We start from the raw sequence: 56,283 nt of genomic DNA, 5'->3' as shown, positions 1-56,283 counted from the left end.
TTTTTCCTTCACTTTTTCTATTTTTTGTTTTTGTTTTTGTTTTTGTGTGGTGAGGGGAGATAGTAGGCACCCACTACCTACATGAAATTGTTGCATTTTGGACCATGAAAAAATCATTGAATGATTGAGAAGAAAAAGCAAAAAAAAAAAAAACTTGACAACGAATGAACCTAAAAACCATAAGCATTGCCTATCTCACGCCATCAAAATTTATTTTATTTTATCTGTTTACAAAACATATAATTCCATAAATGTTAGCATTAAATGGCACAAATTTGATGCATGCATATTCCTTGGTCGATAAATTTGACATTATTTTAATTATCTATATTTATATTAATCGATATAACGAGATAAATGAAAATCAATTTAATTAAAGAATAATAAAATACATTTTTAAATAATAAATTTTATTACTAAGGTATTCATGTCTTTAATATATGTATATATTTTACTTTTTACTTAAATATATTAAACTATAATTTAAAAATAAATCTTAAAACTAATAAATGATTAAGTTGGAAGATTTAAATTTTTGAATGGTGACTTTATTTAAAAGATGAATAAACAAAGTAATAATTTGAAAAATCTTTTGTATTTACTATGTAAAGTTTTATCTTTATGGTACTTTAAAAATAAAGTTTCAATCATTCACCAAAAATAAAAATAAAGTTTCATCTATAAATTATTATTTAAAATTTTATATTAATTTAAATATATTTTTACTATATTTATTTTATAATTATTGTTTATTTCTTAATCGTGATAATACAGGGTTTGAATTTTTATCATTTCTACTCGAGATGATAGGTCTAACATTGACCCAAACAAGTTTCTTTTTAAATATTCATTAAATTTTAATTACAATTAGTTTTTATAAAAAATTTATAAAATTTAATTCATATTAAAATAATTTAATGTCCCTAATATTTTTTTTACATCTACGACCACCCTTACATTTCAACCCAAATAGATATTTCACTAATTTATTGTCCAATCTATTGTTATTTCCAAGTACACCAAAATTAATCATATAACCCACCCAAATATACTCTTAAAAAATAGAAGAAAAAAAAAACTAATGTATGGGTGAGGTGGAAATCTCCCACCACCACTTGTGTCCATTATTATTAACCACCGATTAAAGTAAAGAATTAATATGTTTAAAATAAATTAAGGTGAATAAATTATTAGTAATTTTATATTTTAGTTACTTAACAGTGTTCATTTAAGTATAGGGATGTTAAATTGTATTGTATGACATTTTTCGTTTCTGTATCAATTAAAAGAACTCACCCCATTTTTTTTTACAGTTAATTTTTTTTACAAAACAACATTGAACATCACGAATCAAAATTCAAATAACTTTATTCTTCAATCACCGACACTACCTATTAAATTAACTCAAATCTAAAGTATATTATTCTATTTACCGATGGGTTCTGATCTATCATACCAACTGTTGAATTGTCTTTTGAAGCTCACTAGCTATAACTTAAAAAAAAATTGACTTAAATAAAAAGTTTTAAATAATTTGGTGAATTAAATGAAACCATTCGAATACTTTAGTGATCATTTTATAATTTTTTAAAGTTAAGTGACTAAAATATAAATTTACTAATAGTTTAATAACTTTATGTCCAAATTACTCAAAAAAAAATTATATGGACAAAAATAACTACGCTTTGTACAATTATTATTTTTAATATATATTTTAGAGGGCAACAACTTGCCACTAGCTTCCAAAGCTGAAACTGACCCCCCCCCCCCACCCCACCCCTAAACTTTAAAAATTGGAATGCTTATGCCCATCAACCTTATCGCTTTATAGACAATGCAAAAACAATAACCCCAAATAAATCTTTTATTTTCTAATTTTGCTCCCATTATTTAACTTTGTCAACCTATCACGTATCTTCAATATATTCAACAAACTCCTCCATGTATATAATATACACATTATTAAATTTAATAAAAAGTTTTATCTATTAAAAAATACTAACTTTTGGTATGGATAATTTATTTTAAATATTCTCAGATAAAAAAACTTCACATATTTAGAAGTTTTTAGAAAGGAGGAAGACCAAATAATGATTAATAAGATAAGTTATCAAAAGTTATTTGAAATGAAATTTAAGTTGATATTAAATTTAAATTTTTATTAAAATATAATTTTTTGATATTGACCCTCAAATTTGAAAAAAAAATAATTATTTAAAAAAGTAAATTATATTCAAAATTATTAAATTATTATTAGGTTTATAGTTTGATCACTTAATTTTAAAAAATACAAAATAATTATTAAATTATTTAAATGTTTTATTTCTATTATATAAATAAAAATTTTAAATAATGAACATTTTTAACATTTTAAAACTGAACTTATTAATAATTTAATAATACTAAAAATAATAATACTTCCCTCAAAGGAAAAGTTGGAAGCATACTTTCTTCATTTAGACAAGCAGCCACCCAACTTTTACTTTTAATTGGCTAACAAAATTGTGGACTTCAACTTGGAACTATAAAAGGAAGTTGGTTAACTAATTCTAGATTTAAAATTCGACTTTTCATGTTGTTAAATATATATATATATATATATATATATATATATATATATATGTGTGCGCTTTTCATATATAATTTTGGTTTAAGTTTAATTATACGTAAATTTTTTAAATTTATTTCTATGAATATATTTATATTTTTAATCATGTAATAATTGATTTTAGTTATAATTATTTTAATGATGTATTATTTATAATTTCTATTGTGATTTTTAGTATTTTAAAATAAATTTTTGGGTACATATTGAGTTTTTTATATAAATATAAATATAATTAAAAATGTTAAGTTGTGAACAAATATGTTATAATATTTCTTTGATGGGTAAGGGTTGTCCAAATATTGTATTTTGATTGTACCATTAATATAAACTTTCAAAAGAAAAATCAAACCCAAATCTTTTACCAATGCACTTGTGCAAGGGACTAAGGGAGTAACCAAGGGTCATATCCCTTGAAAAATTTCATTTTAAATTTTATAAAAATTATAAATTAATATATGATAAAATTTAAATTTAAAATTTTTTAAAATATTAATATTTTAATTTAATCTTAAATTTTATAAAAATAAAATTAATATAATAATAGATTTATTTTTAATTCTCATAGAAAATATATTTAACTTAATTTTGACTGCCATAAAAAATTTTCTGAGTTTAATTTTCGTGGTCGTAATGTGAAAAATAATAGGACGCAGAAATTATCACGTTTATCTATAGAAAAAATATTGAAAGCCGGACAAATTTCTGAAAATTAAAGATTGTAAAAGAAAAAAGCCGAAATTTGTCTAAAAGGGGAAGCACCAAATGCGCGTTTGTAAACGCGCGACACTGATTGGATAAAAAAGTAAAAGCCACCACTTTTATAGGCTAAAAAGTGCGACGTGAATTAATAGCGCGTGGAAAGCAAATCCCTTGTCATTTTGTATTTAATGATCTAGTCTAAATCACAGTTGATAATAATTAGAGAAATTAAAAATATTTCTTCCCAAAATCAAAATTGAAAAAACGTATAATTTTAAAATTTATCCTTTATTTTATTAAAATAAAAATTTAGTTTTTATTTTAATTTACGAGAACATAATTTTGTACAATAAATATTGAGTTTTGTTAATTTATTATATATAAATTGTTGAACTACCTATTTTTACTTTTTCTTTTGCATATATAAACTGTTAAGTCAATGATTCTCGAGTTAATGATTTAACGAGAAGGTTTAAGAATGTTACTAATTGTATTAACTTTGAAGTTATAGTAGGTAAAAGTAACATGGAGACTTTTGTTTGCATTTTATTTTTTCTATTAAAAAAAAGTAAATCAGTCATTTTGTTAAAATTTTTATCAATATTTACTGTTAAAAATTGATTGTTGTATGTCAATATGAGGTTCACGTTGCATGCCACGTGAAATTATTTGGTTATTCATCACGCTAGTTTTTTAAAAATAAAAAAAAGAAAATTTTAACAAAAATATCAATTTACTCTTTGATATAATATACAAGGGTTAATTTATTTATTTTTAAATAGAAGGAAAAATGCAAACTGAATTCTAATACATGGGCCTCCATGGTACTTTTACTGGTTTTAATACAGAATGAGATTAAAGTTTGATAAATTAAATTAAAGGACCAGTGTATCAATTTTTATAAAATAGAGGGTTGAAGTTTAGAATTAGACCAATAACAAAAAAGTTGTTGTCTTTTTGAGTCTTGGTCCTCTTAAAAGAGACGAAAGCTTCTACAGGGAAAATATTGTGAAAATCTTCATTTATCTTATCAAAGCTTTGAATTTTGATTGGTTTTTTTTAGAGGAAAAGCGAAAAGAAAGTAAAAGGGAAAAGCGTATAAAATGGAAACGCCGCCGGCGGAGGAACTATTGAGAAAGATTCAAGAACTAGAAGTGGGACATGCGAATCTCAAGCAAGAAATGTCGAAGTTAAAGCAATCCGGCGGTGAGTCAAGGCTCGATTCGACTCGTCAAAGATCCCACTCTATTTCCCCTCAGCGCCCTCGATTCCCCGGGAACGCCGCGGCTGCTTCGGCGGGAGGGACAACGACGGCTGCTGCTTATTGGAAGAAAACTTCGGGTCCATTTCGACATTCCTCGCCGTTGCAAAGAGAGAGCAGAAGCAATGACACCTTAAATGGCGGCAGCGGCGGCTGCGGCGGCGGAGGTAGTGGAAGAAAAAGTGGGAATACCGGACCAGCTGCCGTTAATTTCACTAACAGCCAGTATTTAAAGATATTACAGTCTATGGGTCAATCTGTTCATATATATGATCTTAGTGGCCGTATAATTTATTGGCAAGTAAAAGAAAAAGGGTTTTCTTTCTCTCTTTATTTTTTCAATTCTTCAGTTCCAAAGTTCAAATTCTCAAATCTAATTCAATGAACAAGTCTACCATTATCATTTTTGCATTGGGTTTCTTTTTTCAGGAATCGAACTGCTGAAAAACTTTATGGGTATTTAGCAGCAGAGGCTTTAGGGCAAGATGCCATTGAGCTTCTTGTTGATCATAGGGACTTTTCTGTAGCTCATGATATAGTTCATCGTGTTATGATGGGGGAAAGCTGGACTGGGCAATTCCCTGTTAAGAACAAAATGGGGGAAAGATTTTCAGCTGTTGCAACCAATACTCCATTTTATGATGATGATGGTTCTTTGGTTGGAATCATTTGTGTTTCGACCGATACTCGGCCTTTTCAAGACATGAAAGTTGCATTGTCAGCTGAAAAGCAAGCCGATGGTGATTCGGCTTTTAGCTGGTCTAAAAACGCAGTCTCGGCTAAACTCGGTCTTGATCCTCAGCAGCCGTTACAAGCTGCAATTGCGTCGAAAATAACGAATTTGGTATTAGTTCCTTATGTCTCGTGTCTATTTACTTTTGTTGTAGTTTGGTGTATTGGTTTGATTGTTACGAAATGCAGGCGTCCAAGGTGAGCAACAAAGTGAAATCAAAGATTAGGACGGGAGAGAATTGTTCTGATCGTGAAGGGGGAAGTGGAGATAGTCATTATTCTGATCATGGTTTGTCCGATGCTGTTCTTTCTGATCATAAAGAAGATGCAAATTCCAGTGGAGCTAGTACACCTAGGGGAGATATACACCCATCTGCTTTTGGTGTGTTTTCGCCTTTTGATGAGAAATCCCCGGCTAGAACCTCTAGAGATTTTGGTGATGAGAATGAAGGAAAACCCGCAATCCAAAAGATTATGACCTTAATGGGTAAAAAAGGGATAACATGGCCTTGGAAAGGGAATGATCGAGAAGGACCCGAGACAAGGACTACACGTTTTGTATGGCCTTGGTTGAGTAACGATCAAGAGAATGAAACGTTTCAACCGAAGATCCCATATTCTGGTACAAAAAGTGAAGGACATGTTAATGAGAGTAACAGATCTGTCAATAACGAGGCAGCATCAGGTTCTTGGTCGTCTGCTAATGTTAACAGCACAAGCAGTGCCAGCAGCTGTGGTAGTACCAGCAGTAGTGCTGTTAATAGAGTTGATCTCGACACTGATTGTTTAGATTACGAAATCTTGTGGGAAGACTTGACAATGGGAGAGCAAATCGGGCAAGGTAATTGCTTTCGAGTGAAGGAATTGTCAATGGCCGGAGAACTTGGTCATTGACTCAAAGCACTGTTCGTGTTTACCTTGTTTGTGCTGTTTTTTTTTCTTTAATATGTATAAGTTTAATACTTTATGTACCTTTGCTTTCATTTGCAGGTTCTTGTGGAACCGTGTATCATGGCCTGTGGTATGGATCAGTACGTTCTCTTGCTTCATTCAAAGCCTTCACTTTTGATAGGATTTACGTTTGCATTATGGATGAATATAACTTGAAATTTTGGTTTAGGAGTACCATGATTCGTTTCGGGACACTTGTGGTTAAATACCAATTCATGGAAGTTGCGAATGCATTGCAATGAATTCATTCTTGTACTCATTAGTTATTCATTGGTATTATTAAAGAGCATGCTCGTATGATTATTTGTGTTAATTAACTGTATTCATGTTATTGCAGGACGTTGCCGTCAAGGTATTCTCGAAGCAGGAATATTCAGATGACGTGATAGATTCCTTTAGACAGGAGGTGTGCTTTATTCATAAATACAGTTTCTTTTTGGTGGTAACCGTAAAATCACATGATGCATGCGCCATCCTAACTTTGCATTCGCTGAGTCCAAAGCCACTGCATTTGTTATTATTTCGAGTTCCTTCCTCTTTGGAACGGTGTTCACGGTTTTACTTTTGCTTTTAAGGTATCTCTGATGAAAAGACTTAGGCATCCGAATGTTCTGTTGTTCATGGGAGCCGTGACTTCGCCTCAACGTCTCTGCATTGTCACGGAGTTCCTTCCACGGTTCGTTATCTTCCTTTTTTCGTAACTTTCACATTGCATATTTATGGCTCTGCGGAATCCTTATGTTTACGTTTCTTTGTTGCAGTGGGAGTTTGTTTCGATTACTACAGAGAAATACTACCAAACTCGATTGGAGACGGCGTGTTCATATGGCATTGGATATTGTGAGTATTATGAGTTTTAGCTTTTTAATTTTTATTTTCATTCTTTTTCCAGTTTCTCTATGACTCCCCGTTTTTTATGCATATATAGTGCCATCATGTATTCGGTTTTCTTTAATCCTTGCATGCATTACTGGATTATCCCTTCCCTATGTCAATTCACCTTATTAATTGAGCTTCAACAGGCACGGGGAATGAATTATCTTCATCATTGCAATCCACCTATCATTCATCGTGACTTGAAGTCATCAAATCTTCTAGTTGATAAGAACTGGATCGTGAAGGTTTGCCTCTAGTTATGTACTCCCTTTCTAAATGCAAATCCAGTTATAGTTTACTTCTCAGTTTTGAGGATGCTTTTTCGTTTATTCGATGTAAAATAGGTTGGCGATTTTGGTTTGTCACGTCTCAAGCACGAAACATATCTCACAACAAAGACCGGGAAGGGAACGGTATTTTACTGAAAATTTCATTTGCTTCATCAGAAATATTTAAATCACTCATAAGTACACCATTTCTTGCAGCCTCAATGGATGGCACCAGAAGTTCTTCGTAATGAACCCTCTGATGAGAAGTATGTCATCCCCTTTCCTAAATCCCGCAACCCCATTCCATCACATTCAACTTTTCTCTGGCCAATAACTTTGCATTTCTTTTTGTTTCCGACTTAGGTCTGATATATATAGTTTTGGAGTCATTTTATGGGAGCTTGCTACTGAGAAGATACCTTGGGATAATCTCAACTCAATGCAGGTATCCTTTTCATTTAAAAGGATTTTAACTCATTCGTCTTCACGGCTCTGCATATACGAACAAAAGTTCTTTTAGTATATTCACAGGTAATTGGAGCTGTGGGTTTCATGAATCAACGGCTAGAGATTCCAAAAGAAGTAGATCCGCGGTGGTCTTCTATAATTGAAAGTTGCTGGCAAAGGTGCTTTTTCTCCTTATAATGTTCACATATTTTCGAATGCTTTAGTCTGTATAATTTGCAATCGTGACCTAATATGTGCAACCACAACTTTTCCAATCCAGTGATCCACAATGCCGACCAACGTTCCATGAACTATTGGACAAGCTTAGAGATCTTCAAAGACAATACATGATCCAACTTCAGCAAGCTCGTAATTCGGCCGGAGACGGTTCTCAAAGGGACTCGTGAATCAAATTTATGACTTTTATCAATTCCATTCTATTGCCTTCAAGCAAAAAAAGCACAGTCAAAGGCAGTTCCTTTGCGACCCTGAGACTTTTACGGCGTTGAGACCACGAAAATCAGGCCAGACAAAAAAGGACGAAACCTAGACAATTGTTGGCACTATGTGAGTGAGTTTTTGCCCTGAGTTGTGAGATGTCTGTTATAATCTGACATCATAAAAATCTTCAAAAAATCTGTTTGACAGTGCTGTGTGATTAGATTCATGTCAACTTGTGATTCTTTTTCTATAAAAAAATATGTAAAGCATGTTAGAACCACTAATGAAAGTTGTATATAATACAGAATATATATATATCTACAATGGAGTAAAATAGAGTGAAGAGATCAATGTCTTCTTGCATTGTTTATTACAGGATTATTATTCCATTTAGTACTTGAATTTGGTATTAATGTTCAATTTGGTATTAAAATCTTATCTGTTCCAATTTAATATTTGGGTTTGGGTTTAATGTTTAATATGTTATTTATATTAGATGGCAATATGACTTAATTAATATTTGACATGTGTGCTTTAGTAAAATATATATATATAGGTACTTAATTGAGATAAAGCAAAATTTAAGTACCTAATTCAACATTAAAATTAAAATTAAATTCAAATACTAAATAGCATATAACTTGTATCTAATTATAAAAATGAAGAAATCCAATTCTATTTGTACTAATCATTCTTTTTGAAAAAAATTAAAAAGTCACCTACTTTTGATGTCTCCATTTTATTTTTCACAAAAAGGCTTAGGCTTTAGTGGTTAAGAAATAACTCTATTAAATACAGCTGGTCTATGAGTTTCATTTTAATTTAATAGTTAATAAATGTGAGTGGAAATTTGAGTCAATACCGACTATTACAATGAATTCCATTTATTTCTCACTTTTCCCCTATAATGATATTTTACTCTCTTTTTCCTTTTAAAATTATTTTAATCATCAACTTTCAAATTTTAGTTAAATTATGCTTTGAATTTTATATATTTTTAAAATTTTATATGAAGTATCGTGAATTGCTACACGAATTACTATGTTACTGCCTTTGAAATAGACTAAAATTTGAAAATTGAAAATTAAAGTACAAAAAAGAAAAAAAAACTAAGGCTAATGTGATAAAACGAGATAAATGTTAGGGCTGAATTTTTCATTACACCTTCATTTTACTTCAGATTAACTTTGTCGTTTCCTGTTTTGTACGCTTCCATTTCTCTTACCAGACAATATTAATATTAGCTGATATGAAGAGGCTAAGGTTAATATATTATTGGTTAATCCATCTTTTTAAACACACTTTGTGGAGGGTCCACAATATTTGCCAGTGGAGGACATGAAACTCGGCACTGCTCGTGGCGGCTGACTGATTCAGACGTAAATATAAAAATATAATCACCCCTCTATATAACAACTCTATTTATCTCCTTATAAAGAGGTAGTTGTTACTATATTATTATAAACAGATAACCATTATAAGTTTATCAAAGAATTTAGATCATTTATTGTTATAAAAACTAATTTAATAAAAATATTTACTTCATAACTATGTATGTTCTTGTTTTAAGTAAAATATTTTTATAAAGTGTTAAAATAAAGCATAAAAATCGATTCTTCTAAAAATTTGATTGTTATAGCGAAATGCTATTATAGTAGGAAACTATAATAAAAAAGACTGACTGTCCAAGGTGAAGCCAAAAAAAATTTTTAGGGGCCGAAATTAAATTATAATTTTTACAATAGCAAAAATGTAATTTCATCATTTTAATAACCTATATAATTTTTAAAAGATTAAATCAAATTTTTATACTTTTAAGGGAGTCAAAGTGCAATTTTACCTTTACTAAAAAATTTAAATGGCCTAATGAAAAATTTTCCATTTTACGGGCCAAGACCCTCCCAAAACCCTTAGGGCACGTTTGGTTGGGAGGAATGGAATAGAGCTGTAATGTAATAGAGTTGTAATGGAATAGAGCTGTAATAGAATAGACCTATAATGAATAATTCAGTTGTTTGGTTGAATGGAATGGAATAGAGTTGTAATAGTATTCTTGTGTTTGGTTGAATGGAATAGATGTTGTAATAGCATAAGGAAAAAGACTTAAATGACTAAAATACCCTTAGTAGAATTTTTTAGATAAATGATTATTATTTTAAATTTTAATAAATTTATTATTAAATATAATTTAATAAAATAATAATAAATAATAAATAATTTAATCATATTTTAACATAAATATTATTAAATACAATTTAATAAAATAATATATAATTTAATAACATTCTTAATATTATTATTAAATTATGAATTAATAAAAATCATAATATATAATATTATAAAAATAATATATAACTACTTTATTATTTTTAAACACATATTTAATGTGCTAAATGTTCTATTATCCATTTATTTTTTCCTTGCACTCTTTTTCTTCCTTTACTAAATTTCTTTTATCTTTTATATAATAAAAATCAAGTTTATATAATCTTCAATTGAGTTAATTGGAAGATTCGTCTACAACCATGGCTGAATCAACATATTATAATCTTTATAAACATATCATTTATATTTTATATAGTTAAATTAAAACACTTGTTCCTTATCAAACAACTGTAAGGAAAGTCACTCCAAGCTAAGGTGCTATACTGTAAACAAGCATCAAAAGAGCACATAAAATATATATTTCAAAGTTTCATCTCAAATTGGATTATCCTCCACATTCATGCAACCAAACATTGCAAATGACACACATATCTACATACAATTTACATTACGAGCAACTACATGTTGGAAGAATACTCAATATGATACTTTTTCGAGTAATCTTTCAAACCACGGCCTTTCCATGCCTCACGGTATCTGATCCCAATGATGTCTCGAACTCTGTTTGTCCTTGAGAGCCCAGTTAATCTTGTTATTATCGATGCCAAGATCAATCATAATGTGCTTGTTTCTGAAAAAAAAGTTCACTTTACATTAAATCAGCTTAATAGCATCACATTCAAACTGTTTTATTAGCCCTATTCGACAGCTTAATTAACACCAATTTACATCCCCTTTAACAACGAATTTAACCTTTTCGATCAGCAACAAAAACTAATATTTAACAACTATTGTTTTTCTTTTATTTCATACATGCAACAGACCAATTGCTCTACATATTACAACACATTCAAATAAGTATTTATATGCTAGAATAATGAGCTTTCAAGCTGTAGTTTCCAGCAGTCATTTAAGCATTTAATTGTCAAATTTTCACTTCACTACTAACAACCGAACTTAGTAAGAATAACATAATATTTTAGCTACTAAACTCGATTTATAAACCCCTACAACCATAGCTTACTGCATGCAAACTTCAGAATTTAAACATGAGAATTTGCAAAGTTTCCTTTGAAAAACTCACTCACAAGCACATTCAATTTGTTCTATTTTGGACAGCACAAGACAGCAACATGCAGGGCATTTGTATCCCGCAACAACACACTCAATAGTATTAAAATTTATTAGTTCATCACAGCAACAATCCATGATTTTTAATCCAGTAATACTCAATTATTTGGTCCTAAAACTGAATAGCATAATGCAACAAATGGGACTGTCTTTACAGCCCTCAATCAACATGAAAATAGAACCATTAATTTGTTCAAATTTTGGACAGTAAAATAAGGGCACAAAATTGGATAGCGTAATTTTACACTATTTCGAGCAGCATTTAAACTTACAATAAGCGAATCTAGCTAATGCGGATAGTAAGTAGCCTTGAAAATTTAAAGAACATTTTCAGCCATTAAATCAAAGCGAAACATCAATTCTAATTTAATATATATATTTTAAGCATGAAAATAACAAAATGAGTTTAAAGAAAACTCACCATTAGCAACACTCAATTTGTACTTCTAAAATGACAAGTCATTCGGCAAATAAAAGCAGATTTACTCATTAACGACACATCATCAATATCAATCCCGAGTTATACATTTTAACCACGGCACCAAAGCACTATAAATCACAGCTATAACCCTCCTAATTTGTCATTTGAAGATACCACAATTTCATTATTAAGACCGTTTAAATTACGACAATTAATCCACTTTAGATAATGGTTTAAGACAACATAAATACTTACATTTTAATCAAGATCAAGCGGTAGGAAATCTTAATTATAACTATGACATCTTCTAATTTCAGCTTAGGACATTAATATTTAATCACATTAGAAGTAAAAGATAAACCCAAATCTGAAATTGGGTATTTGAAGATTTCAACAATTACCCAAACATAAACTAGAAAATGGAAATCCATTTAACCTAAAACTGAATTAACGAACATATTCATACATGTAGACCAACACTATACAATCCAACCATAAAGTCGACAACCGGAATCCATTTGACCTAAACCCAAATTGATCCAAATACAAAATGACCAAAACATGAGCTTCAAATCCAAATTAGCTGGTCATAAAACAACAAAAACCCAAATAATAACAGTCCGAACCCAAATTGGCAAAATCTAAAATAAATGAAAATTTTAAAACTTAATTTGATTCAATCTACATTGTTCCTATGAACCCAAACTGACAAACTATTAGATCTATAAAGATGTATAGGAGATTACAACAAAATTCAAGCTAATATAGGTAAACAAATAGATGAATCTGCTAGAAGTAGAAAATTGGGTTGATTAAAATTGTATTGATTAAGCTAAATCAAAATCGTTATTGAAATTTTGAAACATGACAAGATCCATTTTGAAGCATCATAAAAGGATTAAAAATGATTTTCAGAAATAATTCAAAATAAGTGTAAAATGAAAGAAAAAAGAGTTGAATCTTGATGTTGAAACATGTAAAGAGCAACAGATCTAGCGAACTGAATGGAAATGGATCCCCCAAAGACCAAAGGCCTATGGCGTAAATTTAACGTACCCCAATTCTCGAGTTCCTTCGGTATTTCTTTCCAAAAAAAACCCTTTTTCTTAGGATTTTTGGCAAAAAAAGAGCCCTAATCAAGACTCCAGCCTTGATTTCTCCAATCATGAGGAAAATCCAATTCACATACAATAGTAAAAACTGAAGATTACATCAACATGTTTTCACACCCCAAGATTAAAAAAAAACCAAAAAAGTTAACAAAAATTATCAGCAAATAGATTAAAAAACTTGAAAATGCCTATTATTTCTACTAATTTAACAAAAAAACTAGAAAAAAAAAAGAAATCAAAATTGGAGAAGAGTTACCTGAGGGAGGACTGCCGATTGTTTCACTTCTCAAGTTTCCATCTCAATTGAAAGCCTTGTTAAGGGTTGGAGTTAAAAAAATGAATCTTAATTGAAGGCCTTGTTAGGGTTTATCAAAGGGAGATAGAGTTGGTGATAACTGAAGCATGAAAAGGGAGACAAGTTTGGAATAAAATAGGAAGAAGAATGAAAAAAGAGATTGCTTGGACGTGAGAAAGAGAAGGGTAAAGTTGAAAGTCTCAACATAATTTTTACCCGACCATTCGTTGAATCCCTATTCCGTGGGGAGGGTGCGAATTAAACGGCACTTTTGCGTTGAATAAGGCCGTATTGAATGAGGCTGTAATAACCCATTACACCCAACCAAACAAAGTTTTAGTGGGGGGCCCACTGAATTCAGCTGTAATGGCTTAGCATTACAGCCAACCAAACATGATGTTAGTTTCGCCCCTGCTGATTGTATACTTAAAAATAATAATATTATATAAATACGTAAATTTGTTAAAACTCATATACAATAGAGTTGTAGCTTGCGTTTTAAATATGATTATAATATGCGAAATTAAAACAAATGAGATATGAATACGTAGATTACTATATCTAATTTAACATAAGTATCTATTACTGTTACGCAAAACATTTCACATGTCGTTATAGTTTCTGTAATTGTATGATATTTTATACAATTCGTGTCATATAAAACATTACGAATGTTGCAGTAATTTATGTAATTGAGTAATGTTTTGTGTAATTCGTGCTACATAAAAAAATACAAATGTTATGTTAATTTATGTATTTAGTGATGTGCTTTCAGGTAATATTACGAGTGTTATGATAATTTGTGTATTTAAGTAATGTTTCGTATACTTCATGTTATAATAAAAGTTATGAATATTGTAGTAATTTGCATACTTGAGTAATATTGTATTTAATTATTAAAAATATTATAAATATTATAGTAATTTGTGAAATTAAATAATATTTTGTGTAAAAAATATTATAATGTAAGTGCTTTTTAGTTACAAAGCTTGGAATGGATTTATTATCTTTTGGATGCCATGCCAACGCATTTATATGCATCTCCACATCAACATAAAATATAGAGAACTTGAAACTTACTTTTGTTATTCCATTTAAAAAATCATGTAATTAATTATTTTAAAATTAAAATATATAAAGATTTGTTGTTATTTGAATTTTGGTCATACAATCAAAGTTATGTGAAATTTTAATTAATTATATTTAATAAATAATAAATTTATAGTGGTGTTCTGTAAAAAAGTTATACGTAATCACTTAAAACATTGTTATCAATTTGGATTAGTGGTGTTCACATGTTGGGCTGATGTCAAATTCTAAAAATTTAAACCCAAGTTTGTCTCGCCCAAATGACTTGTTTCACTGTTCAAAAATAATGAAAAATTATTATTATTTAAATTTAATTATAAAAATTAAAATATTAATATAATTTTTTATATTTTTATTATTTTTAAACATTAAAATGGATTGAGATGAGCTAACTAGAGGCAAAAAAAAAAAAAAAAAGACTAAGCCCATCCAAAAGGGAAACAAATAGGATCGAGTGAGCCACCAACCCATAAATACTTTTAATTTAACCTCGGATCAAATTATGATAAATTAAAATCGAACCTCTCATCCAGTTTCAAGCGCATTTCTTGATTATAAGAATTTAATTGATCCAATAAGAGGAATTTGAGTTCATTGAGGCCCATTTTCAATTTACAATTATTGGGCCTTAAATTGATTTGATTCGAAAATTTATAATTTTATTTTTATTCATAAATTAATAATAGTAAATCAAACCAAAATTTATATTTATTTAATTTTAATCTTTAATATTTTACAATATAAAATTAATATATAATTTTTAAGTTAATGAAATAATCTTACAAATATTGTATAATATTAGTGGTGATATTGACCTAGTAAAATCGAGGTAATGTATGGTTACAAATATTGTATAATATTAGTGGCGATATTGACCTAGTAAAATCGAGGTAATGTATGGTATTAACACCATACATATATAGTTCTCAAAGCTCTAAACGGTTTGTAATATGAATATTAAATTTTGTTTAAATCTATTCATATTTGAAAATAATTAACTTAAATTGATTTAAATTTTGTTTAAATTTTTATAAAATTATATTATTTTTATTTGATATTTACTAATTATATATTTTTATTAAAATTTTTATACATAAATAATTTATTTTAATACTTACATTATAATATTATATTTTTAATTTTTGTAGGATATGAATTACATCACACACACACATATATATATATATATATAATTAACACATTAAGAAAATTGAAAAACAAGTCGATCACCTTGAATATTATCAATATTTTAAATTGATCTATTTTTTCTTAAGCTCATTCTTTTTGGTTTAATATTTTTGTTAAAACCTTTTAAATATTGAGAGCCTTCGAGCTTGAGCGGGTAACCCTTAATTAAGCTTATTGTATAAAAAGATATTTTTCCTTCAATTTTAGAGTTAATTGCATCATATATCCCCAAATTCTAACCTTCATTCTAAATTGGCCATCAAACTTTAAAGACGTTCTAATTACATATTCAAACTATCAATGTTATATCTATAAGGTCTTTTCATTACTAAAATCATTAATTTAACTGTTAAATTAGATGTTAAATCTTATGTAGCATAGTTTAAAATGGTTTTTTTTTAAAAATATATTGTAAATATTAATTTTGGAGTTTTCAAAGCTTTAGAAAAGTCTTAATGCTCTCTCTCTTTGTAACATGCACACTCTCTCGTTTTATTTTATTTTTAGATTTTACTTTTTAAAATTTATGCAATAATATTTTTTTAAATTATGCTATATTAAGATTTGACCTATACATTTTGATATGAAATCATTTAGTATATGATAGTCACATTAAGCTCCGACTAAATTCGGAGTGGATACTCAAATTGAAACCATACAAATTGAACAAGAATTAAAACATATCACATGAGTCAACGAGTTGATTAATGCAAAAATTATGTATCTTTAAATATTCAAATTCAAGTTTTACCTTACATAATTACGATATCTAAAATTTCAATTCAATTTTATTCGATTTTCCACGGATTATAATAATATCATATTTGAGAGCAAAACATATCACATGGGATGGGTTTACTTTTTAAAAAAATTTCATAGCAATATTAAAGGCTGCAGGAGGAAGTTATAAATGTGTTCAAGTCTTCCCAATAATTAATATATATTAAGCATCATCATCTTCACCTTCGTACACAAACATGTTCATCGGGTCCCATATCACGACCACTCAACGTCAATATTGCAAAATTAGGATATGCGGTATGCGTAAATGCTTCAATTCTGCTCGATTATTATAAAACTTTGTAAGCTAAAATAAGAATTTTTATATTAAAAAAACGTAAAATTAAATTATTAATTTTGAGAGACATCAAAGTACAAATTTTCTTTTCATTTTAATTAGAGAGTCAAGACTCTTGCATGGTTTTTTACATCTACTCCTAATCCTAACCCGAGTATGAGTAATTTTATTATAGATTTTAATTTAAACTCACATTTTTACATTAACAACAATATTTAAAATTAATTCAAGTTTTGAGTTTAAATTTCTTTAAAGTCTTAATATCCTGTACTAGAGACATAAATATTAAAGATTCTAATCATGGTTAATTTAAATAACGTATTCACCAAAATTGATCGTAACTATGTTTATTACAATACAAACGCAATCTAATAACAAAAAAACGCGTTTATGATCATAATTTAAATCCCAATTTAAATGATTATAAATATATATCGGCAGAGAGTACAATCAGTCGTCTAGATTTTTTAGGGTGCTGGCCTAGCTCTGGCAAGCATTAGCGAAATTAGCCAAGGCTAGAGGTAGTTGAGAAGACGAGACTATATTAATTGCTATGTCACCGTCCAAATTAGGGTTTTTCTTTTTATATTTAATGCATCATTTTATACTTGAATTTTACAAATTTTCGGTATATATATATTTTATATTTAATAAAAGTAAAATATTTAGATACTTAAAAAGTGATTGTATTAATTTTTAATATTAATCCATATTTTAGAATTGATTTGATGAAATATAATTATTAATGTTATTAATTTTGAATTTTCATGATATAAATAATAAAATAATTAAGTGTTAATTATGAATTTGTTATTAATAGGTGTGATTTTTTTTTGATTTTAAGATTTATTTGATAAAAATTAATTGTTAATATTATTAGTTAATTATGATATTAATCATATCAACCCTAAAAGTTAAATTAAACTGTAAAATTAACATGGTTTCTTGTTAGTTCCAAAACGTATTTCTTTAATAAAATACATGTATTACATTGAAAAGAAAACTCAAATATTCACGTTAAAAAAAATATAAAACCCGAATACCAAATGATGTAATAAAATTTTTTTCAAAGATATTTGAAAATTGAGCCATTAGGTTAAACGTAGATATACATTATGGAATATATTTGCATATTTGCTTGCAAATCTAAACATCTTCAACTAATCAACTGCCTGCATTTATGATATATGTGTATATATAGGAGGTTGTTTGCTAAGTTCATATGCTCAACATTTATCGAAATTAAGATTTGAGTGTTTTACTTTTTATTTTCTTGGAAAATGGCCGGGAAATTGATTTCCAAGAGATTAGGAGTGTTTGCATTGATGTTTGTGTTTGCCATAGGGATAGCTGAGTGTAGAAAGTTTGAGAAGGAGAATTTGGGTGGTGGTTTTGGTGGTGGTGCTGGTGCTGGAGGAGGGCTTGGTGGTGGTTTAGGAGGTGGAGCTGGTGGGGGTGCAGGAGGAGGGCTTGGAGGCGGCGGTGGGGGTGGATTAGGTGGTGGTGCTGGAGGAGGGCTTGGCGGGGGTGCCGGTTTAGGAGGTGGTGGTGGTGCTGGAGGAGGGCTTGGTGGTGGTTTAGGAGGAGGAGCCGGTGGAGGTGGGGGTGCTGGAGGAGGGCTTGGTGGCGGTGCCGGTTTAGGAGGTGGAGCTGGTGGTGGTGCTGGAGCAGGTGGCGGTCTTGGAGGAGGGCTTGGTGGTGGGGGTGGTGCAGGTGGTGGAGTTGGAGGAGGAGCTGGTGGAGGAGGAGGAATTGGAGGTGGTGCGGGTGGTGGAGTTGGAGGAGGTGTAGGTGGAGGTGGTGGATTCGGTGGTGGTGGTGGTGCTGGTGGAGGAATTGGAGGAGGATTTTAATGTTAAAATGTGCATGGTACATGGTGCCAACCATGCAAATTATCCATATGATCCGCGGCATGCTAGTAAGCATATATGGTAATGTTATAGTATTAGTAATTAAAAAAAAGGTGGAAATTAAGCTTAATGCTGGTTAATTCTACCCAAACAAAAGCTGCAAAATGCTTCTTGTATTCTATTAACCACGTTTTTGTTTTTCTGCCTTTATTACTAGGATTTATTTACCCAACAGCATGTACTTGTTTTCTATTAATTATAATTCAAATCAATTCAATAATGGTTGATTCTCAATAATTTTACTTTTTGAAATTTAAAATATTTTACTTTAACAACAAAATACACATTGTATACTAATTAATATGAAAATTATATGTTCATTAACTTACTTTTAATTCAACACTTCAATTATTATTGGTTGATTTCAATTTTAATGAATTAAACAGATCATGCTCATGATGATCATATGAAAAATAAGAAAAAGAATTCAATTGAGTTTTAACTCAATTAGTATCACATTGTTGTACGTGCGTTCAAATGCATTGAAGCGCATTATTTTTCTATTTAAGGGTTGAGTAGAGATTATGAGTAATTTTAAACATTGTATAAAAAAAAGGACATATGATAAAAACTTATAATGAAATTAATCTTAAAAACTAATAACAACAAGGAAGAATTCTAAATAAAAGTATTCATAAACCATAATTTTTTGTTTCACGTTATCCAAATTGACTTAACTTCAAATATTATATTATTGTTCAAAATATACTTAAATTTTTCTTGAAACTATTTTTATATTATTATTTATATAGTTAATTGCACTATACATATTCAAACTATCACTTTTATTTTAAATTAGTTTTAAATTTTAAAATATTTTAATTACATCCCTATATTATCAATTTTATATCAATTAAGTCCTTCAATTATTAAAACCATTAATTTAACCATTAAATGATATGTTAAATCTTATGTAACATAATTTAAAATGAAAATTTTAAAGAAAAGTAAAAGCGTACCACATGACTTTTAGTAGTAAAAACTAAAAATAAAGTAAAACTGAAAAAAAAAAAGAGTAAGCGATAAAAATTTTGTAAAAATTTTGAAAACCTCAAAACCAATATTTTTACAAAGAAAAGCAAGATTGCAGAAAGGACTAAATTACACAATGTGAAATGTTGAGAGTTAGATTTATTTATAAGCAAAACTAAATTGACACAATGTATAAATGTTGTGAGTTAAAGTTGTTATTGTGACAATTTTAAAAGCTAATAACATTAGCCAACTGATGTCAAAAAAAGACAAAATTAAATAGTTTGATGACCATTTTATAATTTTTTATAGTTGGGTGATCAAATTTTTTTTTTTTACTAATAATTGAGTGACCAATTCGTAACTTTTCATAGTTCAGCTACCAAAAAAGAAAAAATCGAATAGTTAAGTGATCATTTTATAACTTTCATGGTTAGATGACTAAGAAAAATACTAATAGTTGTATGACTACTAGTGTAACTTACGCTTTGTTTATTTGTGTTTTATTTATCTTTTGCCCAACACATCCGGTGCACAGGGGAGAAGGGAGGAGAAGACAAGGGTTTGACGCTCTAAAATGAGAAATTGCTGTTTTAATCCCTTAAATTTTTAAAATCTTAAGTTAATATATAATAAATTTATAGTTTAACTTTTAAAAAATACTAAAATTTTAATTTAATCATTTTAAAAACTATAAAAATGTAAGCAGATATAATAATAAAACTTGCTAGTGCATATGCATTAATCTATGTAACATGTAATTTATATTGGGTTTTTCATGGCATGCTACTTCACATTCTAGCCAAGTGTCCGAACTTAATTTCATGTCTAATTAAAGGGTTAATTGACGCTAAGCTAAATCTAAAACTTAGACAAAGACTAATTCAAATCCAAGAAAATTGTGAAGGAAAAAAAGCAACACCTTTTGACATGGGAAACCTTTTTATAGTATAAAATATAATATATAAGCATAGATTAAGAGTTTTGTACCAAACAGATAGATTTGAAAGTTGAGAGTGTTTTACTTTTTTTTTCTTTTTTTTTTTTTGGAAAATGTTCGGAAAAATGATTTCCAAGAGATTGAGAGTGCTTGCATTGATGTTTGTGTTTGTTTTAGGGATAGGTGAGTGTCGAAAGTTTGAGGAGGATTTGGATGGTGGTGCTAGGAGAGAGCTTACTTTTGGTGGTTTTAGTGGGGGTGGGGGAGCCAAAGGAGGATTTGGCGGCGGCAGCGGTTTTGGAGGTGGTTTTGGAGGAGGGATTAGTGGTGGTGGTGGTGCTAGTGCTAGTGCTCGAGGTGGAGCTAGTAGAGGTGCTGGTGCTGGTGGTAGTGGTGGTGGTGGTGCTAGAGGAGGCGTAGGTGGAGGAGCTGGAGGAGGTGCAGGTGGAAGAGCTAGTGCTGGTGGAAAATTTGTAGGTAGTGTAAGTGGTGGGTTTAGTGTTGGTGGCGGCGGCGGTGGAAGAATTGGAGGAGGATTTTAATTCCAAAATGTGATAATATTTGTTGCAACCATGAAAATTATCCGCATTAGTAGCAAGCATAGTATTAATAATTAGCAAAATAAAAAGAAAAAAAACAGCAGCAAAATGCTTTTTAGTTACTAAACTTTTATACTAAATATTAATTAAATTTTTGTTTTCCTATTTTTATTAGTGTTTTGGTATTGTTAAGAAAATGCGAATTTTGTAAATAGTTAGAATTCAATATTAAATTTAAATCAGTTCAATAATTTTTGCTTGTTGGGTACCATATATATTTACAATCTTGTCAATAATTTTTTATTCATTTTATTGTTTGAAATTTAAAATATTTTGTATACTAATTATTATATATATTTAATATGAAAATTATATGTTCAATATTTAAATAACTTTTATTATTTTATAGTCTATATGTTTATAATTTTAAATGATTAAATCAATTGTTATTTTTTAAGAGGGTCAAAGTATAATTTTACCATTTACCATTATTAATTTAAAATTTTATAAACTATAAAAAACCTAAATAATATTTTTTTATTTTAAAGAGGACCGGAACCCCTACCATCGTCTAACTTTGCCACAGGATAGAGCTCTCACCAATCATTTACAAAATATAAATTTAAATCCTATTGTCCTATGAAAAATTTAGTAGGATCAATTTAAAAGGAAAGAATCTTACCCTAAACCTTAAACTTATCAAAATAATTGTTAAAACTCTTAAATACCATTCTAGAATCAAAGTTGTGGTTTCATAATTTTTATTTTTTATCAGTAATATTTTAATAATTTAACTATCATATTTCATATTTTATTCATATAGAGTATGTATGTTAAATTTGTTTCATATAGAGATATTGGATCGATTCAAAATTTACCATTAATATTTTAATGATTTAACCGTCATATTTTGTATGCTACTCATATAGAGTTTGCACGCCAAATTTGTTTCATATAAAGATATCTGATTAATTTAAAATTTTTCATGCATGACAAGTACAATTATATCAATAAACTCAAAGGTTGAATCGTTAAAATATTAATTGTACAAAAAATTATGCATTTGTGTAAGTGGATCCCCCTTCTTTTAATGCATAAAAAAAAGAAAAAGAAAAAGAGAAGTTGCTTGATAATAGTGTTGGCCTTTTAAATCGTACGTGTTTAAAGGATTAGGGGTTTAAGATTTAGTATTTAATGTTTACTTACTTTTTAGATGATATTAGGAATTGAAATTTAAAGTTTAGGTTAAATTACTTTTTAGGGTTAGGAATCAAAGTTTAAGGGCTAGTGTTCAATTATTATTAGGATTTAGGATTGGATAAGAGTTTAAGGATGAGGGTTTAATTATTTTTTTAGGGTTTAGGATTATTTAAGGTTTGAAGGTGAGGATTTAGAATTTACATTTGTAAAACAATTAATAAATATTAAAATTTTAAAATTCGAAATATATATTACATAAAAATAATTAAATTAAAATATAGAAACTAAATCTACCACTTAAATATAATACAAAGATTAATAGTCCTTTAAAAAACTACCCATAACTAACCTTAAGCTAAGTTGCTTTAGCTATGCTTTCAGAAAAAGCGAAGTAGCTTTAACTACAAAAGATGTTTGGTCAATCATGCGTTTAATTTTCTTAGGCAATGAAACAATGCATAAACATTGATGATTTCACAGAGTCCGACATTAATTTGGATCAAATGGTCGAACATGTTTTTGGAATTCCCCGAGTTATGTTTCGAATTTCAGCATCTTTAATCTTCTTTTTGTTCAATAGTATGTCAGCTGAGAAGATTCCGACGATCTTCATATTCGGAGATTCCATAGTTGATGTCGGAAACAACAATTACATCAACACGTTAGCCAAGGCAATGTTTCCAAATGGAATAGACTTTTGCAAGAACTGTCTCTCTGGGAGATTCACTAACGGTAGAACGGTAATTGATATCTTAGGCAAGTTTCTTCTTCTTCAATAACTTTTTTTTTTAATGATAAATATATTTTTTATGGTGTGATGTTTATCGTGATTGAAACTGAAATAACAGAATACAATTATAATATTGTAACATTTGGTCCCACTTTAGAAAACTTGAAGTGTACAATATATATATATATATATATATATATAAATATGAATAATTATCCGTTTTATCCATACTTAAAAAATTTATGTAATTAAATTAAATCCATTTTGACCCAATCAATTTGAGTATTAAATGGCAATAACCAAAACAAGCCTAACCCAATTCAAAAAAATTATTCAAACTTAAAATGATTCAACTCTAAAATGATCTTAACACATAAGATGGCTCGACTTGAAATCAGAGGCAAATCTAAAAGGAGCATGCAAGGGTCTTGACTCAAAAATGAAAAATATTCATTTAAGTCATTTTATAAATAAAGAAATTATAAATTAATATATAGTAAAATTGTACTTTGTACCCCCAAAATAAATTCAGTCCTCTTATAAATAAAAATAAGTAAATTGATATATAATAAAATTACAATTTAGTCCTCCTAAAAATGAAATTATAAATTAATATAAAATAAACTTATATATTAATCTATAAAAAATTATAATTAAATTTTGGTTCTCACTACAAAAATTTCTCAATTCACCATTATTTGAAATCCTGATTGTCAATCCTGAATGACTAGAATTTAAAAAAAATTTGAATAAAAAATGACCCAAACTTTAAAAAGCCCGAGCAAAAAATTAATCCACTCAAGATAATTCGACCGAAAAAACTCAAAGACCAAAACAAAAAATGATAGGAAAATTTTAAAATCCGAATTCAACTATTCCAAGACAAATTCTACCAGTTCATTTGATAGATCTAATATATATAGAGAGAGAGAGAGAAACTTACGACTATACTTATGAGACGGAACTGTGAAACTTTCGAGCCGAAGCGGATAATATCTCATAAGAGGATACGAATTAGATTGAGAATTTTTTTTGTTTCAATTTTGTTTGTGGCAGAACAGCGTTTGGGTGCCAAAGATTTCAGGCCTCCATATTTGGCTCCTAATACCGCAGGCGACGCCGTTTTAAGAGGTGTCAATTACGCATCTTCTGGTTCTGGAATTTTGAACGACACTGGATTAATCTGGGTAACATATTTTTCCTTCTGAAAACGCTTAATACCATGGTCAAATTCTACTAGTAGTCATTGAATTATATTTAAATTATTAATTTAGTCATTATACTTTAATTTAGTCAATTTTAGTCATTGCATTTTTGAATTTCAAAATTTCATTATTAATTCAAATGATAGCTGTAGTATGATTTTTTGTGAGTATTATTATGTGAAAATAATAAGTTGATATGTCATTTTACATTTGATAATATATTTGTTACATATATAATATTTTAAAAATAATAAAATTTAACTTAATAAATTTAATATCTATATTGAGATCAAATTAAAATTTAAAAATTCAAAAAATGCAGCCTGTATAGACTAGAAATTACCAAATTTGATGCAAAAACTTGCTATAAGATCTAATTCGATAACAATGATTTTTTTTTTTAATTACAGGGTGGTCGTATTAGCTTAGATGAACAAATCAGTAACTTCGAGGAAACTAAGGCAAGAATTGTCTCAATAATAGGCAGACGTGAGACTAAAAGGCTGCTTAAACATCAATCATTGTTCATCGTTGTTACTGGTTCAAATGATTTCTTTTTGGGGAAAGAAACGATATCCAATGGATCGCTTTTAAGTTCGAAATTTGAATCTCAACTTAGAGTAAATATTATTATCTTAAAAACTTTATTTCAATTGTATTGAAGGGAAATCGATTCTATTAGAATAAGTTGTTAAGTATTATTCATTGAGAATTGACGGATCTCTGAATGAACCGTTATTGTTCTTGATATGGTTTTGTTTTCTGACTCTACCAAGTATCCGAGTGCCTGAAAAGGCGATGATATTGGTTCATAGAATAGGAGTGACTCAGTCACTAAAAAAACCTCATATTTGTGCTTGGTGAGATTTGAATCAGTTAAATCACTTTTTGGAGCATCAACTTGGCAACTATTCCTATATTGGGATTTGAACTTTTTTTTCAAGTTATGCCTTGAACTTAACAATCGTTCTCACGTTAGGGTTTAAAATTTTTAGTTGGTTCAAGTTAGTCCCTGATATTTCTTTGAAAACTCTAATATAGAAACAATTGCCTAATTCAAGCTCCAATGTGAGAATGATTACCAAGTTTAAGGCCTAACTTGAACAAAAAAAATTTAGGCCCCGAAATAAGAATAGTTACCAAATTTAAACTCTAAATATTGATTTAACCCAATTGAACCTTTATACCATACATACATATCTGGCATTGTTCCACTTTATGAAATTGCTCTCTCTTTAAAGACATGAGTTCTCGACAAAGTAATAAGACAAAACTTTTACCGAAAACAATACTAGAAGTGTTGAGGAATCCATTAGTTTCAATCGAACAATACTACACAAACTTTCTCCTAAAGAGTGAAATCCTCAACAAATTTAATATATATATTAGAAAATCTTAATGATTTTTTTTTTAAATTATGCAGAAACTTTATTATTTGGAAGCTAGAAAAATTATTGTGACAAATATTCCAAGATTTGGGTGCACACCTTTTGAAAGAGACAAAAATCCAAATGCCAAAGGCTGCATTGCTTCGTTTAACGAGGATATCAGTTCATACAACAAAAGATTGAAGAGGCTACTTACGGATCTTACTGCCAATCTCACTGCTTCAACCTTTGTTTATGCAGATATTCATGCAATGCTTAAAGATATCCTCCAGAATTATCGATCTTATGGTGCGTATATCGCATTATCTTTATATTACTCTTAACTCTTTATTTATTTATTTTTTGAAAATATTCATATTTGAAACTCACACTAATTAAATATAAAGATGTGAAAAAATAAAGAGAGCACAATTTCATATGTATACCTTAAAAATTCAAGTGTGAATAACATAAACGTACGAGTATCAAGGGTGAAGTCTGAAAATATTTTTGAGAAGTCAGAATTCAATTGTATATTTATAAATCTTACCATTTTAATAGCTATATCTTTATAAATCTTAAAAATTAAATCAAAATTTTATCCTTTTAAAGGTTAAAGTACAATTTTACCATTATTAAATTTAAATTTTATAAACTATAAAAGAAAAAAAACCTAAATAAATTTTTTCCATTTTAAAGAGAGTCGAGTTCCTACCAGCTGCAGAATTCACCACTGATTGAATATATGGCATTTATGTTATTGAGATTTTTCTAAAAAATAATGTATATATTATAAATTCACATATGAGTACATGGGTGCAATCCTTTTGGAATTCAAATACATATGTGAATTAGAGTCAAGTGTATTTGGAATAAATTATTTTGGGTTTAAAATTTTTAGATCTGGTTTATTTTGAGTTAAGGTCATTTAATTTTGACGTTTGAGTTTTCTGAGTATAAACATTATAAGCTTGAATAACTTCTAGTTTGGATTGTTTTAGGTTGAAGTTAGCTTCGGGTTAGAGTCAATTCAAGTTATTGAATTTTATGATTAAGTTGATTCAAGTTTGAATTAATTGAGAATTGATAAATCTCGATTCCATTATTAAAAAGAATTGAACATATTCATCCTCAGCAAATATTCATATCAGACAGTGAAATATGAAATCTTGTTTTATTTTGTTTTTCCACAGGATTTGAAAACGCGGACGATGCATGTTGTCACAAAGTCGGAGTTCATGGAGGTCTACTCCCATGCTTTTCATTATCCAAAATTTGTTCAAATCGAACCAAATATGTATTTTGGGATGCATTCCATTTGACAGAAACCAGTAATGTGATCGTAGCGAGCCACATGATGGACGGAGGCCTGAAGTTCATGTCCCCGATGAACATCCGACAATTAGTGTATTCTTCAACTGTTCATCCCGATGATTAGGGTTTAAAATCCAATCTATTTTTTTTTCACCCATTAATTTTCAACACTAATCCTCACCATTCAAATGATTTAGAAGTAGCCAATTTTAATCTCTAAACCATACTTTAGTCCTACATGTTTGCTTTGTGCCATTAATTTCCAGCTATTAGTGCTCTGCTAATCATATATTTCACATTAAGTGTATTAATTTTTTAATTTGTTATAATTATGTTTGAAATATTATAAGTTTCCACGTATTAATAATTTAATATATATGATTGCTTATAGATCCTATTTGTGAAATTTTTAAATAATAGAAGAAAGGTCATAGCAGCCTTTCCGTTAAGAGAAATGCTTATTTAAATATATACATATATATCCATTAAAAATAAAAGTTCAAGCAAGGAAAAATAATATATCGAATAATAAATTCAAAATAAAATAAAAGGTAAACTATCAAAATAGTCACTTTTGTTTCCTTCAGGTTACATTTTAGTCACTTATATTTGAAATGTTACGTTTTGGTCACTTATGTTATTTTCTTGTAACATTTTAGCCACTAAGTGTTAATTATCATTAACGGTGTGCACGTTAAATCATCATTTCAAATGAAAATTTTAGGTTAAATTATACAATTCGTTTTGAGAAATTATTTTCTTTTACGTTAAAAGAGATGGAGAAGGGAGAAAAATAGAGGGAGAAGCAAAAGAGAATGAAAAAAAAAAAAAGAAGAAGGGAAAGTTAAAAGAATATAAAAGAAAAAAAGTGCTTAAAACGAAAAAAATATAGGGACCGATTGTATAATTTAACCTTTTTTTTTTTTTTTGAAATGGTGATTTAACGTGTCACGTCATCTTACCGTTACATTGTTAACGACAATTAACGGCTCAGTAACTAAAATGTTACGACATGTTAGCGTACGTGACTTAAACGTAACATGTCAAACAGAAGTGACTAAAATGTAACTTAAAGAAAATAAAAGTGACTATTTTGATAGTTTACCCTAAAATAAAATAAAAAGCTCAAAAAAATTGAAAGAGGAATGGTTGTTTATAAGCTTATGTTTAAAATTAATTTCTAATCTAGAAATTAAATTTATTTTTAAATATGTAGGATAATAAGATTTTGAAAGTATTTATCAAATTCTAAATAATAATAAAAAATATAATCAATCTTTAGTTTGAGAAAGAATTCAAAATTCATTAGGAATTTTTTAATTTAGTTTTTCTTTCAACAATTTCATTGTAAGTTCGATTATATTCGTTTTGATACAATGTTTAAAACTACCTATAGCCCCTCCCCAACCCATAAATAGGACGACAATGCACTTCAGCCCACTTGAACTTATATCCTCTTACATTGACAACAATACTCATGTCCAGGGGCGAAGACAAAAAATTTTTTTAGGAGGGGCCGGATGAAATTTTAATTTTTTATAGTTTATATATTTATAATTTGTAAAGAATTAAATTGAATTTTTATAATTTTAAGGGGGCTAAAGTGAAATTTTACCTTTACTAATTTAAAATTTTTTAAAAAAATTTAAGGGCCTAAAATGTAATTTTACATTTTAGGGGGGCCGGGGCCCATGCCAGCCCCCCTAGCTATGACTCTGCTCATGTCAATCAAGTTAAAACTTTTTAAAATTATTAAATTCAAAAGGGAAGATAAATTCTAATATGTTTTGCGATAGAGATTTGAATCAATAGATTATAAATTTAACTAAATAATTAAAAATAATTAACTATATACTTTAAAACTTGGGATAAATATTTGAAGGTAAAGTAGATAATATTCTTAAATATAAAATTATTTTTAATAAAAATAAAATTAGATATAATAATTAAAATAAACTTATCCTTGTCAACGTATCAACAATGCTATTAGACGTAATTTTACATGTTTATATTTAATAAAATAATAGAATTTTATTTTCTGAATTAACCTAAAGATTTAAATTATTAAATATAATTAAATTATAGGTAGATTGAATTTTATTAGTTTATTAAACTATTAATAAATTTACATTTTGGTCATTTAACTTCAAAAAGTTACAAAATGGTCACTGAAAACTATTTGGAGATATTCATTTAAGTTATTGAACTATCTAAAAGTATTTATTTAAGTCACTAGTCTATTAAGTTTTTTTTAAACAGTCCAATTAGCGAGCTCTAAGCGACTATTTAATGATTGATATGGTAGACCAACACCTATCGGCTAGTAGAAAAACATACATTAGATTGAACTCAATCTAACTTTCAGTTTCGAAGATTGAAAAAAGTTGTTTGGATTTTAATTTGTAGACTCGTTACGTTCAAAGTTGTTTTATTAAAAAAAAAACCTAATTGGTAGGAAAGAAGCAAAAGGAGAATTTTCGATTGGTGCAAACAAATAAATAAAGCCATACAACAACTATTTTAATAGTCTAATGACTTAAATAAAAACATTCAAATAAATCAGTGATTATTTTGTAATTTTTTTAAATTTAATTTCCAAAACATAAATTTACTGAAAGTTTAATGATCCTGCGTATAGTTTACCCAAATATCAAATAATAACCATAAACACAATTTTTTTTTTTCAATTCGAAAATTTTCCAATTTTCATATATACTTTAAATTCCATATATATAAAAATAATAATTATATCTAACCATAGAAATTAACTTCTATTAAAACTCTTGAAAACCCTAAACTTACCCTATTGAAAAAAAATTATTTCCTTTTTTCAGTCATGAAAGAGAGATTTTGAGTTATTATCTTCCCTCTTACCTCTCTGTATCACTCTGCCGCTGCCGCTGCCGCTGCCGCTGTCGTTGGCATTGACGCCATTGAAAACTAAATGGCTTTAGGTACCTCTTTCAATTCATTCCACTCTTAAAACTCAGGGTTTTTTTTATGAAGAAATTTTGGTTAAAATCATATGCATGTTCTTCATGTTCATAATTGCAGGGCACGAGCAAGTTGGTGTTAATAAGTTCAAGCAATTCGATTGCGTTGTTGATTATTCAGATCATTATTATTATCATCAATCCAAGCCGAACCAAAAGAGCAACAGCCATGGAACGATGATGATCAATAACAGGAACACCATGAAAAGGATCATGAAAGAATGGGAAATCTTAGAAAAAAACTTACCAGCATCAATTTTCGTTAGGGTTTATGAAGGGAGGATTGATCTTTTAAGAGCCGCCATTATTGGAGCTTCAAAAACACCGTATCACAATGGGCTTTTCTTCTTCGATTTACAGTTCCCTTCCGATTACCCCAACAATCCACCCAAAGTATATTACCGTTCTTTTGGTTTGAGATTAAACCCTAATTTGTACAATAGTGGGTACGTTTGTTTAAGCTTATTGAACACTTGGGGCGGTAAAGGGACTGAACGGTGGTGTCCCGATAAATCGACGATTTTACAAGTCTTGCTTTCGTTACAAGGACTGGTTCTTAACGAGAAACCGTATTACAATGAACCGGGGATTAAACCGGCGTGGTCTTGGGAATCTTACAACGCCGATGTTTTCGCTTTGTCTTGTAAAACGATGCTGTATTTGATGAAAAAACCGGCGAGGAATTTCGAGGGTTTTATCGCCGCGCATTTTAGAGACCATGCGAGTGTTATATTGAAAGCTTGTGTTGCTTATCGGAACGGCCGGGTTCGGGTCGGGTTATTCGACGGTGATGCTCCGGTTGGGTCGAAGAAGAAGAAAGTTAATGTGTCGAAGAAATTTAAGGATTCCATGAATGAGCTTTACCCTGAGCTTTATAAAGCTTTTAATCGCATTGGTGCTTCGGTGAAGAACTTGCCGGAGAAGTTGGAGGATGACGGAGACGGAAAGCCGGCGAATGGTATTATCGGAAAACTAAAAAGGTTTTGGGAAGCCATGACAGCTTAGATGAAAGAACTGGTAGGCAAAAATGGTATAATCTTTTTACACTTGGATTTTAGTTTTATTATTTTGCAGTACTAAGCTTGGTTAATCTCTCTTGGAGTTTATGCATTTTGATGTGAAATTTAGTTTTTCTTTTTTAATTTTAATTCCAACTCAAAAATTCTTATTGGTGAATTCGAATTCATCCCTCAGAGCAAAGTCAAAAAAAAAAATTGGGTCGAGATTAAGTAAATTATATATTTTTATGGGAGTGCAAACGCAATTTTATTATTGTATTAATATAAATAATTATAGTTTTTAGCAAGATTAAATTAAAATTTTAATTTTTAGGGTCAAATTATAAATTTGACATTTATATATAAATTTTATAAAACATCATGGGCTAGAAGCATAATTTTCTATTTTAGGTAGAACCCTGCTTTAACCAATCCGATCCTAAAATAGTTTACCAGCAACTTCTTATAAAATCATACAAATTTAAAAATAGAAAAATTAAAGTTAGTATCATTAAATTTCATGGACCCACAAAATTATTCCATAATAATGTTTATACATAAGTATCATTAAATTTTAATAGAAATTTCTACTCTTGAATAAATATATTTAGGTGAAATCGATAGAAAATATGTTTTAAAAACCCTACTCTTTAAATAGGTTTAATTGAGAGCAGTAATAAAATAATAATAATTTAAATTACTAAGATCACAAAAGTCATTAGTTGTATCAGATTATAAAACTGCTGAAAGTTATGTAGGAATTTCAACAAACACTAACACATCAACCTCCCTATCAGATATCATATTAGCTATATAGTCTGCAACTAATTCTCTCCTTTAAGATATGTCTTATATGTTGTAAGGTCTAAATGATCTTCCTGATCAAAGTAGAATTCGAAACATCTGAAATCCCTTTCTAAATTGCTTTAACCACCTTTATACTATCAGATTGGATCAGTACCCTATCACTCTATCGTCTTTGTAAAAGAATTATTTCATCCAAAATACCCCAAAGTTTAACATTAAAATTTTATTTAAATATTTTTTCCAATATATATTAAAATTGGTCTTTTCCATTAAAAGTTCCATTTACTTTTATTGTTATTTTTAATAAATAAGTAAAATATAGTCTAATTTTTATATAAAAACTTTCATAATACTTTCACTTTTTTTCCTCTCCAATAAGTACATAATATAAAGTAGTAACATAACTTTAAACGTTATTAAAAGAAACCAAAATCGACTTTAAAAAATTTAATCGGAAAAAAGAAATCCCTCTTTTAGGACAACGGTGACGGTGACGCACAGTTCAGCAATGCCTTAAAATTTGAAAATTTTTCAATAAAAAGAAGGCAGAAACACCCAACAAGTTGTTTTGTTATTTAGCTAAAAACAACAACTTTTAGGACTTTCATAAATAAAGCCTACTTACTGTGTGCTGATCAGATAAGGTCCTACTTGGTGTTATTATTTACCATTTTAGTCCACTTACTTTAAAAATTCACCTCTTCATTACTAACTATTTGTCCTTATACTTCAAAAGTAATTAACCTTAATTATAAGGCACTTTTTCCACAAAAGAACTTGGAACTCACAGAGAAAATATTGCAAATAGACTTGAATATCAAACTTATTGACATTAATTTTTAGGGTTAATTGCACCTAATATCCTTAAAAAATTGTTTGGAATCTAAATTAGTTTCTAAACTTTAAATCATTATAATTGAGTTATCAAAGTATCGGTACTGTATCAATTAGATTCTTCTATCAATTTAGTTGTTAAATGTCAGTTCGAACTTGATATGAAGCATATTTGAAGTACGTGGATCAAATTATAAATATGTATAAAGCTATTGCATGAATGTTTGAATCTGATATGTTAAAAGTAACAAAAAATGCCAACAAAATTTATGAGGGTTATAAATACACCATATTTAAATTGTATCTGCAGTAAATGCATAGGTGTTTATAATTTGATTCATGTACTTCAAATTTGTTTCGTTAAAATAAAGTTTGGGAACCAATTTAAAATTTTAACCATAATTTGAGGATGTCTTACGGAATTAACCCCAATTTTAAAACTAAGGGAGGTTGTTTTTTCGCGGCTACCCCATGTGATACATGCTTCTGAGTTTTGAAGGTCACAAGAACATTGCCCTAAATTGCCAAGAAAGAGGTTTAATTTTAAATTCCATCCCTTTATTTATCAATATTAAGGAAGTCAGTCCCTTTAATTTATTGAAATTTAGTCCTCGTATTTTATAAATGATATATTTGACAGAAAAAAACTACATAGTCATATATTACACACATCCTTTTACACTGAAGATATGTATTATTGGAGACATGTCATACGTTATTATACATATAGATTTTTAAATCCCATCATATATTGTTGACATATGTGAATTTTAGTATAATTGGTCAGTTTTAATCCACATTATTCTACTTCTTAATTTATTTATTTGGTAATATTTTGAATTTACTATGTGGTTACTAGAACGTAATATTTGAGCTCGTTGAGCACCTCGTACGATAGAGGGTCGACCGAGCAGTGGTGCCCCAAAAAATTGGCGATCCTCTAGGTCTCGCTCTCAATCCAAGTGTTGTTCCCGATGAAAAAAACCATTTGAGCATTATTTTGAGACCTCATGTGTTTATCGAGACGGTAAAGTTCCTGTCGGATCCTTTGATGGTGACGTGTCGATTTGTTCACTTAATTGATATAATGATATGATGTTTTGAGAATTTAATTAGAATATTTCAAAGTTCGAGTACTAATTTAGAATGTGAATCATTGTTTGAGAACCATGTTATAATTACACCCAAGGTACGTACATTATGTATGAAAAACACATGCTTCTGAGTTTTGTAGGTCACGTGAATTATGAAGGTAAACTACCAAAGAAGGTATAATTTGACTATTATCCTTCTACTTTATGAAAATTGAGACGTCAGTCCCTCTACTTTAGTTTATTAGAATTTGGTTTATTTTACGAAAACGGAAAAATTAGTCCAAGAGTAACGCTGATAAAACTTATGCTAAATCACTAACCTAGAAATCAAAAATTCAGTAATTCATATAAATGGAATTAGTAAGAAATCAATAGTTCAACAAATTATGTAAAACAAATTAACAAAAAAATTAAAATCATGTGTTCAATAAAAATGTACTAACTTCTCAGTTTCCATAAGTTACGATGACAAAATTTGGAAAAATTAAAATAAAAGGATTAACTTATTATTTAAAAATTTTATATATTTTTTAGATAATTTTTAAAATCAGGACTAAATTGGTTGAATATGTAAACATTAAGAGATCAATTTATTATTATATCAATCAAAATTATCTACAGTTGACTTAAAACATTAATTTTGTGATTAATTACCTTTAACTGCTCACTCTCAAAATTGACAATAATTAAATTTATTTCGATTTTTAAGATGAACTAATTTATTCAATATAAACATTTAAGGGGACTGTTTTTACCTATTATATTTAATCCTCTACTGGGTATTTTAATATGAACTAATCCGGATTCTGCTATTAGAATTTTTTAATTTCTTAAAATAATCATATTTAATATATATATATATATATATATATATATATGAATGGGAGAATATTTTCATTAAACATTTTTGAAAAACATAAAGAATTTGAGTATATTTATATCGAATTTATATATATTATTCAACTTCAAACATAATAATATAAATCGAGACTGATCAAAATCGATATACAATACTATTACATACATGGCTTGTAGGCAAATTTAATCTTAACAAATAAGACTATATTTTTAATTAAATAAATCGGATTAATTTTGGTTTGAGTTAATTCCCATTTAAAATACTATTAATTTTGTTTTGGTTAATTTTGAGTATGGTTTTTTCCTTGTTTGAATTAACTCTAGACTGGAGTCGTTTAAGATTTAGGTTATTCAAATTTGATCATTATAAATTTAGATTATTTTAATTTTTATCACTTCATATTTAATATTTTGAGCTTAAATTATTTTGAATTTAAATTATTTTAAGTTTAAATCATTATTTGAGTCTATTTATGTTTAAATTATTCTTAGTTTAGATAGTTTAGGGTTAAAATGAGTTCGAGTCTAAATTAATTCGGGTTGTAATGGGAGAAACAAACCGCTAAATTTTATATTAATCGGACGGCTCAAAATTAACACACACGAAACCGCGTTCCTGCCGAATGTTTCCCACGCGTTTTGGTGTCAATGGAATAGATCTTCTCGCATGCACGCGTTTAGTCTTCCCAGCACGTAATATATATGGTACATTCTACTATCAGTCCCTGTAATATGCTTATGTAGTGAATTTAGTCCTTATATTTTGTTTCGTCCATTTTAGTCCATGTACTTTTTTAATGGGTCAATTGTAGTCCTTGAAAATTTTGAGCTTTAATATTTCAATTTTGATAGCATTTAAATTCATTTGGTTAAATTATACTTTTAACTATGCATAAAGTAGTAAGTTTAGTACGTGTTTTTTATTTTATTATTTTTATACTTATAGTTTTTGAATTTAAAAATTTAGTCATGATACAAAAGAAATTCATTAAATCCTTTAACTGGCTTTTTTTGTGATTAATACTTAAAAATAACATATCTACATGATATTACACATGTGATAATATGTCTATCACATGAGATATTGGAAATAAAATAATGACTACCATTTGCTCATGATTGGAATTTCAAAAATTAAAAACTACAATTACTGAAAACGACCAAATTAAAGTATATAAATTAAATCTAAAATTCACCTAAATTTTTTTTTTTTTGTAAAAATTGACGATTTCATATCATTTTATCCCAATAGATGATACTAGCTAATAAGAACATGGCATGTGCCATGTTTTTATAGTACGTTACACACTTTTTAGGAAAATATAAGACAAAACTGACTGATAGCACTTTTAATTAAAAAAAAAAAAAACTTTAGTTACCTGAGTAAAAAACATTGGTATAATTAAAGGGTTAATTTTATAGTTAAGCCCTTGATAATTTATATTAGGACATGTTTAGGTATCTTAATTAGATGAAAACTCGTTCTCAAAAGTACCAAATTAGAGGTAGCTCTATTTAATATTCTTATAGTTTGGTCCAATTTAATAGACTTATACCATAAACATTGGTTTTAGTTGTGTGCAAGCCCAAAATTAAAATTGAATTAATTCGATTAATCGAATGATGATTGAAATTAATTCGATTGAAAATCTGTTAAATTTTTAAAAATTTTCAATTATTATTTAATTGGATTTAAAATTGATTAATTAATTGAATTCACCACTTAATTAAAATTAATAATATATATATATATATAATGTCAATGGACTTAGGAAGGTTAAATCCAAATTATATAAATAGTAAGACAAAGAAAAATAAGTTGAAATAAAATGTGAAATATCTAAAGATTAACAATAACAAAACTCAAAACCTCAAAACTGTCATTCTAGTTCGGTTAATTGAAAACTGAACAAATTAAATGAATTTAATTTAATTTAATTATTTATTTTTCAAAAATTATTCAATCAATAGTTAAATATTTTAAAATTTTAATTAATTCTATTAATTGAATCCGTCATTTCAATACTATACTCTAGATAAAGATGTAACAAATTTGCACGAATTAATATTTAATAATTGTAAAATTTATTTGAATTTAATGATAAAATTATATAAATATTAATAAAACTTAGACAAAGCAAATTTGAGTAAAGAAAAAAATATCTAAATATAACACGTAATTTTAAATATAAAAATTTAAAAATATTTGCATCAAATTGTTGGTATTAAATATTTATTATTGTTTCAAAAGCATTGTTTCTCTCTTTTTATTGGTATTTATGAAAAAGCTCGAAATGTGTTTGGTTTTGAAGTATTCTTTTTGAATTTAGTCTCGGTTTGATTTGTTTAGTAGTAGATTTTAGCATTAAGTTTTAGAGGATTTAATTAAAAATTTTAAAAACTTTAAAGATGGATTAATAATTGATAAAAATTTGAGTTTCACTCTTTACAATAAACGACACTCAAGGAGTTAATAAGAACTTGACCCTTTAAAATAGAAAAATTAAGTTTTAACTCTTTAAAAATTTTAAAAATTATAAATTAGTACAAGATAAAATTTATATTTCGACTATTTTAAAATGATAAATTGTGATTTAGAAATTATAAAATTTTAATTTTCATAAAAAATTATAATCTAACTTCTATCGGTCCAAAATAATTTCCTAGGTCTTCACTTGGTTATTTTGGGTTGTTATAGCCGTTGGTTATGTTTGAAAATATTTATTTCGAAATATAAATATTATAATTAAAAAAAGTTAGTAAAAAAAATCTACTTGTAACTTCAAAGTGTAAGTAAAGTAAAATAAAATCATTAACTTAATAATTAAGTATTTCTTATTCTCCATTTTAGAAATAAAACATGTTTTGAATGCTGAATTTAGTAATAAATTGAATGAACAGATTAGATTAAATTTCAATAATTTGATTCTGTAGAAACATAGAAATTTACTTTAAGAATTCAAAATGTTAGGTTTTTAAAGAAAAAACAAAAGAAGCCTACAAATATGAATAAACAAGAAAACTGAAAAAAACAAAGAAAAAACTACAATAAAGAGCTTGAAAAATAACACCCCAAAAAAGAAAACCACCCAAGACCACCGACACCTCCGCCGATCATCCACCGCCGACCACCACTACTTCCATTCACTTCCCAACTGGAAAGATCTTTGGGTTTTATTTTTAAATGTGTTTTTTAATTGCAATTAATCATCATATCATTCTTTGATTCCTCAGTTTTAGGGAATTTTTGGGGTATTTAAAAAGACCAAAAAGGGGTTCATATTTTTAAAAAAAGCTTAGATCAAATCTTAAAAAAATGGGGATTATACGGTGGATTTAGGATTTTGAGGGGGCTTTTGGGTTTTGTGAGGGTTTTTTTTAATGAGAGATGTCTGATGCTTCAGGGATTAATGAATCTGCTCTCGGTTTGTTGGAACCCATTTGGGCATGAAGTAGAAAGTCACGAAACAAACGGCGTCCTTGGCGGCGGCGATGGCGGTGGTAGTGGTGGCTCAAGGGAAGGTAAAGATGGGTTGCTTTGGTTTCGTGATATAGGGAAATATGGGTCCGGTGAATTTTCCATGGCCGTGATCCAAGCAAACCAAGTGCTCGAGGACCAAAGCCAGATCGAGTCCGGCCAATTTGGTACCTTCGTTGGGATCTATGACGGACACGGCGGCCCTGAGGCGGCGCGTTATGTTTGCGATAACTTGTTCAGCCACTTTCGAGGTCCGTCCTTTTTCATGGATCTAAAATTTTTGCCCACAATTCCACTTATAAAAAAAAATAATTTCAATTTCCATTTGTTGATTTTCAGGGTTTTGCTATTCGGTACATGTGAACTGTATAGTATTAATTTTCATCCATTTTATTTTTATTTTTTAAAGAAATTTGACTTTTGATTGGTGGTTTTATTGAATTTAGAAAATTTAGTAGCCAATAAGATTACAATTTAATTGAACTTGAGTGTGATTATTAGATACTTGTATAGTTCTGATAAGGTTATATTTCGAGAGTCTTACGAAGATCATACCGAAGAATCGGAGTAATGTAGTTTTAAATGGTCTTAAGTTCATTTGTTGATCTCTGTGGCTATATGAAATGCATGATGTTGAATGGTATGGAAGCCCCTGAATTGGGAGTTAGAATGCATCTTATCCCTCTATTTAGAAAATGACAAATTAGTCCCTATACGTTAGATTAAAGAGTAACTTGGTCCTTTCTTTAAAAAATTTCATCCTTTGTATTTTGAAAAACTAGTATGCCTGACAAAATAACCAAGCAGTGATACATGGCATGTCATGTGTACCTCTTGCTAACATACAGAGACTAATTTGCCTATTTTTCAAATATAGACGCCAAAATGCAATCTGACTTTTAGTAAAAGGGCCTTCATGGAACTTTAGTTTTGAGTTTTCGGGAGAGACAGATCTTAGTGCGGCATTGCGTTGTTGGTATTCTTAAGCTTTGTGTTTATGCAGCCATAACAGCCGAATCGGAAGGAGTTGTCACTGCTGAGACCATTCAAAGAGCTTTTCGACAAACCGAAGAAGGGTTTACGGCCCTTGTGTCGGAGTTATGGAGTACTCGACCAAATATGGCAACGGTCGGGACGTGCTGTCTGGTTGGGGTAATATATCAGCAAACACTTTTTATTGCAAATCTCGGTGATTCACGCGTTGTGCTCGGCAAGAAAGTTGGCAACACCGGAGGAATGGCTGCTATGCAGTTGTCAACTGAACACAATGCTAATATCGAGGCTATTAGACATGAACTCAAGGAATTACACCCGACTGATCCGCAAATTGTTGTTCTCAAGCATGGAGTTTGGAGAGTAAAGGGCATTATTCAGGTTATGATATAAACACTTGCTTCGTATCTTCTGAAATTGAGCGTCTTAATGGTAAAAGTACTATGGTGGTCCTTGTACTAAGAGTTGGATCGTATTTTGCCTCTCTACTCAAAAAATGGGTTAATTAATCCCTGTAATTTAGATTAAAAAGTAAACTAGTCTTCTGGTTAAAAATTTTATCTATTTTTACTGTTAAAAATCAATCCTTTTTGTTAGAATGAGTATATGTGGCATGTCGTGTTTAAATGTTTAGTTACTAGTTTTTAATAATAGAAATTGATGAAAATTTTAATATAAATGATCAATTTGCTCTTTAAACTAATGAACAGGGATTAATTTCCTCATCTTTTAATAAAAGGGGTAAAATACAATTTAGCTCTTAGTATAAGGGCCTCCATGGTACTTTTACCGCATATTAATGCACGTATACATCCTTCAATTTTAATCTTTCCCGTGTTTTGAAAGCTTCAGCTTCATTATCTGTGGAAACCGGCAAATTTGGCCTAGGTGTCATTTGTCATATTTCTTTTATCATTTATGTCTGTTGTTCATTAATCACTGAACATATCTTCAATCCCGTGATTGTATGTGGTGCAGGTTTCTAGGTCGATAGGTGATGTTTATATGAAACACGCACAGTATAACAAGGAACCGATTAATGCAAGATTCAGGCTTCCTGAACCGATGAATATGCCGATATTAAGTGCCAATCCAACTATTATTTCCCATGCTCTCCACCCAAATGATTCTTTCCTTATATTTGCTTCTGACGGTCTATGGGAACACTTGAGCAACGAAAAAGCCGTGGCTATTGTCCATAGTCATCCACGTGCGGTAAGATTTTGTCCTTATTTCCATGTTCATCGAATACATAAATTCTCGCATCAAAGCTTGTGTTTTCGCACTATTTGCTGTTAGGGATTAGATGACCTCCAAATTTGAAATTCAATATAGGTGTCTTCTGGTTGGTGTCGATATAGAACTTCAGGTTTCTGATCATTTTTGTAACCTATCCCCTTTTTCCGAGTCTTTGAACTGTTTTATATCGGTTATTGGTTGACAGCATGTTGTTAGCTCCCCCTTAGTGTGTTAGCATTTGCGGTTTTTGTTTCGTGCAACAGCTGGTCGTATTACTGTGCTCACGTATCTCTACGAATGCAGGGCAGTGCCAAAAGGCTAGTCAAGGCTGCCCTACAAGAAGCAGCGAGAAAACGAGAAATGAGATATTCGGATCTTCGTAAGATCGACAAGAAGGTTCGACGCCATTTTCACGACGATATAACTGTTATTGTGTTATTCTTTAATCACGATCTTATCTCCAGAGGTGCCGTTCAAGACCCTCCGGTGTCGATTCGAAGTGCATCAGAACACAATTAAATTCATATGGCCGAATAGATTTCTACTTCGTCCGGGTTTCCCCCCCTACATACACATGAAACTGTACCAACTGACGACCATTCCCCGATGCACCGGCTCGTATACTGATTATAGGGAGAGAATTCACATCTGTAAAATGATTAAAAAAAGTTTGGCCAACATTTACTGCAATAACTTTGTTAACTCATCAGTGTATAATCTAATTGAATGCTTGTGGTATTTGCATTTGATCGCGTTTCATGATAACTTCTGGTGAGAGGTCCCTGGAATTTGATCTAAATAACCCTCCTATTTTTAGATAAATCAACCAAGTAAGTTTAAATTGAAACAAAATTTGAACTTATTTGTTTCTTTTTAATAATATACATACAATAAAGCTGGTATAAGAGAAGATTGCCCGTGTCAGTGATTTGAATCCGAGACTTAATATAATTAGTAATTTATGATTTAAGCCTTGAATTATATATTTCTTTTCTAATTTTCATAATTAAATTTTCTTTTATATCTAAATATTTTAGTTTAAAAGTTAACAATATGGTACAAACAGTTAATTAGAACACGCCATTTGGCGCTTCTTTATAAATGTCATTTGATGATGTAACATATTTAAAGAATATTTATACATATACAAATTCATAAAATTAAAATATATATAGATTATATAATATATTTCAAAAATGAATTCCTGAAAGTTTTTAAAATTATATATAAAATTAGAAAGGAAATTTTAGAAATACTAATTCCTAAAATTCTAAAATATATATTCTTAAAATTCCTAAAATTTAAAAGAAATTTAAAAAATTAGTTAAATATTTAGAGAATTAAAAAATTCAAAAGATATATATATATTTTCCGGTAACAAAGTTATATTCTAGAAAAATTCTTAAATTTCTTTTTAAAAAATTGAAAATTTAATAATATATAATATTTTAAAAACAACTCTAAAATTCAAATTAAAAGTTGACGGTTAACAATGATTTAAAAAATGATCACAAAAAAAATATCACGTACAAGTCAAATATTTTTAAAAATTATAATAATTTAAACAAGATTTTTCTTTTATAATATCTAGAACTGCTCAAAACTCCTCTTCAATTCGTAAATTAGAGAATAACGCACCTCAGTAAACTCGAATTCACGTATTTCTAAATTGACAACAATATTCATACCAATTAAACTAAGACTCAATCAACTAAACACGTTTTTAAATTTATATAAAATATGCATTAACAAATATAAAAATTATATCGTCATTTTCATATGGGAATTGTAGCAAGTTTGATAACTTGGTTATCAAGTGAGCCGTGTTGACTCTCCATTACATTTTGTTTTTTTCATTAAAACAAATTTAACTATAGAATGTACTTTATTTTAAAATAATTTATATAAAAATAACCCTAAAAAATATAGTGATATTAGAATTTGGTCGAATTGACTAAATAAATTGAATTTAAAATCGATGATATATAATTGAGTTTAAAGTAAATTATCGTGAATCGATAAAAGTTGAAAACCAAAATAAAAAATTAATAATTAAACCAATTGAACTAATTTTATAATTTATTGTCAATATTTTTATTTAAATATTGTGAAGGTGAAGTCATGAATTTTGTTTCAAGATTAAAATTTATGTTAGAATGTATAATTAAATTATTTATTTTTGAGAGGGTCATATTTATTTATTTTTTTCATTTAGGGGAAGGGACACAGCCTCACCTGCAAGGAAAATGTTAAAACATTGTTTTAGGGGATGAGAGATGAATTATAAAATATTGAGAGTTAAAAATATAATTTTATAAACATTTAAAGCGCTAAATAAGAAATCTACCAATTTTTAGGGGATGAATGACCCTGCTGCTTCCTTGTCTCTTCCTTTGCTTTCCTGCTCTAACTAAGCTTGGGAATTGTTGATCGCACATCCTCGATTGTCAATTTTTTTCTTAAAAAAAAAGTCAAAATTTTGTATTCTTTGTTAAAAAGAAAAACAATTTGAGGGGCTCAAAACTCTTCAATAATAGAAGGCCAAAAATGAACACTATAAATATCCCCCACGTGACCTATGACCACAACCTACCACTCAAATCTCCATAAAAGAAAATCCATCTAAACCTAAAGAAATAATATGAGATAATTTTACTATAACCCCCCAAATCATGCTTCATATTTCAAATTAGCCCCTAAATTTCAAAGTGTTTCAATTGAATCCTCAAAGTATCAATAATAGTATCGTAATAATCAGGTCCTACAATCAACCTAATGTCAACTTGGTCATTACATGACAGCTGGGATTTGAAATGAAACATTTTTAAAACACGAGAATCAAATTTTAAATATGTATATACTTATTTTATGGACAAATTAGATTTAATATGTTAAAATAAAAAGAAATTGTTATTAAAATATAAGAAGGTTAATTCTTAAAATGTCAAATCTAAGGTCTTCATGCAATAAGAGCATACTATTTAAGACTTAATTCACGTGTTTTAAATACACTTAACTTTGATTAATATAATATCGATTTTACAAACTTCACTTTACTAACAATATATCAAATTATTTTAATAATTATATATTTTGTTAAAATATGTTCCAAGTTGTTGTACTCTTTGTACATTTAGGATTTAACCCTCTATTTTTATTTCTAAAAACTTAATTATCTCCTTTTAAATTTAAAATCTAAGTTCAATCGTTAATACCATTAAAATAAAAAAAGTAATAATTTTGTAACCATGTGAAAATATGACATTGTAATGGATCAGAATTTAAAAAAGAAGTATAACGATGTTAACAATTAGACATTTATTTTTAGATTTGAAAAATAGAGGAATTGGACTAAAGTTTAAATTTTAGAAAATTTTAGAGACTTGAATCAGAATTTAACCTGTATTTTTATGTCATAACGTCACTCCATACGAATGATCGAATGGCAAATATCTTAGGTGGCATCTTCCCTAAAAAAAAACTCGTGTGTTGACAATTCTAAAAGAATCTCCAATTTTACGGGGGTCCCACTTTCGTCCCTCTATAAATATGGCTTGAAAATCAAAGCCAAATTGTTCAAGTGATTTGCCAGTAATCAAACCCTTCCCCCCAAAAAGACAAAACAAAAAAATGTGTCCGTCGGAAAGAAACTTGAGACGGCCGGAAAATCGAGTTCCGGCACCGGAAACCGATTTCAGATCGGCATTCGAGGTACTCGACGCGGATCGCGACGGGAAGATAAGCAGAGACGATTTAAGAAGATTTTACGCTGGATTTTCGTACGGTTCCGAAGATGCCGACGAAATGATCGGGGCGATGATTTCGTTAGCGGATTTAAACAGCGACGGATTCGTGGAGTACGACGAGTTCGAACGCGTTTTAGGAGGGTATAATAACAAAAAGAAGGTATCAAGTTACGGTGTAATGGAAGATGTTTTCAAGGTTATGGATAAAGATGGAGATGGAAGATTAAGCCACGAAGATTTGAAAAGTTATATGAACTGGGCTGGGTTTTCGGCTTCAGATGAAGATATTAAAGCGATGATTAGATTGGGCGGTGGTGATGATAAAGGTGTTTGTTTTGATGGTCTGCTTAAGATTTTAGCTGTTGATTTTTCTGGCTAATTTTAGAGTTTTTTTGGTGAGGATTGAAATGATGAATCAAATTGAAATCAATAATTGTTGAAAAAAAATGCTAAGAACGTGTCTTTGTTCATCATTTCTCTTCTGCAAGAAATGTAAGATCATTTTTTTTAATGCAAAAAAAAAACCCTCTTAAAAAAAAAAATCTCTAATAGTTAAATTGTTCATCATTTTAGATGTTACGCTGCTCGTATTATTTTTAGAGCTTCTCATTCACTTGTAATTCAACAAAAAGACAAAAAAAAATTATGACTTTAATGTTTAAACTTTTCATTCATCCGCAGTTGAAGATATCATTTTCACCTCATTTTATTTGAAAATTTATGTCGTTTTTATTTTCAATTTTTTAGTTTAAATTCTGCTATTTGTCCTTGTCTTTTGTAAAAGTTGTCTATTTATTCTCTCTACTTTTATTTGGTCATTTTAAGTTCTTGAATTTTTCAAATTTTAAAATTTTCGATTATCATCAAACAATAATTGTTAAATTCATTAAGCTTTGTTATTTCTAAAATTTAATGCACTAAAGGTATTATCATATGAATAATATTATGCCAACTTGTCATTTATGTTGCGACTATAAACATAGTACAATACGAGTAATTAAATTTAACCAACAGATTTATTTGTTACTATTGAGTCAAGACTAAAATTTCAAAATTTGAAAAATATAATGACTAAAATTAACCAATTAAAAAATAAAGGGACTTCAATTGATAAAATAAAAATATGGGACTAATTACAAAATTTAACCATTTTCATTTTAGGAGTAATTTAACAAAAAAAAAAAACTAAAATATTAAAGTCAATAATTCCAAGATTCTTTTTCGCATTTCTTGTTGGCCTCACTGGATGACTTGTGGACGAGAGAACCCACAAGAATATATTCTATAAAGATAACAAAAGAATAAAATAATAAAACCTATCAAGCTATTTGTATTTAGGGTAAACTGCAAAAATAGTTACTTTCGTTTGTCTCAGATTACATTTTAGTCACTTATGTTTGAAATGTTATGTTTTAATCATTATTATTTTGTTATGAAGTAGCCGCTCTACCGTTAAGTTCCATTACTTCTCTAACGGCGGTCCTATGTGGCAAACCAAAAGGGTTTTAAATGCCAACTTAGATGACATACGTAGCAGTCCAAATTAAATTTATTTAATTAAAAACTTATTTTCATCCCAGCAACTGGACATCCAAGTTGAAATTTAAAACCCATTTAGACTGCCTTATAAGACTACCATTAGGGAGGTAACAGAGTTTAACAGTAGAGTGACCACTTTGTAACAAAACAATAACGTAAGTGACTAAAACGTAACATTTCAAACTTAAGTGACTAAAATGTAATCTGGGCAAACAAAAGTGACTACTTTTATAGTTTACCCTTATATTTATTCCATTCTATTTTATTCGATTAAATAGTTCAGTTTTAACACAGTTCTTTGAATTTTTATTTTATATCTGATTAAAAAAAGGTGATAAATAAAATAAAATTATTAATTAAATTTTATTTGATTATTTAATTCTCACATAATTTTTAATTCTTAAATAAAATATAAAAAATAAAAGTATTAAATGTCCAAAACTACAAAGATTTAACACCCTTCATGCATGATTAAATTATAAAACACCCATTAATTTTAGTCCAATTAATTCGAATTTAATTTTGACTCATTCAAATTTAATAAAAAAAAATCAACTCAGAACTCCAATTCATCTAAATACAAAAAACTTAAATATTAACAAATCAAATCTCAAGATAATTTCAATCCATAATACCAACAAAATAAATTAACTTTTATACTTTAATCACTTAAACCTAAAATAATTTAAATCTAAAATAACTATCCAAATGCAAAATAACCAAAATTATATAATCTCAAAATTTTAAATCCCAAATTAATCAAAAAAGAAGAGCTTAATAGTCACAAACAACATTTGCTGCTTGTTAACCCATAGTAGTATGAGGACTGCAATTTCTTGTTTGGAATACGACATCCATAGGAACTGCATGGTATAGACAAATTTTTTAGTTAAATTAATTATAGAAATTGTATTTGTAAAAAAAATAAAAATTCGGAAGCGTATTTTACTTTAACTCCAGGATGAGTCTCTATTATATGGCGGTATACAGGCATGGTGTACACTCGTCCAAATCCTGATATCGTCACCTACTTGAAAAACACATTCATATTTTTTGCATGCAAAAAATACTATAAAATTAAGAAAAATAAGAAGATAAAGTTGAATTATCAATCACATATTTAATAGTGGTCACACCCACAGTTGGTGGCTCACTGATGCCAAAAATGACATCCAATATAACGCCTACAACTGCAGCAAAACGCAACAACCACCCATGTGCTTCGTAGATGACTTTGTATAAGACTTTGAGCATATTATAACTTTGAGCATGTATAGAAAGAGTACAAGACTTTGAGCATATTATAACTTTATATCATTAAATTCAGCTATTAGAATTTTAAAATATTAATCAGTAAAAATTTATTGAAGTATATAAAACTTTTTGGTAAAAAGACCTCTTTAGTCTCTCTTAATTTAGAAATTGAGCTTTAATTGCTCACTTTCAAAATTAACACAAATTAAATTGTTCCAACTTTTTTGTGAGGGATTAATTTGCTCAATTTATAAATTAAGAGGGTCTAGAAAGGGATTTTTACCAAACTTTTTACACTAATGTAAGTATTTAAAAACCCGTTTTGTGAGTACATCCAAATTTCATTTAATAATAACTAATACTTCTTTAACAACTGGGGATCTAAACTTCAACTTCTTCTGTTGTTTTTGCTTCTTTTCCCAAATTCTCTCCCTTCACAGTGTCTGGTTCTTCTGGAAACATACAAACATTAAGGACTTAAATTCAATCAGTGAATCCATTAAAAAGAAGTAATAAAATGCCATCTTCAGTTAATAATTATCACAATACCATTTGCAGTTCCTTCTTTTGCATTATTTTCTTCTAGTTGCTTGTCCTCCAAGGTATCATCTCCTTTAGTTTCTTCACCAAGTTTCAGCTTCTCATTACCCTCATTTTGCTCTGCATTTTCAGTTATGCCGTTTTCATTATCTACAATAGCTTCAGATTTGCCTGCAATGGAATCTTCCCCTCCCTCTTTCGTTAAGGAGTTCATGTTTTCATCGGGTTCGCTTGTTTCTTCAATGGGTTCCTTCGATTCTACGCTATCGATCACACCGTTTCCATCAACAATAATCTCGGAATCGTCTACAACGGAATCTTGTACGACACCTTTGCCATCTTCTTCAATTAACTTCAAGCTCATGTTTCCATCAACTTGGCTTGTTTCGAGTTCGACTACACTGTTTCCATCAACGACAACCTTGGAATCGTCCGCTATAGAATCTTGTTCGACAATTTCGCCTTCCTCTTTCCTTAACGAGCTAGTTTTTCTATCAAGTTCACTTGCTTCGCCCGAATTTTCACCACCCATCTTGTTTTTAACCGCGTCGCATTCCGTTTCACCGCAGCCCGTTTCAATATCTCCGTTTCTCTTCTCTGTTTTTACCCTCTTGAATTCTGCTTTCGAATTCTTCCTACTAACAACAATTTTACCCTCCTCTTCCATTAATGAGGTAGCATTTCTTTCAAGTAATTTACTTGATTCTCCCATGCCGATTTCCGGAGTTTTGCCCTTCTTCGATCCGGCTATCGAATTTTTACGGCTGATCGTGTTTTCAATCGCGACGTGTTTCGATTTACCGCAACCCATTTCTGCTTATTCCGATTTTAGACAACAGAACCACACTGCTACCCTTTTTAATACAGGGAAAAGAAAAACATAACAGTAATTTACTTCTTAATTACAGTTTTTTATTTATTTAAAAACAACTTTTATGTTAATGGAACAAAAGTAGCAATGGTTGTTATTAAATAGCTTTAACTAATTAACTGAATTCAACAAGAGGATGTTCGATGATATTTCTTGTTTTACATTAGTTTGAACTGGCTTGGATTATCGTAAAACAATGATAAATCACGGTCGGAACTTCAGACTAGTTATAACCACCTCGTTTTATAAGCATTGTTTCGGATCCTGGAATCTTTTTTTTTTTTTGTCATTTTAATCACCGTTATTTGAGATTTAATCCCTTTAATTTAGAATTATTCAATTATTCTAATTTTATAATGCTATCAATAGGTTTAAATTTATATAAAGTTAATTGATGCCCTTAAATTGATGAAGATAATTTTTAAAAATAACTTTTAGTATTCTATTGACATATTTTTTATAGCGTCAACATATTTTTATTAAATTTTCAAGCTTTCCAAATCACAATCATAAAAATTGAATTTAATATAACATTATAAAAATACATAACTTAAATAAAGTCAAATTAAACTAAAATGGTTAGATATTAAATTTTAGCATAATAAAGAGAATAAAACCATAATTAGTAAATAAAATGAAGGGTAAACTATAAAAATAGTCACTTTTGTTTACCTCGTATTATATTTTAGCCACTTATATTTGAAATATTATGTTTTAGTCACTTACATTATCGTTTTGTTACTATGTAATCACTTTGTCGTTAAGCTCCGTTACCTCCCTAACAGCAATCCTACGTGACAGTCTAAATGGGTTTTAAATGCCAACTTGGATGTCCAACTGGGATGAGAATAGTTCTTTTAGTCAAATGGAAAAGAAAACCAAAATAAAAAGAGACAAACAATTTTTCTTTTCCCGCTCAAGGTGTAATCAATTTAAAGTTTTCAATTAATTAAATTTATTTATTTAAAAATTTATTCTTGTCCTAGTTAGACATCCAAGTTGACATTTAAAACTCATTTGGACTGCCACATAGGATTGCCGTTAGGGAGGCAATGACAGAGTGACCACTTCATAACAAAATGATAACATAAGTGACTAAAAGCTAACAGTTCAAACATAAATGACTAAAATATAATTTTAGACAAATAAAAATAACTATTTCTATAGTATGCCCTAAAATAAATTATTAAGCATGTCAAATTTTTAAGTAAACTTAGTAATATGTCGGGTGATGTTGTTTTTTACTGTTACAAACTTATAAATTGAAAGACAGGAAGTAACAATCAAGACTTGAACATTTAATCTTGAGGTGTCAATATTAATCATTAATCACTTTTGCTTTGTGTTGGAGATAATATTATTGAGAGGAACAATTATAAAACTACGAAATGATTAAACTTTATAAATGATGATTTTTTTTTAATTTCACATAAAATGAATTACTATAGTAGAAAAGTTTAAGTCACACTGTCCGTTGAATTATGTATTTTTTTAAAATTTTGATATCTAAATTTTTTATTCAATTGTGATGATTGAATTATTGTTTTCGTCCATTTTATTAAAAAAAAAAATTTTACCGGCATCCAACAAAGTTATCACACCTAGCACGTTTTTATTGGCAATTTTGAGATAAAAATGATGTTACAAGTATAAAGAGGAAAAATTATTAAGTATCAAAATGAAAAAATAATATAGTTCAAGGGTTAAACCATGAATTATGCTTAAAAAAAGTGAAAGGTCCATAGAAGACCCCAAGGAAGTAAATCCTTCCTTCTTCCCTAAAACCCTGAATCAGCCACTTCCAGAGAAAAGAAAAGAAAAACCCATACGAGTTTTCGTATATAAACCCGCCGAGTTAACCCGCTTCATTACCTGACTCAGCTACCACTCAGTCCCAACGCAAAAGAAAAGAAAAGGAAAAATAGAAAGAAAGATGCAAGTCCTTTCGAACGCTCGCAATCTCGCTAGGGTTTTAGGATCTCGAACAATTCTTTTCAATTCTAATCAACTTTACCTCTCATCTTTGATTCAATCTCCTAGCTCTTCTCTTCAATGCCAACTTCACAGTGACGCTTCCTTAGGTACCGTCAAAATCTCTGTGTTTTTTTTAGTTACTTCGTTTGGATACTCAAATACATTACGAAATTATTTTGGTTATTTAAATAATTTAATTTAATTTTGTTATTTTTTCCCTGTTCGTTTCAATGCTAATTGATTACGTTATTAGCTAAGTAGTAGAAAAACTCACTAGTTCTCGCCTAGAAAGAAGATAAATAATTCAATATTGTTTATGTATTTTTAATTTTTAGTTATTGAAATTTACAGGGATTAATGGAAGCTGTTATTATCCAATGCCTCTGCATTCAATTTATCCGATGATTTCAAGGACATTTTTTTCGACAGAAGCTGGAACAGTTAATAGCAATCCAACTGGTACTTGATTTGCTCTATCTTAGGTTAGTTTGATATCATCTTCGAAGCTTTTTGTTTTATGTTTAATGTTTGGATTGTATTGTCGAATTCAGAGGCAGTTAAGGAACTCTATGATGACATGCTTCAATCTGTAAATGTTAAACGAACAATGCCTCCGAATGCTTCTCTATGGTCAATGATCGGAAACTGCAAAAATCGTGAAGATATTAAGCTTCTTTTCGATGTTCTCCAGAATCTACGAAGATTTGTATATTCCTTATCTTTGTTTCCTTTGTTTTGTTAGTTTTAAGCATTTGTTGTTTATGGATATACCGTCTGGTTTTTGGTTGCAGCGATTATCGAACCTACGGATTCATTCAAATTTTAATTGCAATCTCTGCCAACAAGTTGCCAAGACTTGTGCTCGTGTGGGAGCCATTGATTTTGGTATGCCTTATTGTTCTTCATATCTTAAGCCTATATTAATTTAACTTGAGTGGGAGTTTGGCATGCTGATATGTGTCAAAGACCAATTTTTTTCAAAGTTTTTCTACACATTACGAAGGTTCTTGGATAGTGCTTCGGACACGGGTACTTAAGAAACCTAAAGAATCAGTTTGACCAATTTAGTCTTTTTATAGACCTCGAACAGTTCTCTGTAGTTTTAATGTTAGTTCTTTATTACCAGTTAGCAGAAATTTATTTGTTATTTAAAATATATACATACCGCCTGGTTTATTTAATGTAATTATATGAATATGATTTAGCTTGAATGCTTATGCAGGAAAGAAAGCTTTGTGGCTGCACAATGTTTATGGACTGACTCCTAGTGTTGCATCTGCACATCATTTATTGGTATAATTGACTCATCAATCAAGTTGTTCAATTTTCAAATTCTTTTGTACTTATAATTAATTATTGGAGTGCAGTCGTATGCTAAGGCTCATAATGATGCTAAACTCATGGTGGAAGTAATGAGGCTTTTAAAAAGGAACAACTTACCATTACAAGCTGGCACTGCGGATATTGTTTTCAGGTAAATCAGTCTTCAGTTATGTCACATGTTTCACTTTTGCATTGCTAAATGCCCTAAGAATTCCTGTTTTAATAACATTTTTTTCCCTATTCGCAATAAAATTTTAAGTCTATGAAATAATTGACATGGCATGAAAGACTCATTCTCTTTCAATTCAAGTTTGATCCTTGTCCTATTTGCTCTCCTGCACTAGGACACTCAAGACAATCAAATCCGAGATATTTGAATGTGATGTGTGTCTATATGACTTTGCAGTATTGGATATTTGTTCTTTGAATGAACAAGCTATATATTGGTACGAATAGATGACCTGCTATGCTTTTGCTGACTAATTTTCTAAAATATTCGATTTTGTGTTCCAATAAGTGCCCCAAACTTAACAGATTAGTTTTCGCAGTTGTTTTCTTTTTTTTTTTTTTGGTTGAAGGGATGTGTAATTATTTTCATGCTTCCTTTAAGTTGATTTAATATTTATTTGGATTAAATGTTGCAGCATTTGTTACAATACAAATGATTGGGAGTTGATCTCTAAGTACTCGAAGAGGTTTATGAAGGCTGGTGTTAATCTACGACAGACTACATTTGGCACTTGGATGGAATTTGCCATCCGAAGAGGTCTATAATCTCTGAGTTTTTAGTTCCTTTCTTTTGCATCTCTTTGGATCTTCTCTGTGATTTGCATTTCTTTTTAAAACTGTCTCACTTAGTGGTGATGTTCGGTAAGAATATATTCTGGTTTTTGACTTGTGACCTACAAAGCTACTCAGCTTTCTGAATAGACTTAGATAGTCTTTGGCAGTGAATTTCTAGCCCAGGGTTAGAAAATTAGAGGGAACTGATAAAGGGAGAGAGAGAGAGATAAAACGAGAGCCAGATGAATAATTTTCTCTTTCCTTGTACTTGCAATTAATCTATCATTTCTTGGTAATAGGAGACACAGAGTCACTGTGGAATATTGAGAAACTGCGATCTGAGTCAATGAAGCAGCATTCTCTCACCACTGGTTTTGCATGTGCCAAGGTACTTTTTGATTCTATGCCTGTATGAAAATTGATTTCAGTAAATAAAAGAACATGATCATTTGATGACCTATACATGTTATTTCTGCATTTTCAGGGTTTACTACTAGAACGCAAGCCCGAGGATGCTGCAGCTCTTATCCAAGCCCTTAATGAGGTAAATCCGGTATCATATCAAGTTATGCCTTCTTGTGGTTTATAATTTAGGTCATCCTCCCATGGATTCTACACCCGTATCGAGCATGCTGAGGTAGGGGAAAATAGAACAAAATGGAATTTAAAATAAAAAGGAAGATAATTGGTAAAAGTCTTATGGAGGCCTTTGTACTAGGAATCAAATTGCATTTTGCCCCGTTTACTCAAAAAATGAGCAAATTGGTATTTTCTATTAAAAATTTCATCCATTTCTATACTTAAAAACTGGCATGGTTAATAGAATAATTAGACAGTTACACGTGATGTGCCCTCAGAAGTTCATAAAAATTTAAAAATTATTAGTATGATATTTTGAGGTTAGTTTCTATGTGCCCTTGAATGTATTTTGGTCTTATAATGTTTATGAGATGAACTTTATTCATGCCAGACTCTATCCGATGGAAGGAAGCAGAGCATTACAGTTGAAGTTGAAAAGCTGGTAAACGAATGGCCTTCAGAAGTTCTTAAACATCAAAAAGAGGAGGATAAGAAGGTAATAATTTTTAATTGTACCATGAATTCCCTCTTAAAATTGAAAACCTTGTCATTTCTTTCAGAATTGTGTACTGAAGAATCTAAAGCTAATAGTTGTCTTTCATTGAATCAATTTGGTCAGGCATTGGCTGCATCTTTGAAATCAGATATTCCTACCATGGTTGCTAGTCTACTAAACATTGGTTTAGCGAGGGACGTAAAATTGGAAGACTTGACGAAAAACGAAATTCTATCATAGGGCAGGGAAGATCGGAGTCAAAAAAACCGGAACTATGGTACCTTTGTCTCAACAAAGCTTCCTTCAACAATGTTAAGACATTTCTGAGAATTGTTGTCACATAGTAAGCACTTTTTTTTATCACTTTAATGTTCAAGAAATCCTTTTGTTCATTTAATTTTACAAAATAAAATTTTGAAAATTTTAAGATTCAGGATTTTATGTTTTAGTTAGGAATTAATTTCTATCAATTTTTAAACATGCGTACTTTATGGAAAATTTGGATCTAATGTTTTAAAATAATAGTTTTTCCAAGTTTTATTGATTTTTTGTTAATATGTCAAATTTAAATTGCTAACACAATAAACATATAAGTGTTTATAATTTGATTCACGTGTTTATAATTTGTTTTTATTTTAGTGTTAGAATTTACATTCAACACCTAGGCTAATGGAAATTTTTGATCGTTTAAAATGTTTTGAAATAGACCAATCTAAAGTTTGGTGGAATTAACTATTTTATTATTTCCATTAATAATATTATGAGTTAATTGCACTAAATATCTTTAGTTTATGATACTCATTTTAAATTGGAATTTTAAACTATTGATATTATATCAATCAAAATTTTCTATTATTAAAACAATTCATTTAACCATTAAATGTTATGGAAAATTTTATGCGACATAATTTAAAAGGAAAATTTAAAAGAAAAGTAAAATATTATCATATAACTTTTAAAATTGAATTTAAAATGCAGTAAAACCAACAAACAGAGAGAATGAACAATAGTTTGTTTAAAAGCTTCAAAGTTAAGATTTCAGTGACAGAAAGGTTTTATTGATATAACCTTAGGAATATAAGGATGTAATTAAAATTTTTAAAATTGAGGTCAACTTAGAATAAGGGTGATAATTTGAAGATGTTCAGTGTAATTAATTTTAATATATTTCAAATACAATATTTAAAATACTATTACCTTTTCAAATTCTTAAATCAAAAGATATTACAGTTTAAATATATTTATATTTACAACCTTCAAATTATTATTTTAACAATTATATTAATTGAAGTTTTATAATTATTGGATAAATTATTATTATTATTATTATTATTATTATTATTATTAACGTTTAACATTTCACGAGTATTGCATAATATTCAATATCATGTTAATAAAATAAAATAAAATTGTGAAAAATAATAATAAAGAGTTTTGGATCCTACTCAAACTTGAATTAAGGATAAAGTTTTTATCACATCACTTTCAAAGAAGATTAATTAATTTTGTTTGCAATTTCAAGCTTTTCTTGATCTGCAAATCATCAATTAACATATTCAATACTTAGAAGATTAAATAAAAGATAACTAAATATCGTGATTTATTATTAATCAATAAAATAAATCCGTTGACTTCAAATTTTAATTACCTAACAACGTGACTTGGTCCGTTGGTCTTATCAAAATATGATATTTATGATTTTTGAGCAATTAATTTCATTGGGTAATATATTATTTTCTGAGTCCTTGTATTATAAGAATTTGATTAAATTAATCTCTAATTATTAAATAGATCAATTTAGTTTTTTACTATTAAAATTAGATAAATCTAAATTATAATAGAGTTAACTTTTATTATTTAATGGAGTTAATATCTTTAAAATTTTTACCATTTTGTAAATGAAATCTTCTGCTCATAATTGAATTGCAATTGAAAAGAATAATTTTCAAGACATTTTTTATCGGTAAATGTTAACTCCGTTACAATTAGACCTATTTGATTATTTTTAATTGTATAGGGACTAAATTAATCCAGTCTCGTAATATAGGGACCTTCCAATTACTTTAACCTTTGTTTTCATTTAAATAATTAAGAGTTTAAGACCCAATTAATGTTCTTTAATGGTATAATTAAAAAATTTAAAAGGCTTTCCCTTTCGTTTTTGTCGTGTAAATTTTATATATAAAAATTCTTTCATTAGTTAATATACCATTTCTCCTTCACAACATATGAATACTTAAAATACTAAAAAATGCTTCAATTTATTTGACTTTTCAATTTTTTAAAGTAAGTTTTATATATTAACTGGATCTAAGTAAACCTTTATACTTTGAATTTATTTTATCCAAAAAAAGTTTGATTTCAAAGAAAATATTAATTTATGTAATGATTAGTTATGGTATAAATAATATTTAAGTTTATTTTGGTGCAAATTAATGGTTACGTAAAAGTTATGATTTTAAAAAATTAATTTAGCAATATATCTAAGTTTCCTTTTCATTAAAATAGTATATGATTTATTTATTTTTCAATAGGAAAAAATTATAAAATGCGGTAAAAGTTTTCATTTTATACTATAAAAGTTAGAATTCTCTTTAATTTTATTTAAAAAAGTTAAATTTTTATTTTTAAAACAATAAATATGCATTAAGTCCATTAACCTAGACTGACAAATGCAAGGTAAAGAAAATAAATGGTCAAAATACCTAAGAGATTTCTTTACAAATGAATTTGAATATTGGTTGCAGTAAAATGTAAAAAATGTGCCAAAAATGGTTATCAAGG

The 56,283-nt window shown here is 28.9% G+C and overlaps 8 protein-coding genes across 11 annotated transcripts; all 8 read left to right on the top strand.

Annotated features, from left to right (window-relative positions):
• Positions 1 to 4,242: 4,242 nt before the first annotated feature.
• Positions 4,243 to 8,635, top strand: LOC108457336 (uncharacterized). Its single transcript, XM_017756344.2, has 13 exons — positions 4,243 to 4,865; positions 4,998 to 5,412; positions 5,490 to 6,141; positions 6,291 to 6,331; positions 6,589 to 6,657; positions 6,827 to 6,927; positions 7,013 to 7,091; positions 7,274 to 7,372; positions 7,472 to 7,540; positions 7,613 to 7,662; positions 7,760 to 7,841; positions 7,928 to 8,022; positions 8,124 to 8,635. The coding sequence occupies exons 1-13, from the start codon at positions 4,411 to 4,413 to the stop codon at positions 8,248 to 8,250; spliced, it is 2,334 nt and encodes a 777-aa protein (XP_017611833.1). The 5' UTR covers positions 4,243 to 4,410; the 3' UTR covers positions 8,251 to 8,635.
• Positions 8,636 to 18,203: 9,568 nt separating this feature from the next.
• Positions 18,204 to 18,776, top strand: LOC108455257 (glycine-rich cell wall structural protein-like). The gene has a single exon (XM_017753837.1). It carries the CDS (start codon positions 18,204 to 18,206, stop codon positions 18,774 to 18,776), a length of 573 nt encoding a protein of 190 aa, XP_017609326.1.
• A 2,094-nt stretch (positions 18,777 to 20,870) lies between these two features.
• Positions 20,871 to 21,287, top strand: LOC108455258 (glycine-rich cell wall structural protein-like). The gene has a single exon (XM_017753838.2). It carries the CDS (start codon positions 20,871 to 20,873, stop codon positions 21,285 to 21,287), a length of 417 nt encoding a protein of 138 aa, XP_017609327.1.
• Positions 21,288 to 22,930: 1,643 nt separating this feature from the next.
• On the top strand, positions 22,931 to 27,224 carry LOC108455260 (GDSL esterase/lipase At4g16230-like). The gene is made up of 5 exons (XM_017753841.1): positions 22,931 to 23,240; positions 24,271 to 24,401; positions 24,830 to 25,039; positions 25,843 to 26,095; positions 26,980 to 27,224. The coding sequence occupies exons 1-5, from the start codon at positions 22,931 to 22,933 to the stop codon at positions 27,222 to 27,224; spliced, it is 1,149 nt and encodes a 382-aa protein (XP_017609330.1).
• A 2,631-nt stretch (positions 27,225 to 29,855) lies between these two features.
• On the top strand, positions 29,856 to 31,269 carry LOC108456106 (putative ubiquitin-conjugating enzyme E2 38). The gene is made up of 2 exons (XM_017754705.2): positions 29,856 to 30,054; positions 30,155 to 31,269. Exons 1-2 carry the CDS (start codon positions 30,045 to 30,047, stop codon positions 31,096 to 31,098), a joined length of 954 nt encoding a protein of 317 aa, XP_017610194.1. The 5' UTR covers positions 29,856 to 30,044; the 3' UTR covers positions 31,099 to 31,269.
• Positions 31,270 to 37,513: 6,244 nt separating this feature from the next.
• Positions 37,514 to 41,196, top strand: LOC108457444 (probable protein phosphatase 2C 42). 4 transcript variants are annotated; one of them, XM_053019145.1, is made up of 5 exons: positions 37,514 to 38,413; positions 39,166 to 39,536; positions 40,134 to 40,370; positions 40,703 to 40,790; positions 40,859 to 40,991. In XM_053019145.1, the coding sequence occupies exons 1-4, from the start codon at positions 38,080 to 38,082 to the stop codon at positions 40,775 to 40,777; spliced, it is 1,017 nt and encodes a 338-aa protein (XP_052875105.1). In that variant the 5' UTR covers positions 37,514 to 38,079; the 3' UTR covers positions 40,778 to 40,790; positions 40,859 to 40,991. The 4 variants fall into 4 exon arrangements, with proteins under 4 accessions (XP_052875105.1, XP_017612004.1, XP_052875104.1 ...); XM_017756515.2 differs by having other exon boundaries at positions 37,515 to 38,413; positions 40,698 to 40,790; positions 40,859 to 41,196; XM_053019144.1 differs by having other exon boundaries at positions 37,515 to 38,413; positions 40,703 to 40,920.
• A 2,743-nt stretch (positions 41,197 to 43,939) lies between these two features.
• On the top strand, positions 43,940 to 44,820 carry LOC108455983 (calcium-binding protein CP1-like). The gene has a single exon (XM_017754569.2). The coding sequence runs from the start codon at positions 44,025 to 44,027 to the stop codon at positions 44,517 to 44,519; it is 495 nt and encodes a 164-aa protein (XP_017610058.1). The 5' UTR covers positions 43,940 to 44,024; the 3' UTR covers positions 44,520 to 44,820.
• Positions 44,821 to 50,060: 5,240 nt separating this feature from the next.
• Positions 50,061 to 53,920, top strand: LOC108454577 (uncharacterized). The gene is made up of 11 exons (XM_017753081.2): positions 50,061 to 50,425; positions 50,670 to 50,777; positions 50,870 to 51,024; positions 51,110 to 51,203; positions 51,541 to 51,611; positions 51,686 to 51,792; positions 52,286 to 52,407; positions 52,724 to 52,812; positions 52,909 to 52,968; positions 53,395 to 53,499; positions 53,623 to 53,920. Exons 1-11 carry the CDS (start codon positions 50,278 to 50,280, stop codon positions 53,737 to 53,739), a joined length of 1,176 nt encoding a protein of 391 aa, XP_017608570.1. The 5' UTR covers positions 50,061 to 50,277; the 3' UTR covers positions 53,740 to 53,920.
• Positions 53,921 to 56,283: the final 2,363 nt, after the last annotated feature.

The sequence above is a fragment of the Gossypium arboreum genome, chromosome 9 (genome assembly GCF_025698485.1).
Source record: "Gossypium arboreum isolate Shixiya-1 chromosome 9, ASM2569848v2, whole genome shotgun sequence".
In the NCBI taxonomy this organism is placed as follows: Eukaryota; Viridiplantae; Streptophyta; class Magnoliopsida; order Malvales; family Malvaceae; genus Gossypium; species Gossypium arboreum.
Note: the sequence above shows the minus strand (reverse complement) of the source record. Positions and strands in the feature narration are given on the sequence as shown.

Coding starts and splice junctions, on each gene's coding strand:
- LOC108457336 (XM_017756344.2), top strand. CDS start 4,411: ATGGAAACGCCGCCGGCGGAGGAACTATTGAGAAAGATTCAAGAACTA. Junction 4,866..4,997: donor AGTGGCCGTATAATTTATTG/GCAAGTAAAAGA, acceptor TTCTTTTTTCAG/GAATCGAACTGCTGAAAAAC. Junction 6,928..7,012: donor GTCACGGAGTTCCTTCCACG/GTTCGTTATCTT, acceptor TCTTTGTTGCAG/TGGGAGTTTGTTTCGATTAC.
- LOC108455257 (XM_017753837.1), top strand. CDS start 18,204: ATGGCCGGGAAATTGATTTCCAAGAGATTAGGAGTGTTTGCATTGATG.
- LOC108455258 (XM_017753838.2), top strand. CDS start 20,871: ATGATTTCCAAGAGATTGAGAGTGCTTGCATTGATGTTTGTGTTTGTT.
- LOC108455260 (XM_017753841.1), top strand. CDS start 22,931: ATGAAACAATGCATAAACATTGATGATTTCACAGAGTCCGACATTAAT. Junction 23,241..24,270: donor AACGGTAATTGATATCTTAG/GCAAGTTTCTTC, acceptor TGTTTGTGGCAG/AACAGCGTTTGGGTGCCAAA. Junction 25,040..25,842: donor AATTTGAATCTCAACTTAGA/GTAAATATTATT, acceptor TAAATTATGCAG/AAACTTTATTATTTGGAAGC.
- LOC108457444 (XM_017756514.2), top strand. CDS start 38,080: ATGCTTCAGGGATTAATGAATCTGCTCTCGGTTTGTTGGAACCCATTT. Junction 38,414..39,165: donor CTTGTTCAGCCACTTTCGAG/GTCCGTCCTTTT, acceptor GTGTTTATGCAG/CCATAACAGCCGAATCGGAA. Junction 40,371..40,697: donor TCCATAGTCATCCACGTGCG/GTAAGATTTTGT, acceptor CTACGAATGCAG/GGCAGTGCCAAAAGGCTAGT.
- LOC108455983 (XM_017754569.2), top strand. CDS start 44,025: ATGTGTCCGTCGGAAAGAAACTTGAGACGGCCGGAAAATCGAGTTCCG.
- LOC108454577 (XM_017753081.2), top strand. CDS start 50,278: ATGCAAGTCCTTTCGAACGCTCGCAATCTCGCTAGGGTTTTAGGATCT. Junction 51,793..52,285: donor ACTGCGGATATTGTTTTCAG/GTAAATCAGTCT, acceptor TAAATGTTGCAG/CATTTGTTACAATACAAATG. Junction 52,813..52,908: donor CTGGTTTTGCATGTGCCAAG/GTACTTTTTGAT, acceptor CTGCATTTTCAG/GGTTTACTACTAGAACGCAA.